The sequence below is a fragment of the Macrobrachium rosenbergii genome, chromosome 7 (assembly GCF_040412425.1).
Source record: "Macrobrachium rosenbergii isolate ZJJX-2024 chromosome 7, ASM4041242v1, whole genome shotgun sequence".
In the NCBI taxonomy this organism is placed as follows: Eukaryota; Metazoa; Arthropoda; class Malacostraca; order Decapoda; family Palaemonidae; genus Macrobrachium; species Macrobrachium rosenbergii.
Window position 1 is genome coordinate 61,356,945 of NC_089747.1, and position 72,089 is coordinate 61,429,033.

A 72,089-nucleotide genomic window follows, 5' to 3' on the forward strand; every position below is an offset into this window, starting at 1 on the left:
GTCAATGTCTGACAGAGACGACAATCATTTCACTCTTGATTCTTAGTAGAGAATGACCCTTTTGAATACTGCATTGATTGGTAAGATTATTGCAACAAGTGGAATCCTTTCTTTGAGTGATCGAATATTATGAGGCGTAATTTTTTAATCCTTGTTGGTATGTTTGTTTCATAAATATTTCTCTTTTCTTTACTGCCATTATCCATATTATCTCAATGACATTGTTTCTTTAATATATGGTGCAGATTCTGATATGCATCTAGTTGCTTATCAGAAAACGCATCTGAGATTATGCTAATAAAGATATCTGAAAAAAGACATTAATGGACATCACTGCACCATATATTCAGAAAAGAGATTTTCCTAATTTAAAGTATTCACGAATTACAAGAAGCTGCAATTCTCAATGATAGGACTATTGAGAGAATTAGATGATTCATAGTATTCATAATTAACTGTATTCATTTCAATGACTTCTTCTGAATCACGCGTATTAGCAGATTATATGCATGTAAGCAAATCATGAAGTCCACAATAACGTATCCTTTACCACAATTCTGCCGAACACGAATGAATCCCAGTCTCCAGACAAAGGGTTTACGACTGAAAACGATGTATCCCATTCCCTCCCTATTGGAAAGTGTTTGTCAGTGACTCTACTATCGCCTAAGAGACGAGATCCAGAGACCCTGTCTTTATTACTGTCGGTGTCGAGCTCAGGAGGAGAGAGGAAACGCCGCTTGGGGACAGAGCCATTAGGCCCCACTGTTATGCTAAATTTTTGGAGATTAAAAAATGCCTGCATACGATGGAGTCGATTCTCACCAAATGGCAAGATTATTGCACTTTTCCATTTGGTACCTCCCACATGGAGTGTTTGTCCTCTTGATGTAAGAGCGTAGCCGCCAGACTGATAGGGATTTATTCTTGTAGGTAGCCAAGCTGAGAGAGCAGCAGTTTCATTTGTATTCCTTTAATATATACAGCTTATTGTCCATGGTAATTTGCAACAAATGTCTCATGGTTTCCTCTTGATATTATTGTTTTTAACTGGTGTTAGAGGAACTCCATGGCCCACATTTCTTTGAAAGAATTTCCTTCAAGGAATCATTGACTAACTTTTGATCTGCAGGAACTCACGATGAATTATTCATGCGAAACGAATTGTCATGATGTTTACAAAATATTTCCTGTTTCTCTTTATATCGGGAGCCAGGGTTTTATCACCAGCGATGCTGGTCCGAGAGAGAGAGAGAGAGAGAGAGAGAGAGAGAGAGAGAGAGAGAGAGAGAGAGAGAGAGCTCAATTCAGGGACAGTTCTATTAATGCCACATGATTAAAGTTGGATTGTGGAGATCCGATATTGCCTGAATACGGGATCACTGATTTTCACCGAAAGGCGAAATTATTCCGCCTTCTGCATTTGCCACTTTCCCAAGGCAGAGTTTGTGCTCTTAATGTTTGGGTGTTGTATTGACGTTCAGGTTATTCATTCATGACGTGAATGATGAATGGCTGAGTAATTAAATCTGTGAGATGGTTACACGATTTGTCATTCAACTTTTAGAAATCTGTTATCATTTCTTGATATCCAACATGGTAACTAACTCGTGTCTATCCAAAAGTATTTTAACTACTACATTCTTGTACTGTGCACAAACAATATTCAGTGCCCTGCTCACTCCCGAAGAGACAGAAATCTACACTATGGGTCGAGCCAACATCTTTCTTACCAATTAACTCACATGATATGATGCCTGAAGCACGAATTGAATTAACGATAAAATGCGATTAATTCCATTACTGCAGCTGCTGAGGCTGCTTATACCGTTACCACGAAGAATCAAATAAGCTTCTAACTACCGAAGAGTGTTTAGTTATTTTTTTCCCTTTAAATGGTATACTTGTCACTACAATGATTCTTTAAGTATACTTTCCTTTCCTAAGAATAATTAATGGTAAAATGCCTTATGAAAAGTAAGTTCAACATTATTAGTGATGATTCTGTTACTATAAGCGTATTTAAATGTCTAAAATTGTTCATCGCCAATGTCTGGAGAACCATATATTCATATTTACTGATAAAAAATAATAAAGAGTGTAATTTGATTCAGCGTTTACATTAAGCACAATAAAAAAAGAGAAAAAACTAAAATAAAAACACAAATTAAAATTCACAAAGAAAAGACATGCGGTGTAAGAAAAAAAAAACAAGAAAAAAAGAAGGAGGTTTCTGATAGGATGTGAGGCTGCCACTTCCTTTCCCCATCGAGGAATAAAATCCACGATAAACGCTGCACTTAGAGGATTGCCTGCAAGAGGATTCGACGGACCCGAATATGAATGGCACTTTTACTATCGTCCCAGGGGAGGTTCAAAAGTCAAGTCCCGAAAATCCTCTTTGAAAGTAAATTCTAAGGATTTTCTTTTTCTCATCTTTAAGAGGGATGACTTCGAGGAGAAATGTTTTTTCTCAAAGGCGTATGATGTAATTCAGTGTTTTTTTTAGGAAGATATCAATCTAGAACGTCTTCTGTTTTTACATATATGAGTATTTTATGTTTGGCAGGTTGAAGATTATTCTCAGGGATTATATACAAAGCGGCTTCAGGAGATGAACAAAGAATCACAAACTCCTAATGAACAGCGGAATTAATGTTCCCTCGGCTTTTGCAACTTCGCAAAGGAGGGGATGTTTACCATAATCCAATATCATTCCACAGATAAAATGTTCTTTATGACAAGGTTACCAAGAAAACTCATTGAATGTGTTTCACTGTTCTGGGAAAGTTTATCTCAAATAACAGGATATTAGTATTTATATTACTTACATTAATTTGTTGAGCTTATGTTAACTTTCTTGGGCAGATATTAATTTTCATATTGATTACTCTATATTTCATTTTTAAATACACCGTGTTTTTTTTCCTTCCACGTTCGTTTTTAGACAGGCTACTTTGTCACATAATACTGGCTGTTTCGGAGCTAGCTTCATATCTTCATATCATAATTACAATTAAAACTTATGATTATTTTCATATTTTCATATTTGTGTTTGCGTATATTATGAAGCCATCGTCCTACCAGAAGGTATTTTCTGTTACTTATATTAGCGTTTGTGCGTTTTTTAATATATGTTATTTTTCCAGTGAATATTTGTGTAGGGATCAGTCCCGTCACCTAAACATCAGTATTCAGAGGATCGATCATCTCTCTGCCTGTGATCGTTTTATCTACCCCTCTGGTTATTTCCGCAAACTCGGCATACAAGTGCCTGTATCTAAGCAGTTTCTGGAATAAATAAATGTAGATTTAATTTTTACAATTCTTTATGATGAAACTAATCATTATTAAATGTATGCACAACTTAAGAAAGGGGCACTTCGGTACCGAACCATTTATCACTTGTACTTCTCCTTCGGTGATATTCCCGAAGTGGCAAGAATTGGATATTGAACGACTTTTTGTAGCTTGATTTTCTATATATATATATATATATATATATATATATATATATATATATATATATATATATATATATATATATATATATATATGTAAAATCTACTGGTCACTTTACCATTTGATGATACTTATGTAATTGTTATAGCCACGATGCCCTCTTAACTTCTCGAATTCTTCGCGCTTTTTGGATATGCTTGTCGCTACAAAGCCGTAAGATCAAAACGCAAGAAATTGAAGTGGCTTGGATGTCCGGTCGCGGGCCACTTCAATTTCTTGCGTTTGGATCTGACAGCTTTGTAGTGACAAGCATATCAAAAAGCTATATGAGGAATTGAGAGGTTAAGACGTCACTAATGGCTATTACAATTACACACAAACTACACACACACACACACACACACACACACACACACACTAAACACATATATATATATATATATATATATATATATATATATATATATATATATATATATATATATATATATACATACATATATGTGTGTGTATTTATTTATTCATATATATTATATATATATATATATATATATATATATATATATATATATATATATATACACTATATATATATATATATATATATATATATATATATATATATATATATATATATATATTTATATATATATATATATATTTATACAGTATATAATATATACATGTATGTGTGGATGTATGTATTCATAATTACATATACATGTATACACTGCATTATGTTATTTGATGAACTATCATCCTTATTCAGTGTAGGTAAAATCGTCAAATTATTTCATGGTCATTCGGAAATAAATGAAGATTCTGGGTTCATATTCTCTCAGTTTTGGATACAGTCTTTTGAACATATCATACGCATGTTATTTCCTCCACTTCCATATTAATACTGAATGAACCGCGTGGATTACCGCCATAATGCGTACGGTCACCACTTTTTGCATCTGCACGGTTTCTGCCTCATGTGAACAGGGCCTAAGCAACTGCAAGAAAACATAATGTGTGGGAGTTAAATTCCATCTCCCACCAAGTCTCCAAATCAGTCTACATTATTTCTAAGTCTGTTATTCATAATTTTCAAAGTCAGTTCTGTTACTAGCTGCATTTTCCATATAGGTGGCTATATGCCAGGACTGATTATGGTTTCTACACTCCCCTCGAAAAATCTGCAAGGAATGGAACCATCTCCATTAAAAAAAAAAAAAAAACAGAATTCACCCAGTTCATATCACAGAAAAATACATGACACAAATGTTAAAGAATGACAAAGAAATAATCACTGCAAAGATAATCATTGTCTGTATTAAGCAATTGGAAAGGTTAGTAATTTTCAAAGTTCAAGACTCACCTTTCCAGCAAGAAACAGGAATCCCGATTACAGAGCATTTCTGCACATCTAACTGCTCTGACTTTTCACAATGGAACGAATAACTCTTCAAAAGAGCTCTTCGCACTTGGCGATTTTCTCAACACACATACACATACACGCTATCTCTGTGGCACACACAAGCTACGGATTTCTAAGCGGATAGGAGCTTCTAGAAACTTCCATGCTGATGCTAACCCCGCTCCAAGTGTCACTGTATCCGAGGCACTTCAGATCAGGTGGTCAATGCTGAATCTGAAAGGTGACTGTACGATAGGTGATGACTTATCAAACACCCAAGACACTTACCTTCCACCTGCGAAACAGCTGAATATTGCAAAAGTTGTATGTTGCGGCACGTACCCAAATACCTCTGCACCTATTTTAAGAAAAAAAAAACACATCAGTGGAAAGAGGAAGATATGCAAATGCACATGGTGTAAGAAAAAAATTCTAAAAATTTTTCCCTACCTTTCAAGGGAAGTTGACAGTGACTATTTACAACCCTGTGTGGGGCCTCTTTTACAAGACACTCATAAAAATATGTTAATTTTACCAAGTTATGCATTTTTTTTCTAATAATTTATTTTATTTTATTTTGTAAAATTATAATTATAGCTCATACAATATCATAACAGATAAGAACTCAAATCAGTAACAAATTCTAAGTACATTTGTTGTAAAATATTTACGAGATTTACTGAGATGGGGAGATGCAGTAACTTTTTGTGAGGTACACATGGTTTTTCTAATATTTCTTTGCACTTTTCTTTGCAAAATTACAATTATAGCTGACATACTATGGTAAAAGATAAGAACTAAAACCAACAGCAATTCCTGGGTATATATACGAGCAAATAAATAAAAAGACATCCTGGAGTTATGGAGAGGGAGTACATCCCCCTCTGAAATCTCAAGGCATAAGGATGGTGTCTCTCCCGTGCCGAGGTATTATAGTTGCCATAAGTCATTTATGGACCATTGAAGGGCTATGAACATCTTTCCCGTTAATTCATTCAAACTGTATGGCGCATAATATTAATACTCATATGAGGATTCCCGTCCATCACCCAAAACCTGTTATAGATACTCATATGAGGATTCCCATTCATGAAGGATTAATAGGGCTCTGACCACCTACCTGGGTTATCCCCAACACAAATTACATTTATTCAATTTCTTTGGTGTGATTTCATGATTAATTGTCATTTGCACTTGTGGAGACTTCTTCCCCTTGAAGCAGCGCAGTTGCCAACACTTTAAGAATAGGTTGATACACATGATTATGATAATTATCAGCAACGCACCGAGAACACTTGGTAAGAACAACTTATGGTCACTGAACAGTTCAATATGGTCCATTTCTTCCACTTGTTTTAACCCTGGCAACGTTGTAAACTCCAGTACAGCCGGTAATTCTACAACACCACGATGATTACGCATGAGCTGCATGAAAATGTTCGCTGACAAATTATAAATCCTCTTGATAAGGATGATGAACTCCATAAACACTATTCTGCATGCTTCATCAAACAGCCGCGATCCCTCCAAAAGGGACGAAGTCGACGTATTGTGGCAGATTTCAGCTAACTTGCAGCTCTTGCACAATACTGTTGAAGTCGTTTCTAGCGGCATCACCATACAGTTGTTAGGAACTGGTATAAATGAACATTTTGTAACATTCATGTCACATGTCAGCTGAAACTCACAACCCCTGAAACTATGTCCCTTAAAACAAACCTCTTATTTTCACAAACATATTTGTTATGGACCAATGTACATCTCTCCTTATAATCAATAGCTAATGACTGAAACTTGCTCCCTTTAATATACAGTTTCTAGTCGCTCTTACATCACTACTGCATTATTATATGTACTAGGAAAAGGTCTTACTATATAACTACGTAATGGATCTTTAACACTAGTAGGAATCTCCACGACTAACCCCCTGTCTGATAAACATACTTTTATTATCCCATAGTATCTATATAAATCACTACCTGTGAAAATTATGTTAGACCCCCTTATAAGCTCCATTCATCAAGACTGATTCTAACACCCCCAAAGGTAAAACATCTTCAGAAATACACCCTGAGATATGATCTCGTCTGCAATGATTCAGTCTCTTTCTTAATGTTCACAAGTATTGTATGAACTATAAACAGAGTTATTGTCAAATCAAGGTCACCCCTAACCCCTGAAGAGAGATTTGTAACACATTGTACGTTCTTCTCAGATCTTCAAAAAGTTCACCTAACTCTACGTTACTACCACATAACTTCTCCAAAACCCTCTGCTGATTAGCTACCCCAGCTTCCAATGACTCAACCTTCTTCAGGCTCATAATAACCACCCCACCAATCACTGCTATGCCAATGCTGTCTTCCAACGATACAAATAATACAAATCACCAAATGATACAAATAACCCTAATGATACAAAGCTTTTGTGTTAAAAGAATTGACAAAATACGCTAAATCCCCGCATCTGCAAACAGAGGAGAGAAAAAAAACATAAATAATTGCTTAACACCACCAAAAAACCAAGAAAATAACAATAATAAACACTCTCCCCTCCCCTGAAAAAAAGAAACCACACTAAACATTAAACTGTTCTTATAATCTTAGAAATGTATATTACTCTTGTCACTCCCATGTCTTCATGTAAAACTATGAACCTTTTTCCCATTTTCTCTTTTATAACACGAAATGGCCCCTCAATCTTGGAACCTAACTTGTACTTCAAGTAATTTCTGACATTAGTCTTCAAAAATATATTATCCCCAACTGCAATTTTTGCGTTGTCTGATTATACATTACTTCATGTGACCTTCTCTTGCATCTTTAACTCAAGATTACCTCTAAGACGTGCATGTCTCTTTAGCTGTAGCAATTAACCATTTAATCGTATCATCACAACGAGAAGGAATTGCCAACAAATCAAACTCACCCAGATCTGGATAACCAAATAATGCCTCCACAGGTGCCATACCAATGGTGTCACTAACCATTGTATTTATGCTATGTCTGATCACATCTATATATCTGTCCCAATTAATACCACTGCCACCCACTGTTACTCTAAGAGCTTCGAGCACTTCCCTGTTATCTAGCTCACACAACCCATTAGCTTCCGGCCTATAAGGAAGAATTTTTACTTTCTGTATCCCCATAATTTCTGCCAGACACTCTTACGTTCTGTTCAAATTTTCCCTCCCATTTTCTGTAATAAATATCTCCGGTACCCCATATTTACAAATATACCCATTGGAAAATGTCTTCGCAACCTCATCCGCCGTCTTATTCTTTAACCGAAAAATCTCCACAAACCTTGTTAATTCATTTATAATCAGCAATAAAAGTCGATGACCGAATCCCAACTCATAAAAGTTTGTTAATAAATCCATATGCGCCCTCTGAAAAGGACTGCTCAGGATAGAAAAAGACCCCAATTTACACGAAATAACCCTCGCCGGTTTGCACAAATTACATACAGAGCATTCTTTCACAAATTTCTCCACTGAAGAAAACATATTTTTCCAGAAAAATTTATTACGTACCTTCTGGTATGTCCTCTCAGTCCCCAAATGTGGACTACCAAATTTACAATGTGTAATCTCCAAAATCACGGGAATCAACTCCTTTGGTACCACGATCTGTGTTGTATCCCCCTTTTCCTCACTACTCCTCAACTTATATTTTATTTCCTTCACCAACTAATTACCATCTAACTATAAGAAACGCCTTTGCATCTACTAAAACCTAATCTTCATCTTACTTCTTCTCCACCAAACAATTATCCCAACCTGCACACTCCCCAGTTGCTTTACAGTTACACACATGCTCGTCCTCTGTGCCCACAAAATTCCTACTAAGAGCATCCGCCTCCACATTATGTTTACCCTCGATGTACCTAAGCTTAGCATCAAAATCCCTAATTGTCAAAAACCACCTAGCTCTCTTAAGAGACAGATCAGGCTTATTAAAAAGATCCAACAACAGCTTATGATCCGTAAGAACTTCCACTTTATTCACCAATAGTAGCATCTTAAAATGAACCAAACTAGACACCACTACAAATCCTCCTTATCCATCATCGGCATTAACCTTTCATTACTCCCTTGTGTTTTGAACTTCCTGCTGAAAAATGCTATTGGATGTAATTTACCGCCAAATTCCTACATTAAACAAGCACCTACCCCGCTCTTGAATGGCATCCATCACTAACGTGAAGGAATGGTAAAGAAAATTCACGAAACTTCAAAACTGGAGGACTCAACAAAGCCTCTTTGACTTTCTGAAAGGCTACCTGCTGAGCTTCATCCCATGAAAACTGTACATCAGCTCTCAATGCATCTGTCGAAGGTGCCGACAACATAGAAACCCCTCCCACGAATCTACAGAAAAACCCACATATTCCCATGAATGAGCGTACATTTTTCTTATTCTTGGGTGTAAGAAAATTCGCAATTGCCCTGACCTTCTCATCATTCACTTTTACCCCTTCTTTCGATAAGACGTCCTAAATACACAATATTCTTCCTCAAGAAATCACATTTAGCTAGTTCAACATTCAGACCCTCCATTCTACGCCTCCTGGGGATTTCCCTAAGCACTTCTAAATGTTCTTCTATAGAGTCCCGTAGCAACTAATGTATCATCTATACAAACAAATACATTTTTCCCTAACATCCCTTGCAAGACTATATTCACTAGGCTCGTAAATGTAATAGAACTACCTGAAAAACCAAAAGACATTCTTGTAAATTCAGTGTCCTTTTGGGACTGAAAATGCCGTCAATTTTCTACTCTCTTCACTTGAAAAACCCTTACAATCTCTAATCTCCACAAACAAATCTGGCAAACATGCCACCGAATACCTGTCTGGGATGGTTCTCACATTTAAATTCCTAAAATCCACACATACATGGATTGAACCATCCTTCTTAGGTATCGCCAACAATGGGAAATTAAATGGTGACGAGCTAGGCCTAATTATTACCTTCCTCCTCCCACTTGTTAACCTCTTGCTTAACCTGCTCTCTGATCTTAAAAGGCATCCTATACGACGGGACATAGGTTTCGCCCCTCCTTTTAAATGCACCTTATATTCTAACACATGTGTTAGGCCCAGTTATCTCCTTTCAGAGTAATAACATCTGAGTGTTCAGCTAAAACCTCACCTAACTTCTCGTGTACTCTTTATGGTCTGCCTCACCCAAATGATTCCTAATTATCTCCCTTCTAACCTCCATTTCAGTCACCAAATACCATTCATTCAGTTTCCTCTCTCCATTCTTCTAAATCTACAACATAAGTATTCCTCCGATTACTCCTAACTGAATTGTTACAGTTTAAGAATTCCACCATTGTAACCCCTTCATTTAACACCTTGTTTATGGAAACTGTGCTCACTATCCCTTTAAGTTTCTCACTGCCATCCTCCACACGCACCTGTTTATCCACTTTCATATCTCTCACCTTAACTTTCACCATACCAAACCATACCTGGTTCTAAAATTATATCGTCCATTAAAACACCTTTATATACCCTCTTCCCCTCACCATTAGGCTCACTTTCTTCCTGTGATTGATTATCCCTTACAATTTCCTCATCATTACCCTCTTATTTCCTCATTATTACCTATGTTGACTGCACTCCCCTCCGTTTCCTCAGCACCTATACACGGGATAAAACCTATAGTTTCCCAAACGCTGTACCTCCTTTACTGGGGTATATAAAAATACCGATCCTATCACACGCAGGATGTCCCAATAAAATCTTATTCCCCAAGTTATCTCCTCTCACCGCCAAAACTGTTTCCTTGATTAATCGGTTCCCCAGCGAAAAACAAATTTCCGCCGCACCTACAACGTCCAGTTTATGAGCAAGGACATCGCTCACCCTATCTTCTGTGAGCCAAAGTTGTACCTGTACCCACAAAAATTAAAAGACTAGACCCCGCTGCAGCTCCTTTCACCACCAGTTTTGGTTCTTCTATATCTCCCAAAAGCCCTACATGACACGAACATTTTATCCTTTCCCTTTTATCTGATCGGCCTTGCAAAAATTCTGCCTATTTCGGGAACTTTTTACATTGGATGTAACAAGAAAGACCTAAAGTCTTAAACATATGAAATACCGTTACCAGTAACTAGTAGTTTGATCTAATAACATTCATCAGTAAAACAATACAATAAAATAAGAACAGCAGTTGAACAAATGAAAATTACCAAAATATCAAAAGAGGTAATATGTCCATTTGAAACAGCATAACACTAAGTACATATTAACAAACGTATAATATGTGATAGTTAATGGATAACATTATCCAATTTGTACTGACATCTCATGACATGTAAAATAAAAGGATCTCATTTATACAAACCAGGCGATAAATTAAAACTTTTTCCTTTGCTGTGAACAAGGAAAAAAGTTTTAATTTATCGCCTGGTTTGTATAAATGAGATCCTCTTTTGATAGTTTAGTGATTTTCATTTGTTCAACTATTGTTCTTATTCTATTGTATTATTTTGCTGAAGAATGTTTTTAGTTTAAACTGCTAGTTTCTGGTAACGGTATTTCATATGTTTAAGACTTTAGGCCTTTCTTGGCTACATACATTGTGAAATTTTTCTCTTTCCTTGATAAACGCTCCAAGAAGAGGTCCATTGGAGGACGAAATTGTTGGGCATATTTTCACAAACGCACTTTTCATTTTCCTATGTGGAATACAACTAAATAACATATCTTCGTGCCTAAAAAAGGTTACCAGTGTTAATATATATATATATATATATATATATATATATATATATATATATATATATATATATATATATATATATATATATATATATAATATATATATATATATATATATATACACACACACCAGCGACAAGGAGTTTTTTCCTGAAATTCAGAAAGCAGTTACTGAATACCAAATCTTTTTGTACATAAAGCCTGACTGTAATCCATACCCTACAAAGTTTTGTAAATACAAATGTATTCAGTCTCTCAAAACAGAATTGTGAAAAAAAAAAAAATTAAACAAAGATATTCCCTTTGAATCTTAGAAATGAATATTCATCACTTCTATTTCTGCTCTCAAATCAAAGATCTCTCTCACTCGATACAACGTCTTTATTGTCAGTTATTATTTTTTTAAGTGCACTTTAAGATGAAACTGAACTTTGAAATAAAAAAAGGAAAAGGCTGTGCTTTGGAATGCAAACTGCTTTAGATCACAGGGTATTTTTTCTCATAATTCATGTACAGTAAATGTGACCCGTCCGGTAAATGTATCCTTCTCGAGATAACAGTAAATAGTTTTCCAATATGTATCGCTAAGTGTATGTACATTATTTATCGTTATTCAACATGTTATGAAAATAAAATCTCAAAAATTATTTTTTATTTTATCTTTTGATTTATATTTTTTTATCGGTTAGCACTCTTCTTCATTCTGTAATTGCATAATTTATGTAAGTTAACATAATTAATAAAATTTTTTATTACCCGCGAAGGTATGGTACAAATGTTTGAATACTAACAAAATTACAAATATAGTTCCATTTTCACACTAATCGTGTGTCATCCAGAGTCTGATTATTACCGAGCTATTTTTAATATTCACATCATTATGTGAGAGTTCCTATTTGAAACAAAAGGTACTGTTTCCAAGAATGGGTGATTACTATCATTCGTGTTTATAATTGGCCATTCTGGAATTTGATCACGTCTTCATATACTCCCTATACCATTCCGATTTGAGTCGATTCTCTTATTACTTACTGAAACTTATTTTGTTTCCATTTAAGCATTGTAACTCTGTTTAATAACACCCATAGATGATTAACACTCGTTGTCGCGACAGAAGATAATTTATATGCTAGTTTCATATTCTCACCATTTCTCCGTACTCATGTAAATCACTTTATCCTTGTAATGATAATTAACACACATCCACCGTATAGAATACCCATGCATCCTATTGACCTTATCTGTGCAGACCCCAGCCGTTCGAGCTCCCAATAACCATCAGCAGGGAGGTGGCAACACTGAATGGTTGGAGAAGGTTCGGTGAATTTGGCTGTCATATTTTGGTGTGTTTTTGGCTATTCCAAGGAGGTTTCAGCTCATGTGAGTGAGCATATTGGTGCAACGAATTGCAGTTATTGTTTTGAAGATAAAAGTGACAGTGATTTAACAGTGTAAAGAAAGTGACAGTGAGTTTCTAAGGCCGGGGGAACTTCAAAGAAGTTCTACCCCGTCCCGATTTCCTTATGGTTGCCATGGCAACGCAGTTTTGCCAACTATAAACAACACACCATGGCCTTATCCAGAATGGTGGAGTTTTTCAGAAGGAAGAACTCCTTTGGAATTCAATACCTGGAAAATGAACGTGCTGACACGGATGATGTATTTGGTATATTAGGAAAGATTCAAGCCAATTTTATGAACATTTATGGAGTTCAACAAGTTGGATTCAGTAAGATAATAGTGAAATTTGAAGACCATGCAGCTGAAGAATTCGAGAGAATCATGAGAGACTATGAAGGACGTATTCTCGCTTTAAATAATAAAGACGTCAGCATTCAAATTGTTAATCTATCAACAAGTAAAATCATTGTCACTATTAAAAATGCACCATTTGAGCTAACCAATGAAGACTTAAGTAAGACTCTCTCGTCATATGGTAAGGTATTTAGTATTAGAAACCAGGTTTATACATCTGGCACCTTAGCTGGGAAGAACAATGGTAACAGAACTGCGTTGATGGTTCTAAAGAAGCCTATTCCTTCGACGTTGAGACTTGGTAGATTTTTTTTGAGGTTCTATTATCGCGGACAAACACGCACTTGTATCAAATGTGGAAAAGAAGGCCATTTGGCTGCTAATTGTACTGCAGAAGAAATTGTGACTGAAAATGAAAAGGAGTTTCCAGTTTTACCGATGAAAAATAATGAATGCAATTCGAAGCATAATTCCTTGGAATGACCAGGCAAATAATAAAGTTCAGGAAGAAGTACAGGGGAATAAGGTTCAAACGCAAGACTCGGTAGAGGAACAAGAGGAGCATAAAGAAGTGAGAAGACAAGGGCAGGAGGATCGAATGGAGGAGGAACGAACGGAGGAGGATCGTCAGGAGGAGGATCGTCAGGAGGAAGATCGTCAGGAGGAAGTTCGTCAGGAGGAAGATCGACAGGAGGAAGATCGTCAGGAGGAAGATCGACAGGGGGACTCTTCTAGTGAAAATGTCGAGACATTAAGCCAAAAGGAAAATGATAATGGAAACGTTATCGAGGATACTGTTATGAACAGGAAGCAGGATACAATGGAATTGGTTACCAACTTCAATATGGAAGTAATGACATCTCAGTGTCAAAATACCCCTATGTCCCTTTATGGTTTAGAAGGGAAAAATATTGAGGACAATAGTAGTCCAAATGTGTTACTGATAAACAAAACCGTGGCTGATGTACATGTGGATTATAAATCGGATGATTCTGTACATAAAGAGCTATTCCATTTATTTGACTATAGTGAGGAAAATACACCTGATGTTTTGAAAAGTGAAGATGACAATTCCTCTTATGCTGAAGGTTCAACACAAGCGATCAAAACGGAATTAGGGGCTGAAAGTACGGATGGGAGCGACGAGTATGATATTGTTTCTTCAGTTGAGAGTAACGGGAAACTAGTCATCAGGAAAAAAAAATAAGGTATTACCTAAGAGAATTCAGGGCTCCCTAGGGTTGAAAAGATCGGTCGAGACATTTACGTTGAAAGGGAAGGAGACTAAAATGAGGAAAGTACATGCTGACGGCAATGTTAAAAGGAATAGTGACGACAACAAGTTTAGTGAAAAAAAAGACGATGAATATCTAGAACATACAGTAACTGAAATTCGTGCCGAAGGAGCCCCCATGTTTACAGAAAACTTGGTTGATTTGGAATAATGTTTGTGATCACTTCAAAAATTTATTTTCTTACGTATTGCAACCCTTAATATTAATGGTTTGTCTAGTTTTAACAAGCAGGCTAAACTACACTCATTCATTATTTACAATAAGGTAGATATACTGTTACTGCAAGAACATAATGTGAAGTCCATAGATTCTCTTGGTTTTTTGGAGAGGTTTTATAAAATTATATTAAATCCAACCATCAATATTAAGGGAGGGACGGCAGTACTAGTTAATAGGAAGTTAGACGTAGTAGTTGAAAATGTGTATTTACATCCAACGTCAAGACTATGTAAAGTGTCGTTAAAGTATCAAAGCAAGGTTATAGATATTGTGAATATATATGCTCATTCAGGAAATAAATTCCATAAAAGAGAGAGGAATTTTTGAGAAGGATTTGTTATCACTGATACAGAATAATTGTGGTAAGGCGATTATTGGGGGAGATTGGAATTGTATCATTAATGACAAAGACTCTTCACATCCAAAAAATTCTTGTTTTTCGAAAGTTTTGAAGTATATTGTTGATGCTGTGAAGATAAAAGATGTCCACAACATCCGTCATAGGTTACCCGAGTACACCTTTGTTAGAGGGAATTATGCAGCGCGTCTGGACAGGATGTATATGCAGATAGACAGAAATAGTGTCACAGAAACTAAAACTGTTCCAGTGTCGTTTTCAGACCACTCTTGTTTCCTGTGTGATATAAGATTACCTGATGTAGTACAGTTAGGGAAATCCTACTGGAAGCTTAATTGTTCAGTTCTAACAGACACCGAAATCAAAGAAAACTTTAAACAAAAGTGGACTGAGTTACAGAGGAAAAGGGACGATTATGCTAATATATTACTGTGGTGGGATATTCTGGTTAAAGAGGAAGTTAAAAAGTTTTATATGAAATCTTGTTCTATTAAGAAACAACAGAGATTTGGTATGTTAAACTTGTTAGAAAGTAGACTACGATACTTATATGAGGCTTCTTATCAGACCGGAAATCCTAACATGTTAGAAATCAATAATGTGAAAAAGAAAATTGAGGAAATAAGAGATGAATTTGCAGAAGGTATCAAGGTTCGATCCCGTATGCTAAATCTTCAAAATAATGAGAAAGTTTCAAAATTTGTAATAGCTAAACAGCAAGAATTCATGGCGAAGAAAGTAATTACTTGTTTAAAAGATAATAAGGGGAATAAACTTCAATCCTCGGCTAGTATAAATAATTATGTAAATTCCTTTTATTCTGAGTTATATAGTTCAAGGCCAGTTAATAATGAACTGCAAGAAAAGTTTTTATCCTTCTTAAAAATAAAGCTTGATGACAGTGATAGGGAAGAACTGAATAAGGATTATTCAAAAGGGGAAATTTTGAAAGTTATCAAAAGTTTTAAGAAGAATCGTACACCTGGAATCGATGGTCTGCCAGTAGAGTTTTATTTAGAGAATTGGGATGTAATTGGGGATGAATTTTCTTCAATTGGTAAAGTATGTAATGAGAAATAAGGTGATTTCAGTTTCGCAAAGGAAAGGAGTCATTACACTTATTCATAAAGGCGGAGATGAAAAGAGCTGAAGAATTGGAGACCAATTTCTCTCCTTTGTGTTGATTATAAAATAATTTCTAAACTTTTAGCTATTCGTATGAAAGAAGTGTTAGACAAAGTGATTGATACTAGTCAGTTCTGCTGTATTCCAGGACGAAGCATTGTTCAGTGTAATATGTTGATCAGGGATGTTATGTATTATGTTAATTCTATTGATATGAACGCTGCCTTTCTGAAATTAGACTGGTATAAGGCTTTTGACATGGTAAACACAGAATTTTTGTTTAAGTCCTTGAAGTGTCTAGGGTTTGGAGACGAATTTGTAGGGAAAATAAGCATGCTATATAATCAAATAGAAAGTGCAATGTGTAAATAATAATATAACTGCCTTTTTCCCCATAACAAGGTCAGTTAGACAAGGATGTCCACTTAGCATGATGTTATATGCAATATATCAAGAATCGTTCTTTCTTGCAATCAAGGAAAATATTAATGTGAAACCCTTAGTCTTACCTGATCACACTACTCTCAAAGCAGTTGGTTACGCTGATGATAATAATATTATAATCACATCAGAAGATAGTTTAAGAGAAGTTGATAAAATTGTGCAGGAATTTGAATTAGCTACAAACAGCAAAATTAATAGGAATGAAAAGTCAAGACTATTCAGTATGGGTGGTTGGAAGAATAAAAGGGACTGGCCCCTTACATGGATAAGGCAGGATGTTACTTCTTTGTTCACTCTAGGTATCCATCATTGTAATGATTATAAGGAAAGTCTAAAGAATAATTGGGAACATGTCATAAATAAAATAGATAACCATTTGAAAGTACTTCATGCAAGGAAATTGAACCTTTTCCAGAGGACGGCATATGCAAATGTGTGCATTCTGGCAAAAATTTGGTATATTGCTCATGTGTATCCCTTGACTCATAATTATGGCATCAGAGTTGAGAGACTAGTTTTTAGATATGTTTGGTGTGGTAGATATGAACCAATTAAACGATCTACAATGAACAGAGATAGGACTGAAGGTGGTTTGGCTGTTTTCGATGTGAGAGCTAAAGCTAATGCTATTATTGTTAATACCTTTTTAAAAACTGTCATACTGAATAAGGGTCCTCAGAGCTTAATTTTGCATTATTGTTATTTTAGGTTGCGTAAGTTCCTTGATTTGGATTTTAAAGCTCCACAAATATTTTGCTATCCCACACCATATTACAGTTATACTATTGGCTTCATAGTTAAACTTAAGGAGATTCATAATTTTCCAATATTATCTAATAAGAGTGTTTACCAAAGTATTTTAAAAAAACATGACATATCTGTAGTATGTAAATATCCTTCATTTGATTGGAAAGTAATGTGGAAGAATTTTTGTGATATTGACCGGTTCGTGGGAAAGGAGATTATCTTTAAGCATCTTCATGATGTACTACCAGTGAAAAAACGTCTTCACTTTTTAAATTTATCAAGCAATTCCTTATGTGAAATATGTAATATAGAGGAAAGTGCTATTCATCTTTTTTATTTTCGTAAAAGAACTGAACCAGTTTTCAAATGGCTGAGAAATGTACTTAAAAACATCAGTAATTTTGAGCCAGAGAACAATGTGAAATTTTTATATTTTGACTTCAATACCAAAGATAATTGTAGGAAGAATGTGTGTATATTTTTATTGTGTTCTTATATATATACGATATGGTGTACTAGGAATGATTTGAATATGATTGCAAATGACATCATAAGGTTACTTATTAATAATATCAATAATAACAGGAGAGATTTGTATTTAATACACGGTAACAGAATAAAGAATTATTATGGTTCATTTTTAGAAAAATTAGAATTTTGAAATATGAGAACATTAATTTTAATTATTTAATTTTATATAGATATATTTATCATTTTATGTAAAATGAATAGGTTGTAAAAGTTTCTAATTGTAAATAACTTTCTTTTTTGGTTATGTATAACTTTTACTACGTAAATCTACTATTATGTATCTAAAGATTGTACGCCTTTAAATAAAAAAAAAAAAAAAAAATAACCATCAGCAGACAAACTAATGGCACCGCCTTGTAATGCCTCTAAGTTGATTCATGAACGACAGGAATATTCTCTACCCCTTGATTAAGCTGTAACATTCGTTTGCAAATGTTGGAAGTTCTAACCCCCTCCTATCAAGACGCATTTAATCATTATTTACGGGTTATGTATTGTTGCTAGGAAATATTCATATTTGTTATTTTTCTGACAAGAGAAGGGCTTCTTTACCGTTTTAATTTAGCATATAACACATGAAGTCTACTTGTGGGTTCGAGTTACCAATGTGAATAGCTCAGTTTGTACGAAATGGAATATGCTGTTGGATTTGGTAACACTTTTCACTACGTACGTTAGTCACAGATCATTTAAACGGGCTCAAAACATTTCCGAAAACGGAAACACTTTCAACATTTTTACCACCAGTTACTGAGGCACTCTTTCCTACTATGACAGTAGTTTCACGTTCCGCTGCCGGAGACAGAGAGAAAGGACTCTCTCTCTCTCTCTCTCTCTCTCTCTCTCTCTCTCTCTCTCTTAATAAACTGCTTCTGTGAGGGAGTTCATTAACTTATATCACTTAAAATGCAAATTCCAGGACATCACTGAAGATCTCATCATAATTTAATTAACTTTGTCGTTATTGCAGTGACACGATATTAAAATCAGATTAACTTTCTTCGTTTGGACGAAAACAAAATTATAAACTTTTCCTTATATTAGTAGTTTCCATCGCTGTAGTTATGTTTGAATGAATTGGGTAATGAATACCGAAAGTTTGAGTATGTATATGCATACAGTAAGAGATCAAAGTACTTTTAGCAATTGAATTTACACTTAAACTTGGATATATAACAAGTTAATACACTCTGTCTTTAAGAATAATCAGAAAAAGGATGAAACGCATTACGAGTATAGTAAGTCGTCCAACTTGGAATATTCCATTAAGAGGAAAAATTGGACTCGAATTTTTCAAGTCCGAGAGTGAAAGGACCCTGAGATCAAATGTTAATTGGTTCCTTTTTCGAACCTCCACTGGCTTTGGGCGCTATTTGATTTCAATATCCTCAACCGAAGGAGGTCTCAGTTACAGAGGATACTCCAAAGGTCAAATGATCCGGGGAATTGGGAATGAGTTTTGCCTCGAGCTTTCGTTAAAAATAATGGAAGTGGTAAAGAGGTCGTTTGCCTTACACTGCAATCCTCAATATTCAGGTTTCCTTTTCTATTATTTCTCGGCTGAAATTAAATCTTTTTTTCTTTATTCAATCTACACGATTTGTACTTTGAGTTCTGCACCGTTTTTTTCTGCCGTTATTTTTGGTTTTAGTTTTTGCTTTCGTATGTATCAGATTATTCCAAAAGTGAGCCTATTCACGTCCTTCTTGTACAAGTCTGGAAGTGACAGGGTGACCTTTCTGGACGATGTCTCCCACCCATATCAAATGGAGTCTTTGTGTCGTTCATTTGGGTATGCATATAATTTTTTAGTGCCTTTTCTAATAATTTTTTGCATGTATTTAAAATATCAGACTGTAGTACTAAATAAATGAACAGCAATAAAAGAAAATAAAAACCTGACCGGTATACAGCGACTTATTTCGCTTTTGATAAATACCCCTTAAGATATATATCAACTGTCTTCACTGTAAAATCGTTCATTATGCCATTTGATCGTTAAGAAACTAAGGCAAACAAGTTTTGTGCTTGAGTTATCGTATTATGACTGCCTGAGGGTCAACAGTGCATCTGTATCTTAACCTGAGGTAGCCATGGCACGAGAAGTAAGTCTTCGTAACGGTTGGCCGTGGTTATTATTCATACGATGATAGAGCCCTTATTACAAACATATAAATAAAGACTAGTTTGAACGTGACAATGCAAGAATGTATCTAGGAACATGATAAATGCACTAATATGACGGGAATCGCTAACTATCTTGCTTGATAAAATCCTTGCTTGATTTCACTATATCTTGGGAAATATAAAGGAAAATGAATGGGAATTTTAGTAATATGCTGTTTGTATCCATTCGCGTCTATTCAAATGGAAGTCAAGCTATAGAATTACTAGCAAATCATCTGACAGCAATTTGTAAGGTCTCATACTCATACCCACGACCTACATTCACTTTCACAGGGTGACCAAAAGGACAAGAAAAACATTTATTCAGCAGTTTTACAGACGTGAAAAGAGGAACTAAATGTAGGTCCTAATGCTATCGAAACAGAGATCAGAGAACGGACTTCGCATTTTATTTATTTATCTTACATCTCACGGTTCCTTTTGATCATGGTGCTGAAAGAGCAAACTCCAACTCCGGAAATATAAAAACATCACAACATATTCAAGCGGAATCAAGTATGCTGAATGATGTTGCATTGCAAATTAAAGATTAGTCTTAATTCATTTTAAGTGAGTGGCTGTCCAACTATTAATGAAAACGCTGATTCACGTAGATACAATTTGCATGATTTCATGGTAGAATGAGGTTACCAAACGTTCGCTTCGAATATCAAAGGAAAATTGCTAGCCAACAGCATCCTACACAGGACTCCTGCTTGTTGCAATGGAGGACAAAGTAACACAGTTTAAAATATTTAGATATTACATAAAAATAACAAGATTACTCAGAATAGAGGAAGATTAAAATCAAGTTATTAAACATCTATATTTAATTTTATAAGCGTAAGTTAACAATGAAAAATTCTGGGGATTGCTGTAAAAGTTATCTTTATTTATTAGTTTATGGCTAATATGAAAATGGCCATCACATCTGCAAACGATTAGGCATGACATGAATAATCACTGATGTGTATAACTCTAAGTCCTTTATGAAAATCATAACTTCTAGGAAAAGGATAGCAAGGGTTAGAGGCTGAGGGGTTTAAGACGGTGTTAAAATTCATTCGGAAGTCATCGGGTCATTATGGAGGCAGATTTAGGTTGTTTGTCTTCCGAGGAAGAGCCCCAAGTGATCCCTCTTACCCGTTCAGGTTGATTTCCAGAGCCTCCAGACCCTCTTCTGTCTTCATTGTTTGCAGTTAATGCAGAATTCTTTCCATCCATTCTCCTTATCTGTAATTCATCTTCAGTTTATTTTTACTGTTGTTTATCTCTGCTATGGTATCCTTTCATGTTGCAATATATTCTTATAATGCTCTCTTGGCAACTTTTCGATTTTTTCCAGTGTCAAAATAGTAAGGCTTGAGATTAGTAAAACAACTCTTATATTTTGTTAATCTAAAACTAATTTTTAACCCACTTCTTTAAGTCTATCAGGATAATGCCCAATAATGAGAAATTAGACAATCATTAGCAAATGAGGAAAGGAAAAATAATTGAGCTTGGTTACTGTGAGATACGTTGGAAACTTTCGTATATATTTTGTTCCTCGAAAGTTTTTGCACGAAAGAGGGCAAATGCCGCATATTACATTTTCCTATTAAATAATAGCGCATTTTGACTGCATTGATGTTTCTACTTTAAAAATATTATCAAAGACAGGAAATAGTGTATCGTGACTGACTGTCTTGATCATGACAACTGGATAGTGATGCAGTTACCAAATTTATTGTTTCATTTTAACCACTACCCTACTGTCCCCTCCTTATCTGAAAAATCGAGTCACTTCATATTTAGAGAATGCCCCGGAATTGTCCCTTTACTCGGAGAATTTATGGAACCACGCTAGAATTGAGGGGGCTGATGTAATGTGGAACTTGTTTCATGTATTTACAAGTAGGAAATGTGAGATATTGGGGTTATGCAGATCATCAATATGCTTAATAAAGCACACTTAAGTACTTGGCATACAGATAAGCATTCTTGTTTGTGTGTGTACGTGTGCGAGTACGTGCATTGGATTTTTAAATATTTATTCATACTTCTTGCCCAGTGAGATATTTTTTTAATACACCAAACCCCATTCTATAAATCTCGAGACCTCCTGGTCCGCAGGGGATGTCAATAGTATTCTTGTCACATTCGCAAAAGGGAAAAGAAAGAAATTCCACCTCCCGTTGAGGGAAAAAACTTTCAAGCTATCAAAAACCTGCAGAGTCAATAAGAGTGTTTGCGCTAGGAAGTCTCATTGTGGGTTGCGGTTAAAAAAAAAAAAAAAATCCGATGAAACCGTTCTACTTTATTTGGCAGATTCTGAACAACGTCAAAGGAATTTTCAGAGAATGAGAGGGAGTAGATTTGAGTAGATGATATTTATGACATAATCGCGCACAATGCCTGGCGTTAAATGACAGCCACTTCATAAGCGATGAGCGGGACCATGATGATGTTACGGTTTTATAACCTGTAAAAACATGAATTCGTTTCGTTTATTATGGTAACAAAAACAAAGTGATTTTATGCTTGGCTGATTCTTATTTATATATTTTTTTTATTTTACTTTGATGAACGCGGTTTAACATATATCATTAACAAATAAAATCAGCAAAAAATCCTATGCATTAACCATAAATGCAGAAATAAAATCTTAGACACAGTTATCTTTTAGTGAATTTTATGCAACAGTTTTCACCTTGGTTTTACCAGACCACTGAGCTGATTTATTCTTATTTTTTATTTGGTTACTTAGCAACGGGACCTACAGCTTAATTTCGAGAAATTAATTTCTATCACCAGAAATACATTCCTCTAACTCTTCATTTGAACTCCGGCCCAAATACAGTTTCGGCCAACAAAGGGCTTAAGAGAGAGAGAGAGAGAGAGAGAGAGAGAGAGAGAGAGAGAGAGAGAGAGAGAGAGAGAGAGAGAGAGAGAGAGAGAGAGGTCTGTCTTCTTCTATTCCTGAATCTATTCTAGTTCCTAATAAACGTCACTGTTCATGAATGCATTGGGAAATAATTATGTATTTTTCTTTTTGGAAGTACTTTAATTTCAGTTCAAAAATTACTTCTATTTATGACATGGTGATATCTGTAATCCATAATTATAGATATGAATTACCTTTGATCACTGAACTTTTAAACCCCTTGTTATATTGTTAGTTTTAGCATACGCCAACAACGAAGAACTGGCTTAAAAAAATAAGGTAATAATGACATAACATTTAGAAAAGGATTACTCCCCCGCAATCTACTTTCATATGTTGACGAAACTGCAAGATAGGAAGCCTTTCGCAAACATCCTCTAGGACTTCACTTTACGACTTCTTGAGATTGAAAAGTAATGACACTACACATTCCACTACGCCTCTTCCCTTTCACTATAAAACATTTATTTATATTATTTTTACGTTTATTTCTATGTTGTTTTATATTACTTCGTCTTATTCATCTTCATTTTGAATTTGTCTTATAATTGTTTTATTTTTAGGTCTAATTTAAATTTTCCTTTCATTTCTCACAGAGTCTGATTTTTTATAAATATTGATTTTATGTTTTTACATTAATTGTTATGTTTTTGCCTTGATGAATTCTTATATAGGATTTTGTTTTTACTTTCAATTTTATTTATTCTGAATTTTATCATTATTTACTTTACTAATGTAATTTATATTATTTTCAACAAAATATTTTTATTGTTTTAATTTCACTTTATTTATTCTCAGTTTTCATTTTCAGTTTGAAATAGGCGTGCAACTGAAAATGAGGTAGCACTAATACAGAAGACTAACTAAAATACTGGTGCATTCAACGCAATCTAATATATATATATATATATATATATATATATATATATATATATATATATATATATATATATATATATATATATATATATATATATATATATATATATATATATATATATAGATAGATAGATAGATAGATAGATAGATAGATAGATAGATAGATAGATAGATAGATAGATAGATAGATATATATATATATATATATATATATATATATATATATATATATATATATATATATATATATATATATATATATATATATATATATATATATATATATATATATATATATATATATATATATATATATATATATATATATATATATATATATATATATATATATATATATATATATATATATATATATATATATATATATATATATATATATATATATATATATATATATATATATATATATATATATATATATATATATATATATATATATATATATATCTTCTTCTTTTAACGTGCTTTTTTCCCATTTTTGTATGGGGTAAGCACGATGCCTTCTTTTGAAGGACTTTTGATTTGGCTTTGGGGTAGACCGTAGTCTCGATCGGTTGCCCTGCCTGACATCGCATAGACCCCGGTAGCGTATGGTACATGTATCATACCAGACCCAACGCCCTTTCTCCCAGCAGCGAGAAATTGTTGCGCGGGTAGGTCGAGAGTTCGAGACGTGTGAGATGTTTGTTATGTTTTTAGAAGATGTTGGAGTGGCTTTGTTTTGTGTGTGTATTTAGTCTGTAACACCCATTTGCTTTTTAAGCAAACCTATTCGTTGATTACATACATAATCCCAGGGTGTCTACGGATAGCAAAGTGTCCGCCTCTCTGATCATTCGGCTGCGGATTTGAACCGGCGCCACAGACCTCTACGAAGTCCGAAGCTGCTGCTGTAACCGACTGTGCCATCGAGGTTCTATATATATATATATATATATATATATATATATATATATATATATATATATATATATATATATATATATATATATATATATATATATATATATATATATATATATATATATATATATATATATATATATATATATATATATATATATATATATGTAAACCTTGATGGCTCGTTTGGTAAAGCAGCAACCTCAGACTTCATAGAAGTCTGCAGCGGTTCAATCGCAGCCGACCAGTCAGAGAAGGTGGACACTTTGCTATCCGTGTAGACACCGGGATTACGTATGTAATCAGCGGATAGGTTTGCTGAAAGCAAATGGGTCTTACATACTAATACACACATAAACAAAGCTACTCCAACATCTTCTAAAAACATAACAGTCACCTCACACGTCTCGAACTGTCGACCTACCCGCCCAGTTCTCTCACTCCTGGGAGAAAGGGAGCCGGGGATTTGGTACAATACATGTACACATTCGCTACCGGGGTCTGCTGATGTCAGGCAGGGCAGCCGATCGAGGCCACGGCCTACCCCATCGCCAAATCAAAGTCCTTCAAAGAAGGCATCATGCTTATCCCATATAAGAATGAGGAAAAAGCACGTTAAAAACGAGGAAGATATATATATATATATATATATATATATATATATATATATATATATATATATATATGTATATATATATATATATATATATATATATATATATATATATATATATATATATATATATATATATATATATATATATATATATATATATATATATATATATATATATATATATATATATGTATATATATATATATATATATATATATATATATATATATATATATATATATATATATATATATATATATATATATATATATATATATATATATATATATATATATATATATATATATATATATGTACACCAATTTCCATTCTTTTATGCAATGGAATTCCAGATAAATACTCTCGCCTGAAAGACGCCGATTATGCCGAAAAATTCAGACTTTGGAAACAAGAACTGGCGAAAACAGACGAAACACTAAACCCGCCATTCGATGAGAACCGCTGTTCCGTATTCAGACAGTATCGGATCTCCATAAACTTAGCATAACAATGTAGTCTGATGGCGCTGTCTTCGAGAGCCGTTTCCTGTCTTGGCACGGCAGTGGAGATAATGATGACAGGACTCTGAATATGCGGAGTTTCCAGATAAATTAGTACATACATACATACACACATACAAGTATATTTACCAGTTATACACACGCTACTTATATTACATCTTCACAGTCATGCCTCGTTTATCAATCTTTATATGTATGTATGTATGTATGTACATATATATATATATATATATATATATATATATATATATATATATATATATATATGTACATTATATATATATATATATATATATATATATATATATATATATATATATATATATATATATATATATATATATATATATATATATATATATATATATATATATATATATATATATATATATATATATATATATATATATATATATATATATATATATATATATATATATATATATATATATATATATATATAGAGAGAGAGAGAGAGAGAGAGAGAGAGAGAGAGAGAGAGAGAGAGAGAGAGAGCATGTACACCAGTCTAAAACTACTCATACATCTCTTAGTAGCTTACAGAAAATCCTTTCCTTTAATGTATCAAAACCAAAAGGCACAGGGCCGAATATTGGCTGAGCTTTAAGTATTTATTTGGCTATTTATTCCCTTGTGAAATTTGCTAAGAGATGTGCAAACCCTACATTATTATTTTACTACTGAACATATACCACATGCTCATTAACGTAGGGTTTACGTAAAAATAAGGTATTTACCTAAATGACAAAAATATAAAAGCGCACAAAGTTGCATTTCTCTCAAACACACACAAAAAAAAAAAAACTGATTTTTTCATCATGTAATCAGACCATTCCCAGAATAGTTAGTTATTCATCTTGCTCACAGTCTGTCAGACGCCACTGCAAACTCTTTTCAGTAAACAATCGTGGATAAATGAAACGTCCCTGACACACTCAGCTTTTTTTGATCGTTACGGGAAAGTTACCGTTCTGCAATATCACAGAATTAAAGGCCACTGAAAAACACGCAACTCAAAAATGGATGATATGAAGTGTTATGCATTTTCAAGCTAGTAGAAATTGCGTTGATTGTGTGTTCAAGCTTAATTTTCGAGAAAGACTGAAAGAAGAAAACATTTTCATGAGAAGAAAGCTCATTAACGCCTCAGCGAGAAATGAAGGTGTTAGGGAATTCCAGGAATCTAGTCAGTTTTCACTCGCAAATGTATAAACAATTTACATCGTAACTTCCTGTTGAGTACGTTTTCTTATTCCTGTGCATATTATTAAAATATGTTATTCATATTTCAGCTTCTGTTTACACAGGTTTTTGTAATTCCTATGTACATCATGAAAATATAATAAACATTTCAATTAATAAAAATGAGCGAACAGCTTCGTCAAAATAAGTAAACAAGTAAAAAATGCGCCGAAGTTTCTTCGGCGCCATCGAGTTTTCTGTACAGCCGCTATAGCGTATAATCAAGGCCACCGAAAACAGATCTATCTTTCGGTGGTCTCGGTATAATGCTGTATGAGCCGCGGCCCATGAAACTTTAACCACGGCCCGGTGGTGGCGTATCCTCTATCGTTGCCAAAAGCAACAGTAAATAAAATAAAAACTACTCAGGCTAGAAAGGATGCAATTTGTTATGTCAGATAATTGGAGGGTGAATGATCAACATGTGGCGGAATTCAAACCCACAAACAACAACACTCACCCTGATCTTCGATTGCTGGAGATGGAGAAAAGGTCCACGGTCGCCAATCACAGCACACAAAACCACAAAACAAAACTGAGAACAGACCCTCCACCAACAACGAACAAAAAGGAAGAGACACATGCACCATCAATGTTGGTACCGGTATCCAGAACAAAAAAACCAGACCAACTGCCCGTCCACTTTCAAGGTTGGACCTCAACTACTCAAGACTTCCCCAAAACCGAAAAACTCCCGACAGACAGACAGACACGCCGTAAATAACTCCAACGAACCACTCACAACGACAATTACAATCGCTCTCTCTCTCTCTCTCTCTCTCTCTCTCTCTCTCTCTCTCTCTCTCTCTCTCTCTCTCTCTCTCTCACAAAACGTTGGGAAATGCTAGATACAAACAAATTTACTCATCCCTCTATAAACATACCAATTTGCAACCCTCTAGCCTCAGTAGTTTTCAAGATCTGAGGCGGACAAAAAAAAGGGCGAACAGAATAAAGTGCGGACGGACAGACATAAAACTAAAATTATGGTGAGGATTAAAGGATCACTGATAACTTTACTGAGATACTGTTAAAAGTATCTCCATACATAATCAGAACTTGTAATCCACTGAGTACTGAGGTTAACATAACGGCCATGAAAAGAGGCCTTGTGGGAAAGTATACAAATGGCCAGTTTCAGGGAAAACATTCTTACCTTTTTGAATAACATAGTGAAAAGGTAACTTAGCTTAAACTGAAATGAATTTAGATGTTCTAAATAATTTATTTTAAAGTCTTGAGTAATGCAGATGACAGTAAAATGACTCATTATTAAAGGAGTATATCGTTTATAATATATCAAGATTAGCATTATTTATAAATTCAAAACAGACAAATATGCATTAATGTACTTAGATTGCGTTTAAACACACTAATAGAGATATCCAGATATGTATGCTTAATTAGTATCGTTGACATTTCAGGAAATTGTACATCTAAGGGAATTATGTCAAGTGAAGTTCGAAAAATCTTTGAGGAGCTAAAAAAAAAAAAAAAAAAACAATAAAAAAATAAAATACAGGTGGTCTAGTTTGCTCTTATGTCAGGAGGCAGGTTTTGCTACCAAAAGAGAGAGAGAGAGAGAGAGAGAGAGAGAGAGAGAGAGAGAGAGAGATTCTCATAGTTTTTATGCTATCAATCGTTACATCGAGGCTGTATAAATACCTTCATTGAGAGAGAGAGAGAGAGAGAGAGAGAGAGAGAGAGAGAGAGAGAGAGAGAGAGAGAGAGAACAGTTGTTCTTAAGAGAAAGCGACCTGACTTACAATTATCTCATCAGTCCTCGATAAAATGAGACTGCTTCATCTCTCCCTTGGCATCACTTAAAACGGATCCCCTTCGAGCGACGTCCCCTTTGTGCTAAGAAGTGATAATTTCCCATGGCTGCACGCAGCTGCCCTTTGATCGCTCTGCCTCATAATTGGTAATCATTCTCCCCTGCATGTCGTGTGCATCAGATCAATAAGTCCGGAGAAAGACCGGATCAGTCAGCAGTTAAATGGGGAAGGGGTTTCACCTACGGTTTCGTCACAGTTACGCTCGTTAGAAGTTGCTCGTTAGAGGTAAACCTGTGGCGAAACCTTATTCATTTACAAAAGAGGCCGAGAATGTTCGACTTTTGCTGAGAAATATCCTTCTGGCTGGAAGGGGAAAACTTGTTTGCGATAGAGCTAAAACCCCTTTAGAAATGAAGTTTTTTTAGCTCGATTACTTTCCTGTAAAATAACTGTGTATGTATGTATGTATGTGTGTGTGTAGAGAGAGAGAGAGAGAGAGAGAGAGAGAGAGAGAGAGAGAGTGAGAGAGAGAGAGAGAGCTCAATTCACTGCAAAATAAAAAAAAAAAAAGTTTAGAAATTACGCACTTGTGTTGTGTTGATAAGATATCGATATCCTGTAGATGAGGTATGTAGTGAAAAAGACTGATTTATTCATTGCATTATCAAACATGTCTCAACTAGGAGATATAAATATGGAGCCATAGAAAAGTTAAAAGAATAAATAGATAGACAGAGAGAGCAAGAGAGATCGTAAAATTGGAATTCTCTTATTATTCTCGAAGTCAATTCCCAATTTTGTCCTGCACTCATTTCCTGTTTGAAATCATTCACGTTCAGGGCTGGTTGAACTTCATTCGGAAATTCCGTCACTAAGGGCAGGAGGAACTATCATGAGCCTACTCAGATGTATTGCAATTCGGAAGCAAAATATTGTGTTACATCACATTAAAAAATTGGCAACATACTGAGGCTGCTCTCTCTAATAGGAATTGATCGCCTGAAGAATTCTACAATTAAACAATGAAAGTGAATAAAATAACGTATTCTCACATTGCTTTATGAATGAAATTGTCAGAATTTATTTCTAATCGCATTAGACAACGACTAACCTTCCATGACAGAGTACACTTGCTAAAAACCTTTCGAGCAGAAAGCTGGATTAAACATAATAATCCTAACCTTAATTAAACAAATAATCTAAAGCATATATCATGCGCATTCTGTCCAGCCATCACGCCCTCTCTCCCTCTCTGTCATAAATTAAAATTATATCTTCATCCTGACACTTGGGTCCCTTGATTATAAAACTTCAACATGTTGCATACAAATGATATAATTCCCAGACGTTCACTGAGAAAATGTTCAGTTATTATCTTCACCCGAGACCAGAAACTCCATTGGTAATCAGTGCGTCTGTGTTTTAGATGCAGAAATATCTTCATGTTATTCTTGAAAGGTATCAGGCTTATAGTAAGGAATTTTAATCTTGCCTTCTTCTGTCTATCTGTTTGTCGATCATTGTATACCAACACGAATATTATAGTTTTTTTTCTAGGTGGTGAAGAGAGAGTACGTAACTTGGATTTACCATTAATCATAGCTCTTCTTTTCTCTCAGTTCGTAATTTTATAATGAAACAACTCTGGAAATCAGAAAGGCGTAGTATTATTGACAATATATATATATATATATATATATATATATATATATATATATATATATATATATATATATATATATATATATATATATATATATATATATATATATATATATATATATATATATATACACATACGTGTGTGTCTGTGTAGAATTTACCATATATATATATATATATATATATATATATATATATATATATATATATATATATATATATATATATATATATATATATAAACATTAAAAATCTTCTGTGTAAAACATTAAAAATCTTCGCCTGCAAAGAGATGGAAAACTTTCTGTTTCAAAATACTATCTATTCTGTAATTTCATCTTCCATTAGGGAGGGGAATAGTAAAACTGTTTTTGTTGAAAGGAAATTACCCAACGATGCCCTGCGCATATCAGGTAATTAGATTGTTTGTATGCTGATAGATCCGAGGGCAGAACTCCGTGGTAAGTATGCAAAGTCGTGGCCTACATTTGCATGTTATGACCAACAAACCAGATGGAAACGCATAAAATCCGTTCGGTGTAGAAAGAAAGAGGAACTGCATGATCTTATTTATATATATATATATATATATATATATATATATATATATATACGTTGTGTTTATATATATATATTTATATATATATATATATATATATATATATATATATATACATATATATATATACACAACTTCTTTAGAACTAATAAGTAATTAATTCTCTCTCCTCTAAAAATTTATTCATTATTATTCATCCTTTAGTATAATAGATAAGTCTGGATCTAACTGTATCTGTTACTTAGAACTTACCTTAAAATGTTTATTGGTTTAACTAATCACTATTTGTCTCTCACTTATTACCTGCACAAATGAATTTCTCATTGAATTTGCAACACTTTGAAGTGTTCCTTCCGGGGTTCAAGATGTATCGATACAGTCGTTGGTATTAATAATTAAAAGTTATAATTGCCAATGCAAGGCAATCCCCTCCAGGTAGGACATCTCTCTACCTCTCTCTCTCTCTCTCTCTCTCTCTCTCTCTCTCTCTCTCTCTCTCTCTCTCTCTCTCTCTCTCCGTTTTTGTAAAAACGAAGGCACATATATTCGTCTTACAAAAGGAGAACGCAGCTGTGATACCTGAAACGAATATTAATTTGGGAGGTAATCGTAACAGAGATTTGTTATCCTAGTGTCTCAGACCGCTCAGCAGAGAACGCACGAAGTTATATGCATGATTTGGATGTGTTTTATTGTTTATATTGATATGGTAATATGGAAAATATCAGAAATTATTATAAAAATTTTCAAGTATTATTTTTGATATATGCAAGCCTAAGAAGATTATAACAATTCGAGTGCTAAATCATTCCTGATATTGATTAGCATTGCTTCGGTTTTTAAATAAAATAACCGATGTCTCGGATTTATTTTCATCGAAGTTCTAAGTTTACGAATTTATACAGACATCCATCCATAATGTTGCATCTTCGCTTGAACTTCTGAAGTTCTAATTGCACTACATCCTCAGGGAGACTGTTCTACAGTTACTCTAGGCATGAAAAAGGGATCAGGGATCAATTGTGAATGTGAAAGACCTTTTTTGAAATACAGCTTGTTAAAAAGTGACAAATAAGAGATCATCCGTAGATGGTCCGACTCATAACTGCTATTTTTAGGAAACAGAAACATGCCATCTCGAACCATTCCATCTAAAAGAGATAAATCTTCGGCAGAAGCAGACATCCACACCGGAGAGGAGTATTCTAGTAAAGGAAGGACATCTTGGTAATGGCAGCAATTCATGTAAGGAAGCCTAATTTCAAATGTAGATGGCACTGTAGGCCTGGAAATAATTATACTTTTGTGGCCTTTCAGTTAAAGTAGAGTCTTACTTTTATTTTCTTTGTTTGAAAATACCTTTGAATAGAGCGCAAACAACTTGCATTCATTTATTACGAAATAACGTTTAAATTTCTTATTTAATTATATACATGCATTTCATACCATCCACTTATTAAGATTCCTTTCTCTCTCTCTCTCTCTCTCTCTCTCTCTCTCTCTCTCTCTCTCTCTCACACACACACACACAATCTTCTCTCTCTCTCTCTCTCTCTCTCTCTCTCTCTCTCTCTCACACACACACACACAATCTTCTCTCTCTCTCTCTCTCTCTCTCTCTCTCTCTCTCTCTCTCTCTCTCTCCGAGTTAATCGTATTATACTGTTTGCCCAGTTATTCCTCGTGTGTTCAAATTTCCCGTCCTGAGCTGATCCTTAAGAAAAATATTCTTTCATTTTGTGAAGGAGATTAATGAAGTTATTATACGCGCCATAAAAATAGCACTCGAATTTTACCGCTAATACAGGAGACCTAAACTTTCCTTACGATATTAGTTTCACTTAAAAATAATTATGGAATGTTGTCATGCCAATTTACGCTGTTATGGAGTCTAGAAGCTGGGGTTGGAAAGTATGAAAGGATTATAGCAGATTCTCATTTCTGGCAGTGAAGGGCTGGTGTTTAATGCTGATGAAAGTTGATTTTTCAGGTTATTCAGTGTATTGAATTTTGAATTTTTCCTACTCATAAGTTCCTGAAGAATAAATAAAACAGCGAGGAACGTGGGATAAAAAAGATAAGATTAGTCGGAAAATCTCATTTTCTGGAAATGGCACTGATATTTAGAAAGACTGGAGTACGGCACCTTGACGGAGGGAGAGGACGATCCGAAAAAAATACATACATTTCACTGATGAATGATTTCAACTAAATTATAATAACTATATGATATGATTTATTATATAATGTAATCTATTAAATTATAGTTTGTCAATTAAGATTTCATGTTATTATTCAACAACTTATTACAAAAACTATAAAATATTACACTCAGTTCATGATCCGTGAAATTGAATTTAGAAGGCTAAACAAAGTATATTCAAATTGCTTATCAATAAATGTTAAAACCGTAATTGCGAGGCTTAGATATCGGCCCAGAATAAAACAGTGAGAAAAGACTGGAATCACAGCAGTTGCTAATGTGCATTACTTCAAATTATATTTATAAAATGCATGAAGAAACTGAAATATTCGGCGAAATTCGGTATTAAATACTTTTATAACGTCAACTTATAAATTTTAGTGAATAATTGATTTCAAAATATCATTGTCTTCTTTATCAGTAACATTTATTATTGAAAATTCGTTCAGAAAGATATAGGAGAGAGAGAGAAGAGAGAGAGAGAGAGAGAGAGAGAGAGAGAGAGAGAGAGAGAGAGAGAGAGAGAGAGAGAGAAACACTCGAAGGAAATTCGAATGGACTTCTTCATTATATATTCAGATGATCTGGCAGAATGCTTATGAGTGGCGGAAGCTTTCCTTTGCCAATTTCCTGGGACAGCTATTTCAATGTTAAATCATATATTGGGGCTGTTCCCAAGGTGTTATCAATACCACAACCTGCGACTACTGTAACATTACAGTCAATGTAACCGGAATAATAGAACATTCTTTTTATTGATAACACTTTTTTTCTATTAAGCAATATAAATATATATATATTTATATATTTATATATATATATATATATATATATATATATATATATATATATATATATATATATATATATATATATATATATATATAGAGAGAGAGAGATTTGTGTCCCTTGGTCCAGTGTAAGATATAAATACATCATCTTAAGTAGTGGTCGCCACCTTTGCAATTTATTGCATCCTATGGTAACTTTGTAGTTACGATAACATTCGTTTTACATCAATAACTACATCTTTTACAACTACATTAGTAAAAGATTATTTTGTAAGCTTAGTGGTTTTATTTCGATTTCCTGTTTTTGGACAGTTTTTGTGTTTAATAATAACACAACGTATGAACAAAGTAACAAGTAATGCTTTCTAGATATCAACGTCATACTTAATATTTGAAAAACAAATCTTGTAGTATCTTGTGCTTTCAAGGTTAAGAAGAAAGTGATTCCAGTTTCATTACGCGTTGAAAGGTCATAAATAACTGATTTTTTCAAGGAAATGTGGAAAACTCAGAGTAGGGACGTTTTCAAAAATTAATATAAAACCAAAATGCAACAGCCCCATAAAAGAATAAAAAATAAAAGAAAAAAAAAAAACTAGAACAGAATTCAGAAATATATGCACCAGTTCTCATTATAGCAACGTTTAATAAGGCTATTCATGAGAGGAACAGTATAATAAACCGGCAGTCTTGTGAAGACCGTATGCTAATTGGAACATGTTTTTCGTTTTCCCCATTCAGGCTTCAATTCGTCAATTTCCTAAAATAATTAGCTTCATCTAGAAATTCCACTGTGTTCCAGTATTGATTCATATTTTGCGAAAATGATCGTCGTTTTTCTCGTTTTGTGCCACTCGACCGATTTTCCGTTTTGTTATTGAATGCTGTCATATTATGTTATATAATCTTTCGGTTATACCAGTGTGCTATACACACACACGTAGATGGATATATAGAAAGATGGCAGATAACTAGACCAATTTTGTTCATTAAATGCTATACATAACTTTTTTTGTTTAAATGAGAAAGTATAGGACTCCTCGCGCATACAAATATGTTTAGTATATCTTACATATACAAAAATGTATTGGATGCACCCGTTTAAAAACCACTTTAATTCTTTTAGTGTAACTCTGGGTTTTATTCACAGAGGATTTCATTTTCATGAGGAACATCTGTTTCCCACAATTATAAGAAAGAAGATGCAAAGTGCAATTATCTCTGGAATAGAAGCTCATAAAGAGAATGAATCTCATTTTCTCCACGTGTGCTTTTCCCGTTGGAACGTAAAGGAACAAGTCTTTCGTCATTGCTGTTAATCAGATCTATTAGCAGAGCAGGATCAGTTGCATTTTTGTATTAGGTATCTTTCAGGCTATTAGATTAAGTGAGGTCATGTTAAAAGATTATATATAAACATACATACACACACACACATTTGCTACACACACACACACACACACACATATATATATATATATATATATATATATATATATATATATATATATATATAATATATATATATATATATATATATATAGGCACCATATAATATATACATAAAATATATTGTCCATAAACATATCTGATGTGTCCAACATTCATCAAATATAACATAAAAAATGTCGCAAACTATCAAATTCCTATCAAATTCCCAAAATGTTAATGTGATATTCAGAACGAAAATGACGCTTTCCCTTTACTTCACCTCCCCCCAACCCCCGACTCCTCGTGATTATCAGGCACAGAGACTAAGAGATATCTTTCATGAAGCGAATTCCTGCTCCATTTTACGTACCTCTCTCTTCACATGCAAATCCTTTCAGTAATGAAGCGACGTCACTTCGGACCCGTTCCTTTTAGAGTGGACTGACTAGCGAAAAATGGTTTTTGGTCTCTGCAAAGTTATATTCCGATTTTTTTTTTTTTTTTATTGATGGTTAGAGACGCTCTAAGCCTTAGAGTCTAAAGGGGTGATTTTTGTCATGGCTTTTAATCTCATTTACTATAATAGAACTTCAACGTACACTAAGTTATGATCTTTCATGAAGCATACGATTTACGTCTTTGAATCAGGCGACATAAAATTTGATTAATGTCATCGATCGAACTGAATTGTTTAAAATTTTTTTCTGAAAAAAGATACGCACAGGCCTAAATAGGCTTATGGCTCAGAAATATGATTAAGTGATCACAAAAATACGAAAATTATAAAATGAATTACTACAATAAAAACCACCGCTAATCACATACCTGCATCATAAAATTTTATTTTTTATTTATTAACCTGGCTTTCAAGATGTAATGGCGGACAGAGAGTTCAGATATTCCAAGGAATTACCATTTTTGCATTGAATTAACTATAAACTTGTCCTTAAAGTCACTGAAAACACGCATTCTGAACTGTTTAGAACAAGGATAGCAAAATTAGTGGCTAACATTAGCTTACTGTGTCAACAACACACTAGCCCAGTTACCAGGGAATTTACCTTACGAAAATCATAAACACCAAGCAAAATACATAGTCGTACTTGTTATTGTTCTTTTTTTGCTAGCATCGCTATACATATCTACGAGTTTGTTGATTAACTAACTGTATATGAGTGTAACAACCAACATTACATTTTGCTTTCCCGAATTGACGCCAGGTGGGCATTTCTGACAGACTGATGTAGGTTGAATAAAATTAAGGATTTTAAACATTTGAATTCACAGAGATAAAACAATAATCATTATTCATAGAAACATATGTTCATAAGGTATGGTGTGTTTTTCATATAATTTTGGTTACCAAAAGCTCTGCTCCCGTTTAAGCAATAAATAAAAATTACTAAAAATACTGAAATATAAAAATTGGAGTTGTATTTATGGGCATCTGTCTCCATGCTTTTATTTATTTATTTTTTTTTCAAAGACTGAATTGGAAAACACTCAACTAGGTGAGCTGTGAGTTCGTAGAGGGAATGCGAATAGACCATGACAAGTAGGGTATTGGTATCCCTGGGATAGGGCATTGGTACGCTGGGGGTAGAATCTCGAATCGGTCCAATATTCCCCAAGCTTTATACAAGTGATTGAGAGCGAAGATTTATGCAGTGGACTGAACGCGTCTGGAATATCATTACGAGCGAAGGCCGCATCGAAGACCTTCGAGTATTTGAAGTACGTTCAATACAGAAGGTTCTCTGGGTGTGATCAGTCATGAGTCTAAATTGCATTTCCTTCATAAAGGGCGACATGATTAATTTTAGCGTTGCTGGCTAATTTCATCGATAAGATATTAGCCTTTTAAATGGAAGGCATTAACGTGAGTTTGCATATTAATCCCTACTCTTCACATAGCTTTTGAATCTGGTGACACACTAAAGCAAGGCAGTCATGTAACCTACCTCGATATATGAACGTGTGTGTGTGTGTGTATGTATATATATCTATATACATATCTATCTATCTATCTATCTATCTATATATATATATATATATATATATATATATATATATATATATATATATATATATATATATATATATATATATATATATATATATATACCAACTGACCAACCAGGTGCTGACCAGAAAAACTTTGAAGAACCAGGAAAATTTTCTTTCATCCCCTGTGAATTGCTTTGCCGTGTAAAGTATGTGTACCATCATTGGAAATACTTTTCTTTCCTTTGATTAATAATTCCGTCTTGAATTCATTACTTTAAATAAACATGATATATACATGTATACATATATCCTGGCACTTATCTGATTAAAATAGTGAAAGAGAGAGAGAGAGAGAGAGAGAGAGAGAGAGAGAGAGAGAGAGAGAGAGAGAGAGAGAGAGAGAAATGATTGACTTGCAGTGGCAAACATTCTCGGGTTTTTCTATTATGACTTCGTGTTTAATACCATTCATAAAGGGAATTTATAAATGAGAAAGTCTAGAGATATAGAGAGATCTAAATATATTGCAAGCATGATTTACTTGCAACAGTTCAAAACCTCATGGAGGTAGTATGGCGAAGTTTGTGTGCGTGGTGGTGGTATTGCCTAACTACATGATAATTAATTTTAGACCTCATTTAAACCGATTTTATAAGGAATACATCAATGTAACTTCACGAGGCCGTTATTATTCGAATTCCAAAGGAAAAACGAAGAAGAAACGAACACATTAATGAGGAAATTTGCATTTGAACGAATAAAAAAAAAGGGGGAATATTGAACATGTTGACGTCGGTCTTAGCCAGCAGCTACTTAAGATACAGTGTTCATTGCCTATATAAATGTTGAATTATTATGACAATTGTAATTTTAGACACCATAGCAAGAGCAGCAACTGGTTTCGGTTTCCAGTACGTGTTAACGAACGCATTTCAGTTTCCTTTGACGTTTCTGAGGGAAAGTGTAGGCCGAAGTATGAATGGTCTAATAGAAATTGTCGATAAATGGTAATTTTTAGTGGATTAAGTACTTAGATATGATGATGGTAATAGCTCCAGGTGCTTAAGAACTTGTATTTTATTGCAAGGTATAATTAAGATACATTTGGCTTAAGATGAACAATGAAAAAAATGTGATATTTTTGTCGCGAGTAATTTTTTTTATTGACGGGTTAGTTTTATCACAGAAGTATTTAGTCTGCTAATACACATGCATGGATGGTGATGGATTTGCTTCGTCTTGTCAATGAATTATTTCTTGATCTCAAAAGTTGTGCCCATAACTATGAAGTCTTTTTTTTTTGTGTTTAATAAGTACTTAGATATATGATGATGGTAATACCACAGGGCACTTTAGAATTTGTATTTTATTGGCAAGGTATGATTAAGATGCATTTGGCTAAAATGAACACTGAAAAAAGGTGGTAATTTTGTCGCGAGTGATTTCTTAATGAGGGGTATTAGTGCAGCAGATTGCTGTAAAAATCGTTCAGATAGTGAAACAAGCATGAAATTTGGCACAAACATTCCTAAGACTACGCTCTCTTAGAAAAGGGCGCTGGCCACCTGAAAATCAAGATGGCGGCTATTTTTTCAAAATGGCCGCCATCTATGTTGAGATTCACTGGTTTGGGAGCATCTATTGGATGGAATATGCCAGTTTTTTTTTTTTTAAACCTCGACTTTTAGGTTATAAAAATGTTCCATACCACACATTTATTGAAAACCCTACTAAATACTAAATGAATTGTAACCAAGATGGCGACTTTTACAAAATGGTTGCCATAAAAGTTTTTTTTCTATCCACAGCGCTAGCAGACATAGAGACCAACTGTTTTTATTTAATGGTATATTCATGTGATCAGACAGTTTAACTAATATGCTATTTTCAACTGAAATAGTAATGGTATGGTCACATACAACATTGTGTCTAAGACTGTAACCATAAAAAGAAAAGAAGAGAAATACGGACTAAACGCAACCAATCTATGTATAGGTCTCTCAACCTACACCTTTGAAAAATTCGAGGATAAGAAGGTAGGCATAGCATGACACGTTGGATGCTCAAGCTAGATTATCTACTGAAGAGGGCAATATTTATCTAGACTTCACATTTGCAAGTGCACAGAGCTGTGCAGGGAAGACCCAGCTTGTAGCACTTGCACCTTTCCCGACAGCCTGCTTTGCATCCACATTTGGTAAGCTGTTGGCAACTCTTGGCTAAGGGCGAGTTGGTTGTCCAGAGGACTTGCCATGCTTCACCAGACTTTTGCCATCCCCACTCAGCAGGGTTCTCTGGCTGTGGCTGACACTGGGTGGCCTGCCCCCACACACAACCAGCCTGGTACGCAGCACGCTTGGTGTGTTGGAGGAGAGCTCCCTGGTTGGTGGAATGGCCTCATATGCCCTTTGTTTTCTGGCAAACATATCAAGTCTAGCCTCATCCACAGTGCCAGCAGTGCTGGATCTTTCATACATAAGTATGACAAACCTCTCCAGGACCTTCAGGTCACTCTCTTCCACTCTGAGAGGGTAGTGACTCAGTTTGGAGAACACAGTGGAGGCCTCTGGAAAGATGTTCCATGTCTGCCAGGCGGTCTTCTTGCCCTTGCTCGGAAGGCTGACACTGTATCACAGCCTGTGAACGCATGGAAGAAGAGCATGCCATTCACCTTCTCCTGGCCCAGAGAGTTGCACAGGTCATGCACAGCAATCCAGCGCAGGCTCTGGCCTTGGCCAAATGCCACCCATAGCTTCTCTAGCCCTAGATTGTGGAGAGTGGAGAAAGCACTGACTGCAACGACAAGAACATCTGTGTCATTTGCTTTAACCGTGATGGTCTTGGCTCCATGTTCTGTGGCATATTTGGCATGGAGAAAGATGCGGGTGTCAGCTTCCTCATGAGAGCACTTTTCCAGTCCCTGAAGACTAGCCTCATGAGTGCTGAGGACAGCGAGACCCTTTCGTGGCAATGACAACATTTGTGGCAGACATCTGGGCAACTTTGTCTGCCAGGAACTGGAACAACTCTGTCTTGTTGGCATCGTGTCTTAGGAAATTGCGCCAGTTGGATGGAATTGTGTTCTTGTCTGTCACCTTGCGCCTTCCTCCTTGACCACGTTGGAGCCTGGTCTCAGCTTTGAGGCTGGATGTATTGTATACATCAAATACAAGATGTGATGATGTGTACTTGCTGCTATAGGATTGTATCACAGGCAAGAAGTCGCAAAGTGCATAGCCCTCAAAGGTCTTTCCTTTCTTTGGTGGCAAGGCATGGACCAAAGCTGATCCATCTACAATGAGGACATCAGTCTTTGGTTCTTTGTCTTCTAGTGTAACATGACTCTCCAGGACCGAGGTCAGCTGAGACTTCTGACATGTGTACAGCCTACCACCCCTCACTAAGGGAAGCTGGGAATGTTTGATTCTCGTGCTGGAAGAATTCCTGCAGATCACATTCACGGCTCTGACAGGATATAAATAGCTTTGAGAAAAGCTGGCAATCCTCCTTCAGAAGTTTCTGCTTTGACTGTTCTACAGGAGCAGCTTCTTGCCTGAAGAAGTCAGTTCTGTTCTTCTTTATCGGCTCATAGAAGGAGACTGCATTGTTTGCCAAAGAGTCTGAAAACTTCTGAAATTTAGTGCGGCCTCTGTCAAGGTGTGTCTGTAGAAGTTCTGCTGAGCTGGGGTGGGCAATGTCTTTGTTGTCAATGGAATACAGATCCTGGCTCTCTTCCTGAAAAGGACTTCCCAAGTGTTGCAAAGCCAATGACAGCTTGCTGACTCTCTCCAAGAATGTCTTCTGCGCATGAGGTGTTTGTTCATGGTGTGTTGTCTGCTCATTAGACTCCTTACTTTGAACCTCTGTTTCGTATGCAGACACCAAGCGGATGATCTCTGGGCCAGCCACCATCCATCTTCTGAGTGCTGACGGATCTTCAGTCAGCCCAATGGCTCCGCCATCAGCCTTTATAAAGGCATTGGTCTGCTCATGAGCTTGGTCAAGAGCCATTGCTGAGAACTGGCGACTGGTCTTGTGCACAACAAAGTTGCCAGCCTTGAACTCCTTGTGCAACTCTGGGTGTGAACTCTCTAGGGTAAGCATGTCCCTGAGGTGAATAGGCAGCCAACGAGCATAGTTTGTATTATTGTTGGAAAAGAAGTAGGGTATCAGCTCATGCAATGCCTGGCAGTAGAGGACAAAATTGGCCTCACGGAAGGACCTGATCAGTAGGAATATCACAAGTTCCATAGACAACACCATGTGCCAGAAGTGGAACTGTGGACTCTGCTGTCTTCGAAGGTCACACCACTCCTCAAACTCTAATGCCTGCTCATTGTTGTTTGCTTTCTCAGCACAGTAGTCAGTGTATGCTGTCCTCAGGAGTTTGTACAAACTAGAGGCTGTAACCTGGTGCATCTGCCGTGTCCTGGTTACACTTGCAGCTGACAGGAAGGATTCTGCAGTTCCAGATGAAGCAACTCCTGCCTCCACCAGAGCTCCTGTCCAACCACTGCCATGAAGAAGAGTACCAAGAGATGTCATTGCTGCCATCTCAATGTGCAGACCACCAAACATTACCAGATACTTGTCTTCGCCATACTGATCAGGCCACTGCCACTGCACCTGCTTTGCTACGGCATAGATTGGCTGATCAGCTGTGATTATGGGTATCTGGCCAGGGTTCAGAAAATCAGTGACATCCTGCACTTTCTGCATCACGTGTTTGATCGTAGCAACAGAATGAGCCTGATCACGCAGGAGAGGAAGCAATGAAGTTATGGTTACTTCAAATTCTGGGCTTCTCTTCATTGAAGCGTGATGAGCTGACCACGTCAGATTCACTGCATCATCTATTTCCTGGGTGACTATGACCTTGTCTAGCCACTGATACTCCAGTGCAAGCTGTGGCCCCAAGATATCTGTGGGTGGCTTTGGTATTGCAGTGTTTGGTGGCACAGGGTTCTTTGTTTGAAAGGAAGCTGGTGAGATGTTTGTGAATGTGTCCGGCAATTCAGGCACCGACCTCACTTTCTCAGGTGCAAACTTTAGTTGCTGTCTTTCCTGTCCAGTGTTCTCCTTGGTGGGGTGCTGAAATATGGAGATGCTAGTTCCATGGAAGGAGGTAGTGGCAGTAGTTGCAGATGGGTTGTGGTCGATGTTGTCCATCACTGCAGTGGTGAACAACCCTTTTCGCAGTACTGGGGACAGACCACACCCTCCTCCACATATTTGCTAACTGTGGCATCTCCTAACTGTGCAGAGACCTCCAGTACTCTGTCATAAGAGATACTGAGGCCATACTGATGTAGCATTTCAACCAGGTTTCTCTTCCTGGTTTTGGCATAGACTGAGAGTCCCATGTAGACTGGGAATGGTGTTTCTCTGTCTTTGGAGTGTCTATGAGTTGTTGCTCCCTCTTTGTATCAGGAGTAGCAGTTGAACTGCATGAGCTGTGCAATGGCCTGGTCTGACTTTGATGCTCCAAATTGTAACTGTGACTTGATGTCAGCCCCATGCTCAACCATCCCTACAAACTGGAGCAGGAGAGGAGGCACAGAATTTCGTACACAAGCCTCAGAAAATGTGCCATCAAACCGTGACTGATGATCAAGTATAGACTTTCTGAGAATATTTGCTGCTTTAGCAATGATAACTGCCTCTGAAAGATCAGATGATTGAGCAAGTGCTTTTCCCACATCCTTTTGAAATGCAAGTAATACATCTCTGCCAGATTTATGAGCCTCAAGTTCTGGAATTTCTGCCAGAAGTTTGTCTTTGAGTCTCGTGGAATTTACACTTGGTGACTCTACACCTAATTGTTCCAGACGTTGTTGGTAGAGGTGGCAAATATCTGCCAGCCGAAATGTGACTGGATCATCTGAACAAAGGTTGTTTTCAACAATGTATGTCATCAGTTCTGACAGAACTAGTGGATACACATCTGATTCTGACTCAGTGCTACCTTGGTCTTTCTCAAGGCTCCTCAGGTAGGACCTTTTTCTGTTGTAGAGGGCACAAAGACAGGCATGGTGATACTTAAACTCCTGTGCAATGACATCCCCACCAGTCAACTTAGCAAGGAGCTTGCCATCACTAAGTATCTCTGCACATTCACGCAATTTCAAGTCAAGGCCCTTAGTACTAGCCTGTCTGAGATCAGATGCAGGTGCCACTTTCTCACAGAAAATGCAAACTTCATTGTCATGACTGGTTCGGCGCAGTTTTGCACGACTAGTCTCAGTGTTGCTGGTCTGGTCATTGGATTGTCGCTTTCTTGCACGGTCCAGTTTAGTGTTGTTAAACAACAAGCGACAGTTCACATGGTATTTTGCTGCATTTTTCCTGAGAGTGGCCTCTATGCCATCACCTTCATCCAGCCTTGCTGGATCCATTATCAGTGGCATTTCATTAATTTCACTGAACATGGGAATGTTCCTTGCCAGCATTGTGTACCCATCATGGTCTAGGACATGATGACTTGGAGGTGATGTCAAGTGCTCACCTCTTTTGTCCTTCTGACAAAGACAACACAAACTCCAGTTTGTTTTTCTACTGCTCAATATTGGATTGGCATCACATTCTGCCATGATTTCACTTTTGATTAAGGCCGAGGGTTATCCTTTACCACCTTAAACAAAGCACACATTCCTGTATGGGATTCAACTAGGTTCGGTCTCCCTACACCTAGCCCGATCATTCATCCAGTGCCATTTAAGTCCCGTGTGATCTGTACACCATCCGGGTAAGTACATGAACCATCATGTACAGCCCCATACCCTTGGCTCGGCTCTCCGCGCTGGCACATCCTGTCTATTCAGGTGCGGCTATCTAACTATAGCTGGTCTGGGGCTGTTAGAAAGCATTTGGGACACTAAACTAAACTATACTACAACTACTAGTCTAAGACTACAGGATTAGTAAAGCTGGATTAGCTGGCACTGAACCCCATGCTGAGTTACACAGCAGTGATGTCACCAGTGTGCCCTGGTTGTGTGCAGACATACACTCTTTTACATTTATTAATTTTCCTTCAAAATTGATGAGTTATTCGAAAGAGATGGCCTCATTAGGATCTAAAACCACAGAAACCAAGATCCATGCTTAAAACGATAATTGTTGAACGGGCATTATTTCTCATTATAATTATTGTTTCTACCTTTTCTTGGCAGCCATATAGCCCCATATTTAAAGGTAAACTGTACTGGGAAGCTACAGAAACATAATATTCACAAGAAATAGTATGGAAGAGCTTTACCATATTGCTAGAAGCAAATACATGCCATTCTAGTGAAAAATTAGCCAAAATCTGTCGATACTGGCCGCCATCTTGGAATTTGGCCGCCATATTAAATTTTTTGCGTGGCCAGCGCCTTTTTCTGATAGAGGGAACTTTAAAGAGCACTTGTGCAAAATTTCATGCTTGTTTCACTATCTGAACGATTCTTATGAAATATGCAATTATCTGCTGCACTATATGTCTATCACAGAAATATTTAGTCTGCTACTTTTTTTCGTGGCGAGGATTATAAACCACATTTAAACCGATATAGATTTTCAATGTCGATTTTATTGAGGTAATAAACATTTATATTAATAATTCTCATAAATTATGATCAAATTTCACATAAATTATGGTAAAAAATTTATGTTATAGGGGATTTTGGTTTATTGTATAGGTTAATAATGTGTCTGGCAGCGCCAGGAAAAAAAGCTGGAGTGTCAGGTGAAAAATGAGAATAAACCCAGAAAACTGATGGAAAAGGTGACGTAAAAATGAAAATTTCATTTGTTTTTTCTGAGTTTGTAAGTCTGTCATGGGGTAGGGGTTTGATTTTCAGTTATGAAACTTCCTGGGGTGACATACAAGCCGTGCGCAAAATTTTGTCTGGGTCTGCCAAGCGGTTCGGATTTCTGTTGTGGACAAACAAATATACAAACATTCACTTATATATATATATATATATATATATATATATATATATATATATATATATATATATATATATATATATATATATATATATATATATATATTATATATACATATATATGTATATATGTATGGACACACACACACACACATATATATATATGTGTGTGTGTGTGTGTGTGTGTGTGTGTATAATAAATATATATATATATATATATATATATATATATATATATATATATATATATATATATATACATAATTTACACATGTAAATGATTTCTTATCAATCCTCTGGTGCTTACCAAGGTTACATGCCTTAAAGACAATCGGTATTCTCATTAAAGAAAACGATATTCAATTTGAACGAGGGCGTGGGAGTTCCCTACAGCCATCCTCTCTAATCCAAGATGTCTTACTAAATGCTGAAGGCGATGGAACGAAACGATGCTCTCTTCCTAAGGTTCCTCACGTAGGATTTGATGAGCATTGGAGGCATTCTGTTTATGTTGTGGCATTATTAAATGTAGCCAACTACCAACCACAATCCAGTTATGTAACTATGTTTATAAAAAGAATGTACGTTCTTTTAAGGGGGTCTGAAACACTCGAATATTGAATCTGTTATAAAATGAGAGTTTATCAAAGGGGCGTCATCTGAGCATGAGGTGAAACGTCAATAGGTTTTCTTATTTTTATTCGAAAAGGGGAATCGTCTTTGACGTCACTTGACAGATACATGACTTGATAGATCACCGGAATTTTATATCTGAGTGAAATATTCCTCAGCTTCCAAAGAGCTTAAAATAATAATCTTTATTTTCTTCTTAAGGAACTTATAAATATCGAATTTTCTTTACCAATCGTCTTTTTCATCACAACGTGGAAGTACGTAAAACATTTGATTCAAAATTGTTTCTGTCTTTAGATAAATCATTTCTGAATCTAATTCTCATTTACGTCAAAAAATATCCAATCTATTCACTAAATTTCTGCCAGTACTGTATTAATTTTTGTTTCTCGAGTAGTTATATGCTTACGTTCTTAAGTAATATATTTCGATATAAGGTTATTATGAGAAATATGAATAGTAATGTACCACTCAGTTATAGTGATCCTTATCAAACACGTGCCGTGATAAATCATTGAAACGCACTATATGAAATACGTCATTGTGTCACATCGATTAATTACCTGCCCATGCTATATTTTTTATCAAAGAAATTAGATGAGAGCGGTAAAATACACCATGTTCGATTTTGCAAAATATCTAGTATCAGGAAATCATAATTTCTAGTTCACAGGAGGAAAATTAATATTCAACACTTTTCATTTTTTTGCTTTCAGCAATAAAGTGACGGGAATTTCCTGATTAAACCTTGGTTTTATAAATAACACTTTTACACGCTGGAATGTGTCAGTCCGGAACAGCGGCTTCCTTCAAGAGGATCCAAATCTTTAAAGCACTGTCCCTATAGGGATAAAATAGCTATTGTTACAAGCGGTATAAAACTGAGCGCTAATCTGCTAAGCAGATCACAGCTCTAGGCCCTAATGGAAAACCTCTCAATAATGTAGGACCCCAATAAAATTAAATCTTTACTATCAACACATGGAAAGATAATTACAGCATGGTTTACCCTTTGGAAACGGGTGTCATTTCACGTGTATATGTGTTTCACAAGCAAATGCTAAAATATTAGGGACTGAAGTAAAATCATGCGCTTAGGATCCTTTTGTACATATGATCTTTGCTAAGCCATTTTGACTTAGAGGCCTTACGCTGCATCTAAAGATTGGGAACAGAAACTGATGGTGGAAAATAAAGCATTATAGGTCTGAGATTTGTTTTTCGATAAATGCGTAAGTTACTAGTATTTTTTGCAATATTTATTGAACATTAAATATAGTTTTATACTTAAAAACAAATCGCAGGGTATCAGTCAGAATTTTAACAATCTGGTCTTTCAAAAAAAATTAAAAGATCCTTTCAATCTTCAAACACATCGTGTGTTATTTACACTTTCTTAGAATTTATAAAAAAAAAAGACCATAAACACTCAGGAATTCTAAGTGTGTGGTTTTTGCCATGTTGCCGTATCGCCTTATTTCTTGAGATATAGCGTGTGAAATTCCAAATTGCGTTCTTTATGGAATAATAATTTCTCAGTGAATAACTGCGAATTACTTCACAACAACAACAACAAAATTATAATAAAACTAACAATAGAAAAGCCTCGATATGTATGGTAGAGATAATTCCTTACGTACATAATTACAGTGTACACGCCACGACCCTGACTTCTGATCCAGACTGTAATGACATTTTAGCCTTTCATCTGAGAGATAAAAGGGAGATGGGGTCTGAAGTTTAATTTGATGACGTTGTATCAAGTCCCTTCATAGCAAACGAAAAAGCAACGACATGACGTGTATGGGATAAATGTAAGACTTACTCAAGATTATTGACTTTCCTTAGTATGTAATAAGAATTTTGTAGTTACAGTTACAATTGCGAGTCTCTATTGGTCATGCAGATTATCGCATTTCAAGCAATGGGCTCAAAAATCTTCAGGAATAAGATACAGAAGAACATAAAACAGTTTGCATTTGAAAGTAGAAAGAGGTTTATTTTACAGTCGAAGACATTCAAATTTGATTTAAGCCGCCTGGCAAGAAAAGGCAAATGCAGATAGGATGCAGGAAGAACTAAGTAAGCAATCCAAAGCATTATCACGATAGAGAATAGCGCCCTCTTAGGAAGATGCGAGATTAAGGCTGCAATGAACAAAGCTTGTAATGAGGAATCTTTAGAAAACGAACCCTGATGATGGAAGACTAATTGCGATGGCAAATTGCTCTCTGATGTCTAACAACCGGCGCGCTGGTAAAAGAGGACCGCGCACGTTAATAATTGAACAGCCATATCATTACGCTTTTCCTTTAATTTCTAGTTCTTCTAGGAAATAAGGACTATGATTTATTTCAAGGTGAGTGTGTATGTATGTATGTATGTATGTATGTATGTATGTATGTATGTATGTATGTATGTATATATATATATATATATATATATATATATATATATATATATATATATATATATATATATATATATATATTAAAAAGTCCTCTATGGACTCTGTAGGCTCATAGGGCAGTTGCTGATCTCCTGTTTCTTAGACTGACAGCCAGTGGGGAACAAGTCCCAATGCCTATGACATGTGGCCAATGTGTCACTAGGCCCACTGTTTAATTCCCCAGCCCTAGGGCTGGTGCCTATTCTCCTACTGAACCTTTTGTTTTTTTTCAGACCAATAGGTTGATGGGCTACCGGGTTTGTTCAGTGGCTCAATCTGAACCATCAGTAAGCGGCGGGATTTGAACCCTGGCCCTCTCAACTGGTAGCCGTGAATCATACCATTTCGCCACCATGGCATATATATATATATATATATATATATATATATATATATATATATATATATATATATATATATATATATATATATATATATATATATATATATATATATATATATATATATATATATATATATATATATATATATATATATATATATATATATATATATATATATATATATATATATATATATATATATATATATATATATATGTATACTTGTATATATATATGTATATACATATGTATATATATGTGTGTACATATATATATATATATATATATATATATATATATATATATATATATATATATATATATATATATATATATATATATATATATATATATATATATATATATATATATATTGTATATACAGTATATACAATATATATATATATATATATATATATATATATATATATATATATATATATATATATATATATATATTGCTACAAGTTAATGCAAACGGCATGATTGCACCTCATTATCTCGTACAAAGCCAGCCTACTAGCTTCACATTAGAATAAAACGAACAACCAAAGAGCACAGATAATTTGTTTGTCAGGTCAACTAGCTCCTTTAGATTTGTTCCTCGTTTAATAGGCGCCCGCCTCGGATCTTAATCCTCTTTTTCTTGGAAACAGTGATTTTCACTCTCTCTTCCTCTCTCGCAGGACCCTGTTGTTGGGATTAGCTGATTAACAGCCACCGGCATAGCAGAGGGCACCATTAGTGAGGAGAATGTTGATGCGAGGACTGACCGGACCTTCCAGGGTTTGGCTCCATCATGCATCTGTGACCTCTGGGTTAGACCCCATAAAAGGGAGCCGCTGACCGCGCCCGATAGAGACTGACTAGAGATTCCGAGAGAACCATCTCCCAACAAATAAAATTCTTTCAAAGTGAGGAAATTTACCTCTTGACCTAGGGTCTGCCATTCATAGCTTTGCCTTCCCTACCCCAAAAATGCCATAGTCCATTGTCAGTAGCCTACGACGTTGAGATTGCAGGTCACCTTTCCTACTTCTATTACTAATTTTCATCATATCTTCTTTTTCCATACCTGGAGTGATATTAGTGACCTGTTTCTTGATTATTATTTTGCATTGATGAAGTGTTATTATTTTGCTTTTATCTGAATATCTTTTGCGAATATTTATTAGAGAGGAATCCCCTGCCTTCAGCAGAACATCCTCAGTGCCAAAATCTATTCATCAGGTAACCTCTCAACTGTATCATTGCAGATCAAACCTGACGCTGTGAACCGATTCTGCCCTGATTCTATGCTCTCATCGAGCCTGCTAAGACAGGCATGTTCTTGTAGAATCTTCCTGCATCGAGTGGCAAGAAGGCTCTCTCACCCATAGAAGCAATTCTCATATCCCATCAGTCCCCCTTTCAGTAGCGCAGACTCACGTTCTGCTTGTGTTTTGTCCCCTTTTAAAGTAATTGTTATCAAGTGTTTTCTCAAGTATCACATATTGCTGTAGTGTATCAGGACCCTAGCGGCCCTCCACAACCTTGAATTAATTGTCAATACATTCATGTCGTTATTTGAGATTTTATCTTATAATTACCTGTATAATTGACTGATATTTCTGTTCTGTAAGTGGAAGCATGGTCAGATGCGACTTTCCCTCCTCCTTGTGCCAATGAACTCAAGACCCATATATATATATATATATATATATATATATATATATATATATATATATATATATATATATATATATATATATATATATATATATATATATATATATATATATATATATATAATTGTGTATTTACATGTTTACACTGAGGCAGTAATTTCCTTGCCAGTATTTTGCTAAGCCATATTCCACTTTATTTAGAAACTTCTATTATCCAAAGGGAAACTATCATTCGAATCATAAATCCTCGACCCTTCATACCCCTTCGATATTACCACATTTTAGATTTTTCTAAGTCAGTATTCACGGTATGTACGCTTACCCTTCATACTATAAATTAAAATTGTAGATCTTAAAAAGGCTAAAGATTATAAACATTACTAATTCCTGGTCTGCAAAGAAACGAAACAAAAATTTGATCATAGATGTTATAAAAGAACTACTAAAACGAAAGCATAAAACCTTTCTCGAATGGCATGCATTAAGCACCAGAACTAAAAAAAAACGACTCTTAAGTAAAAAGGTAGCCAAAGGGGATCCAGTGAATCTGCAATTAAGACACAGGTAAGAAGTTGATAAAAGAAACCCCTGTCATACATGTGAAAAAGACGAACAAAAATCGATTCTCCTTCCCTTTTTATAACTTCCTTCTGATTAATCTTCTGAAGGGGTGAGACACTAAAAATCAAGGTGAAGGCAAGGAGAAATAATTGAAGGAAAGGGGAAGATATTATTATTGTTGAATGTATTTGTTTTATCGGTGCTATATATTTTACATTTTATAATACTTATATTCTTAGTTAGCAGCTTATTGAAGCTTCTTTAAATGCTAAGAAAATATTATCTCTTTTCCTGTTGAGTAGTAAATATGTCAATGTAAGTCGGTAATTCGAAACAGTTAATTATTATTGAATAATCATCTGATCTCTGAGTAGGTGTAGTAGCTACTATCTCTATGATTTACACGTCAAGAAGGTTTCAGGACTCCTCTGGCAACATGGCAGTTGGGTATGTACTCGATGTTTACTAGTCTTTTATGCCACTATGAATATGTACCTGAGGTAGGACACTTATCAAGATCAAAATAACTTCCGTTTTTTTGGAACGCAAAGTTTTAGGCATTTGTTGACCTAATTACCCATTGAAAGTTCTTCCTCCCCAATTGTCATAGCTGCACAGCAGTCGTAACTTATTCTCTTTGATCGCAGTGTTCAAACCTGGATTGTGTAATGGAATTAGAAACTCACTCTCCTACGCCAGGGTCTGCTTAGAAATCCAGTACCTTCTGTTTAACCTAATCACTGACATTAAGCTTACAATCAACACAGAGGTGAGGGACCCTCCGGTGTTTCCTCGCCTACAGAGCTAAGAAAAAGAAATTAACCTTTGAAGGAATAGATTTTAAGTTCAACTAGAAGTAGTTTGGTTGGAAAAGACTATGAGAAAGTTTGTGCAAGGAAACGAAAGAGGAGAATGGCGAGAGAAAAACACTATTAGCTAGAAAAGAAATTACGTTACCTAGGAAATGGGATAATGAGTTTCATCTTACCAGAGGACAACTCCTTATTTATGAAACTGAAATTACGCCTGTAAAATTGCTTTCTTTGTGACTTGTTTTGTTTATTTTAATTTTTTGATGTAGGTGATGAAATATAATAAAAGACGAAAAATTACGTTGCAGTATCCACTAGAAACTTTTCATATCTCAGCTCACATTCATATCTCTATTTTAGATTTTCCTTTTTCAACTGTGGTAGGATATCCAAAATATAATTTTTTTCTTTGTAGACTTTCTGTAGTACTAATCATTTTAATATTTTCTAACTTTCTTTAGAGAATCGTTTTAGATTTTCCTTTCGGTGATAGAGATTGCAATAATCCAGACCCTGGGCACTGTATTCAACCAATTACATTCTATCTTTCACATAGCTTCCTCTCTAAAAAAAAAAAATTGGATTCCTTTTGTTATTTTTACCTGAATGGTTGTATTCTTTGGCCGGCTTCCTCTTCCGTTATTGCGTTTTTCTTTTTATTCTTCTTTTTTTCCTAGTATCTCTCTCATTTCTCTGACTTTTAAACACCAGGAACCGCTCATTCTCGCTACTTACTGTTTCATAAAAAAAGAAAATGATAGCTCAATAAACCACTATCAGCAAAGATTCACTTTGTACAACGGGTCAGCAGTCAAGTAACTTGCCGATTCCACAGCTCAATGGTACGAACTGAGGTCTGCGAAGGACTGTTACCAATTAAGGCAGAGTTAATTGGCAATCTTTCCCCCGCTTCCCATTTCAGGCCATTTGCACCCACTATCTGACCTGAGTTGGAGGTGTCCCATAGTTGTAGGACCAGCGCAATTTCCCTACACACACACACACACACACACACACACACACACACACACATATATATATATATATGTGTGTGTGTGTGTGTGTGTGTGTGTGTGTGTGTGTGTGTGTGTGTGTGTATGTATTTACATAATATAAAACGTTACAAACACATACACACACATTATATATATATATATATATATATATATATATATATATATATATATATATATATATATATATATATATATATATATATATATATATATATATATATATTTATGGTGTGGATGTTTTCTCCTGTCCACTCCTGGACCCCTACCAGCTCCCACTACAAAATATTTGTGATAAAGAGAGAGAGAGAGGGGAGGATGGGAGATTTAGGGAGAGGCATCTCCTTCCAAGAGAACAAATATTGTCCCAACTTCCAAACCTCCAGCGAACTCCCTCACCTCAAAGGAGGCTCAATTTCCTTACTGTATACAATGAAAAAGAGGCAAACAGCCCCTCCATCCAAGGATAAAATCCAGTGTTAGGACTGTAAACAACGAAATACCTTCAAGGAGAGAGTTTCGCCAGCAGCCAGAAGGATATATATAAGTGGTTGGGTTATATACTCCCATTATGACTGCAAACACCGTGGCTTTCCATTATATCAGTTGGTAATGGATTGCTTACAGAGCTTCCATTAGGTAAATGCCGTTTTCCTGCCCCTTAGCTAATTGTGCCGTTTGCGGAAGGTGGTTGAATCTAGCCTGAATATCAAATGTGTTGATGTGGTTGCTCTGACCTTTTACTTTTGTTCGATAAAGGAAACATTTATTTTTTCAGAGCTGAATGCTTATAATCACTGTTAGCGTAAAAGGCGTCAGTAAATTCATAAAATCTATCAACAGCTTTTGCTCCTAATTCAAATTATATACATGAATGTTTTTATTAATAATAATAATAATAATAATAATAATAATAATAATAATAATAATAATAATAATAATAATAATCTTTCCCTATACTAGACAACAAAGACATACTAATACTATATTTCAGTCTCAGAGTTTTTAAAATTTTGGTTAGCATCATATAATCAGAATTTGTTACCGAACATTTCTACAGTGAAAGTCGGAATTCCGTCACCACAAAACCCCCCACCCCAACCCCGACCCCCAAAAATAAAAAGCTTTTTCAGTTCACTTGAAATTCGTTCGCAAAAATCCTTTCGGTGTTAAAGATCCTAATTTACTAAGTGGGTCTGTTTCTCTGTTTAATCCAGTAATTATATTTTGAAAGGTTCTCATCAAATGCGACTGATTGTTTGCTGTTAGCGGCTGAGGTTACAATAAAGATGATCCGGCTTTGTTTTCCTGGAAACGATCTTGTATCTGATTAAGATATGTTATTTGCATTTCCTTTTATAATATAGTAATCATCGTTAAATATTGGCTAACAAATGATTTGGAAATATTTTACAGAAGCAAACTAACTATTATTTCAATATATCATATTAGTAGCCCATACTAGCTCATGCTGCAATATTTGAAATGGAATTTCCTGGTGCCTAGTTTAAAGAAATATGGGAGTTATTTGCCTTTAACTGATCTTTAAGTGCCAGACTGATATATATATATATATATATATATATATATATATATATATATATATATATATATATATATATATATATATATACATATATATATATATGTATATATATAAATAAATATATATATATATATATATATATATATATATATATATATATATATATATATATATATATATATATATATATATATAGAGAGAGAGAGAGAGAGAGAGAGAGAGAGAGAGAGAGAGAGAGAGAGAGAGAGAGAGAGAGGTGAAGAATGAGTTTTTCCACCATCTGGTTTTCGATGACATTAATTATCCCTTACACAGGAGTTAAACACCTTTCATGTCAAATTTCACCTTATTGTTCAAAATATTATACAGTTAAAATACTGATGATTTGTTGTTGGTTGACTTGAAAGCATGCACACATTTGAGCCCAAAAGTGCAAAGAAGATAACTTGCAGAGTGTTATAAAAAGGAATTTTGTATTACATAGGAAAAGTTCCGCTTTTTAAAGGCTTACATGTTAATCGGTTTTCTTGCAGTGAGTAAATTATTTACCTTAAGTCCCCTAACTAATGGCCCTTGTCTGAGCAAAGGAAAAAATTAAATTATGATAATAAATGCTAACGCCCAGAGAGTTCAAATCATCCACGTTCACCATTAACCACAAAAGATTCATGGTTAATGAGGGTTGATTCCCGTTCCCGATACGCAGGAATTTATGCTCATTAAACATTAATCTGATATCTCAGCCCACCTGAATAACGTGTCCCAGATATGCAGACGTTTATGTGTGTATATTTTATTCATATTTTCATTATCGAAGATGCTCCTTTCGAATCATATACCAGGAGAGGAAGAAGGGTGGTATTTTCCCAATTTTCTCACGGGCAAGAGAGACTTTTAACTAGAAGAGAATAGATGAAACATTGTAATACGCCAAACTGCATATTATGACTGTTTTGCCTACTGCAAACTTCTTTCTTTGAGTCTGACACTTTGTAAATTGTCTCATGAAAGTGTAAAAAATTTGACTTTTTATGAAACAGTATTTCTGTAAAAAAAACTATCAGTCTTCTCAACAGAAATTCTGCAGACGTTTTAATCTTTGAAAGCGAATGTAACTGATTTTCAGTTTCGAATGAATAACGAATACGGCACAGCAAAGTAAAAAAAAAAAAAAAAAAAGTCCAAACTGCCAGAGAACGGAATGAAGCCCTTTCCTGGTTCAACTATAAATAGTTCATATCACGAACGTCGAAAAGTCTTAAAACTTTTTCTCGTTCACCCAAATCAGAAAAAGTGTGGCATAGCCATAAGACAGTTCGAAAGAGACTATAACGGTCTGACTAGCATCTCATAAAAAAAAAAAAAATGAATCACAAGATGAGTATTTCGAAACAACGTTTTACCACTCGCTTTGGAATGTTCATTACTTCGTATATTTGATGATAATGCCTTTAACAAACATTGCCTGGATATTTTGAAATCAACCAATTTTTTTTCAATAAAAACTATGATACTTAATTTTCAGATTTTTTTATAATAATCTATGATACATATTTTCATTTTTTTTTAAATAAAATCCATGGTACCTGCTTTCCAGTTGAGCTAATCGTTCGCGAGGTCATATCATAACGAAATGAAATTTAAACAAAACTGAAAACAAAATAGGACAGAAATCTTACGCAGCAGAGAAGACGTTGGGTAAACTGATGATAAATAAATGAGACTAACTGCAGAAAACACAACCCCGACTATTCAGCCCCATCTGCAGTAGTCGGATGACTTCTGTCTAACGAACAGCGAAGTTATTGCTTATTGGCACAGCCGAAGTGCCTCATAAAGGAAAAAAATGAGGATATCATCGTAATATTATATAACATTACTCCCTTGCAGGTCATTGCCCTTACGTAAGGGCTCTTTGGTGCATGGAGCCTTGTAAAAGGCGTCTCACCTTTGTGTGTGTTTGTAACAAAGCTTCTTTTTAATATTTTAGTCGGAATGATAACCGAAAATTTTAGCCAAGTTTATAGTAAGGACAGGTTTATGCTTGAATTGAATACTAAAATTTCAGTGTTTTCATTTTCTCTTATTATTTTCCTCTAGGTATTGAAATAAATGCGGATTATTTCTTACGGGATGTTTGCTAAAAACTTGCGATATCCACGAAGAATATCAAGCACACACACATACATACATACATACATACATACATACATACATACATACATCATTCAGTCCTTTTAACTATATTCTTGATAAGTCTCCCATTTCCTTGTTGCTACGATTACATAAAAGCTGTAGGTCCCGTTGCTAGGTAATCTGTTGGTTCTTAGCAACGTAAAATAAATCGAATCCTTCGGGCCAGCCCTAGTAGAGTTGATAATCAGCTCAGTGGTCTGGTTAAACTGAGATATACTTTTATATAAAAGCCAGCTAATGCATCATTTGCTAGGGAAAACAATGTCTTAAAAAGGATGAAGTTTCAGTCATAATGGTTAGCAGACGTAATATTTACGGCACAAAAATTCATATCATCCACTTCAACCTGTCGCTTTTTACTGATAAACACATCGTAGCTTCATTAGTTAGCATTTTATGGCGGTGCCTTTATCGCTATATGGATCTACCAGCAAGTCAACGTACAAAAAACACATTTTACAAGTGGGTCTACATTATATAAATGATATACCAGCAAGTCAAGATATATATACAAAAAAGTTTCAAGTTTGTCAACAAACTAAAAGCTCCTACTGTCATCTGATATACCTAAATCAGAGCACCGGTACGAATGAAGCGATGCTTTTCACCTTTCACAGATTTTTATTTTCACTGAAAAGGACGATATAAAATAAGTTACTGGGATAATGCCAATGGTCACATGAATGTCAAGTGTAACCGAAGATCTAGAAATAGACTTCTTGTTATCATATCGAAGGGTAAACCCTTTAAAAGTAATCATAAGACTACAATACGTTTCTAATTACACTGCATCGTTAATTCGATGAGGAATTCTTCTATGCTCTTCTGAAGATGCATTTCTCAGTGAGTGAGAGTCCATTCCTTTTATCGCGTATTTATTTTAGATCCTGGGCGCTTCATATTTTAATCCATTTTTTTCTGGTTTTCAGTCATGATCATGGAATAATTATGACTCATATATAACAAATATCTGTCTTAAAATATCTGTCTGTAAACATCCCAAAGACAATCCTTCTCAGGTAATTTTTTTTTGAATTAAAAAATATTAAGAAATTAGTCTTAAATAGAGCCAAAATTATAATAATATACAGATTTTCCATACATATAACCTTATAGTTAAATGGCTAGTCGGCTACCGAAAAAATTGACCCTTTTATAAAGTTTATACCTGCATTAACGACTTATTCAAGGTTTCTTTCTAGGTATAATATAATTGATAGGACTAGCTACAATGCCAGTTAATACGATTCCTCACCTTTCAATAAAAAGTATTAACTTTACCGGCTTCTTGGGGGGTGTTTCTTTAGTGGGCTATATGGGCGCTCTGCCGTTACTTTTATGCCTCATACCAGACCTTACCGGATTTTTTTTAAAGCCGGCAGGAAAACGACAGTAAAGTACTTATATAGTTAATAACCGCACTGCGTAGTGAGCCTTTCTGCCAGGTGGTTACTCAAAATGTGGTTTGTTCATTTTCATAAATAATACGAGTGATAAATTTTGTAATGTGATATTGCTAAGGTCGCAAAGGTCTTGATGACACTCCAAGCAGCTAAATGGTAAAAAAAAGAAAAAAAATTAGCTTTGGGCTGTTATGTTGTGTGCCTTGACATGTTGGAAGACTTGAACTGTAAAGTGACTCGTAAGAAATATCCCAGCTTTCCTCAACATGAAATTTACCAGAAGTATAAAAACTATACCTTTAATGAAGACAGATGCTTTATTTATGAACCTGACCCTTTTACAGCAGACAGAGTAACGATAGATTCTGTTTGCAATAGGACCAACCTCGTTTAACATCCGCATGTCCTTATGAGAGGAAAATGAGTGATTGCCAAGAGGAATGGGCTTCAAACGTCAACATTCAACGTCAGGCAGTTATACATTCGCGTATGATTAACACACATACACACACACACACACACACACACACACACACACACACACACATATATATATATATATATATATATATATATATATATATATATATATATATATATATATATGTGTGTGTGTGTGTAAATGTGTGTGTGTGTGTGTGTGTGTGTGTGTGTGTGTAATTATATTTATTCAATCATTTTATCAATCAAGTTACCAAACGTTCACCATTTGTTAGATTTCATTTCGACCAAAGGAAGGAAGAGTCCTAGTTTTTCCGTATTAACTAGTAATATAGCTAGATGTTTCAGTTTGGTTATGCCTACAATAAACCCTAAATTAATTCACCTTATGACAAAATTAATCACTGTTTTCGAAGCATATTTTTATACTAGCAATGAGATTCTCTAATTTTTCCTCGATTATTATATCTGACAAATCCACTATGAATAGTGAATTCATTTTACCTACCGAATAACTTACATCCAAATGAAAATTTATGTTAGTGCTTTATGGACGAATTATCCACAACTGAAAAAAACGATATTAACATATGTTTTCATACTACTTAGCCATTTGACTCTCCAGCCGTTACTTTAATATCCTGTATAAGATGTGATTACAGTCACACATTCATTCTATTCCAGACAAATTCGCATGTGAAGTACAACCTGTCTCCCTTACTTCGAAACACAGTGACACTGAACATTCCATACTCATCCTTAGGACCATCCTCATCCTTTCCAATGGCGAACCTTTACCCATGCGGGATTCTCACGGCATTTGGGCGCCCGTAGATTCCATTTAGGGCCTTTTACATCCCTAAGTCCGATATACTGTACTACTGGGTGACTTGCATACAGAGGACATTGAGTGGGAACTCACCTAGCTCACGGAGTGACATTGGGAGTTTTGTGTGTAAATGGACAGTAAGATCTTGTATCCACGCTCAGCGCATCTATTAATTCATATATAAGCAAACTTTCATTGCAGATATAAGTGACGCTCTATTTTTACGCATTGTAAAAACGACAGGCAATATTCAATTCCACAAGAACCTGTATTGTTAATTAATCACATAGCAACTCAGACTTCAGTTTCCTCAACGGGTATTTGGCTTCTTCGATGAAGTGTTACAATATTTATCAAAAGTTTCGTTTTATATCAAAACATGTTGACGGAAGGGTATTTTAATGAAAAATACGCTCTCCTATTGACCACAGCAAAGCACCAATATTCCGAGTTCCCCTGGAGGAGTTAAAAGTTGCCTGCAATGTTCCAGTTCCTTCCTTTCGTGTCCTTCTATTATTAACACTATCATCATGATTAGCGTCATCACCGTTACTACAATTCGCAAAATTGTATTTTTTCTTCTGTAATTTTAACAAATGTATGACAATACTCAAAGAACAAGTATACCTTCCGTTTTAGGATCTTATAAAATACTGCATTTGGAACTTGGTTAATAAAAAATAAACCAAGAATTACTTTCTGATATAAGTTATCTAAAATGCTGAATCTATGATATCTCAAAAATGAAACTGGGATAAAATATAACAGAGAGAGAGAGAGAGAGAGAGAGAGAGAGAGAGAGAGAGAGAGAGAGAGAGATTAAGGTTATTTCAGTCTCAATCATAAAAAAGGAGAAACATAATTATCTCCAGTTCTAATGTCCTAATTACATCATACATTTTTAATGACTGCAAGTATGATGAATGCAATAAGATTTTGCTCTGGGGAGCCATTTAAAGTAATTATCCGTGAGCAATGGACTGGAATCTGAGTTGAAAAAGGTAAATAGAATGAGGTCCATTTCTGTTGTCATCGTCACCTCCGGTGTTCTGTTTAAAATCCTTTTATGCATCAATGTTATATATTTCTATTATTTCCGCCTTTATTTTTTTGGGAGAATTTAGGTTATTGCCAGAACTGCTTGAGAACAGATGATTTATAATAACACTGATTCCGATAGTAAGGACAAATATCATTATTAATGGTATTATCAGCTGTTTTTATAGTGGACAAAAACCAAATAGTACAGAACTGTTATGATTGTTATGTGGGGTTAAAAAGCCTGAGAGAAAAGAATTTCATTAAAGCATGATTAAATGACAGTGCTTATGTAGTCCACAGTGTTGAAAATATGTTTTGCAATGATACTGCGAATAGTGATACTGATAAGAACAGAGTGGAAATATCACATAAAGAAACGTAGGAATTTGGTGGAAAGGCGAAATGAAAGCAGTAAGATGTGGAAGACACTAATAATAGTGAATAGGGTTGTTAAAGAAGGACGGACTTTCCTGGAGGCACGTGTCGAGCATCTATCTAACTACAAAAATGAGGACGAAAAAATATTTGCTAGGAAAGTGAGGGTAAAGCATGAGATATAAGTTAAACTCGAAGAGTAAAAATAAACAAACATTTCGCAGTTCCTTTTTCTGAAAATTTATATTTCTCATGAGTATAACGCAACCTTTTCTTATTTCTTTCAAGTCAAGGCATGCAACACCTAATTTGAAATTACATGTATTACCCACATTTAATGACATTTTCTTCTTAAGCAAAGCTAAATTTCTGAGAAAAAAAATCCCAGTTCTTGTTTTAGTCTATATCAGAATTGGAGTATAAGAGGAATTATTCTTTTTCATCATAAAATGTCCTTATGGAAGTGACTCAATCGAAAATTTAAATTGATTATTAACTCACTAAACGAACAACAGCTTTATTATTGCCCATGATAAATTCCCCATTTTTAAGTTGCTATCCCTCCATCAGATCTCGACGAAGATAAGATTGACCTCCCGGAACCAATGTGACCTTCAGTCTCGTCAATAATTTTTCAAAGTGTCTCGTTCTCCTCCACGTTGAACAGGATGGATATATTCCTTCCTGGATCGACCGCTTGACTCGGGTGGAGAAGACAAGGCTGAGATGCCATGTACAGTCAAGATCTTGACCGCACAATGTTGTTGTAAAGGGGAGGACTTGATCTGCAGGTGGCATTTTCTATTGTATTGATTCTTTAAGTAATTTTGATGCTTTATTCGAATTTAACTGAGCTTGAAATTGAGCTTATTCTTTGACCACAGGCAAGGTATGTATATATATATATATATATATATATATATATATATATATATATATATATATATATATATATATATATATGTATATATATATATATATATATATATATATATATATATATATATATATATATATATATATATATATATATATATATATATATATATATATATATATATATATATATATATATATATATATATAGTAGCATCACTTTTACCTTGGAGAAGGAACAGGATTCTAAACTGGCCTTTTTAGATATTTTGATTTTCAAAGAAAATGACCGTTTCAATACTACTGTTTTTAGAAAAGAACGTTTACTGGTCTTAGGTCAAACTTTTATAGCTCCTGCTCTTTTAATTTCAAACTTAACTCTGCCCACACTCTCATACACCGTGCTTTAACTCTCACTTCTAATTTTGCCCTTTTTCATGAAGAAATCCTTTTCCTGCAACAATACTTTAATAATAATTGCTTTCTACACAAAACATTCTATAGAATTCTTTCCAGACTACTGAACAAATCATTCAGCCCTACAGTAAACTTTAATGTCCCTAAACTCCCTATATACGCCGTTTTCCCATTTTCACATGATGATAGTTTTAGAAGGGATTTCATTAGGATCGTTCAGAGGTACTTTGGGACCATTTACATCAAACTCATCCCGAAAAATCCAAAGACAATCGGCTCACTCTTCGGGTTTAAAGATCGGCTCTGCCCTTTGATGTCGTCTGGTGTTGTTTATGAATATACTTGTCCCAGATGTAGTCTGGGAACATATGTTGGATCCACCAGGCGGCTTCTCAGGGTCAGAGCCGACTCTCATAAGGGGGTGAGCTATAGAACTGGATGCCGACTCTCCAATCCAGAGCTATCCTGCATAAGAAATCATGCCACCAAGTGCAAAACACAGATGAATTATGATGATTTTAAAGTTATTGGCCAGGCACAGAACCAACAGAAACTGCAGATACTTGAGTCTTTAAATATTAAACTACGGGTTCCCTCATTAAACACGCAAACTACCTCAATTCCATTGTTTTTGCCATAGGTCATTACTATTTGTACCTCTGATCTTTTGTTTTGTTTTTCTGTATATATTTTTCTTTTACTGTTAGTGTGGTTCTGTCCTTTGCATTGTAAGGTGAGCGTCTTCTGCTTTTTTTTTTTATAAGTATATTACTGTCTTTGTTAGTTTCTCCATTATTGGAAAGAGAAAAAAAGAATTTTCTTAAAATTAGACAACGTTTTTATTCTTTTTTTTTTATTTATTTGGAGGGTTTTGTGATTTTGCTACTTTTAATGTGCTCTTGTGTAACCATATGTGTCCGTGTGTAACGTGATTTTAAGCTTTGTGTGTATGTATTTAAGTGTGCTCTGGTGTATGTAATTTTGAAACAGCCTTTATAGATTTTTAGTGACTAATGTTTTAACGTAATTCAGTTTTAGCTGTTCAGTACTTTTATTAATTATATATATATATATATATATATATATATATATATATATATATATATATATATATATATATATATATATATATATATATATATATATATATATATATAAGAAATTTTATCACATCGTGATTTACATACAATTATGAAGCTACAAATGTCGTTTAATATCCAATTCACGCTACTTCAGGAATATCCTTTTGATGGGAATAATTCCCCATAGGGGATACTCCTGTAAAGGGTGAATTGATATTAAACGACATTTGTAGTCTCATGATTACACACACAAACACAAACACACACACACACACACACACACACACACACATATATATATATATATATATATATATATATATATATATATATATATATATATATATATATATATATATATATATATATATATATATATATATATATATATATATATATGATCTAATACAAAGCTTACATGTTTCGTAATCATAAGTGAGAAACCGATTATGATCAGAGGAAAAGCATTACTAAGTTTTTATATTCTTAATGACTGTTTGTAAGGTAGATAGTTACGCCCAGCATTATTGTTATTATTATTATTATTTTTTTTTTTTTAACTCGAAACAGCCAAAAAGGTAAACAAAAGAATATTCTTTCTTCCCAGAAAAACTTTTTGTAATATGGAAACAAGAAAGGTCCACTCTTGGCGCCCCCGCCCCCGCCCAAAATGGCTCTCTCAAATGGAGGTTAGCAGGTGTTCTAGTCCTATAAACTACTCCTCTGCGGAAATCAGAAAGCGTTCAGAGCCGGACTCGTGAACAGAAATAGAACAAGTAGTGTAACATGCTATGCCGTCTCTTTATAAATTTTCACTGGACTAAACCCAAATGTTTTGTTGCTCAAGATATTGTACGATATTTCCAGTAGGCTTTGCCTTTCACTGTGTATTGCTATGCTGCTATGGAAAGCGTTGGCCTTAGTTAATGTTATGTCGAAAAACATAGCATCATTTAGACACTAACGCAAAACAAAATGTGAACAACAGCATTAAATAAATTCAGAAAGTAAAAAAAATATATTATTTTGTAATATAAATTTAGCAAGACAAGAAAGCTCTTTCGGTAATGTATTTATTCGAAGCCAGAACCAAACATATGCATATCATCCAATGCTTTTAGAGTTCATGATTTATACATAAGCTGGTCATGAAATAGATAAGCAAACTTCCCGAAGATCAAAGCGAAGCCTGAGCGAGTCTTCAATCTCAGTGGATTAGAGATTTGGCAAATTCCCCCTGACGTTCCAGGTCCTTTCATTTTCGTGCATCTTGACGTGCTGCCTCGAGTACGCTGTTATCAGAACGGGGGGGAATTCTTTTCGTCACAGAGCAGTATAATATAGTGTCGCATATAAATAATTCCCTGGATGAGGAAACGCGTACCGTCGTAAATTAAAGGCTTTGCTCCACATTTTCGTCACAATCGTAGTTATTACAGTAGTTATGAAAAGGCGGATTCGCGTAGAAGTCTTTCTCGTTATATGCCCTGGATTTGCAACATTTCATGGTTTTAATTCTGTTAATTCAAGAGGCGTCCTGCGCGCGGATCATCCACAGGACGTCCTTCCCTAAACGGTAATACTGATCTTGACCCACGCTCGTTCATTTTTAATGAACAACTTTGTATTTTTTATGGGTGTTTCTGGGTATACTCGCGTGTAACCTTCCTATTAATTTCTATTAATTTTAAAAAGGATAAAACCCGAGAATCTTATTCACCTTCACATTTAATTTTATATTTCTTTAAAGGAAAATAATCAACGTTTTAGTTTTAGAAATAGTTACCTAGATGAAATGTAAGGCTGAAATATTTGTGTGTTAACGAAAATATCTTTCTCAGTAGCACTACTGATAGAATGAGTGATGGTAAAATAGATGCGAAGGGCACCTTCCGTTATTGTGCACCATTTATGAATTTCGAAAACTGGTCACCTTCATTGCGCAAAACCTTCCCTTTTCTAAGTAACGGGGTTCTTGTAGGGTCTTCATTCTCAAGTTCTGAGGATTTCTCATTTTCTGGGAGAATTAAGACGAAGTTTAGTTGTTCCTGCCCTTCGAGACTTTTTCTTTCAAAAATGATTATTCTCACAGTGTACGCTTTCTTCATTTCAGTATATCCGTTGCGGGAACGACATGAAATATCAAGATTAAGAATAAAAATTTGTCTTTCACTAACGGGTTAATTACAGTACTTTTTCATATTTACCTTACTGTTTTAGTTAGTTAAATTTTTTAAATAAATTTATTATTTACAATGGACGTTTTGCGTCATATTTCCAAAGACCAAAAGTCGATTCATGATACTGAGAGCAAATTTTGCACTGTTGACTCGTCCACCTATTATATGCAAATCCTCCTCCGCTTCCATCATCTATTCATACTTCCCGGGTGACGAGTTTGCAGAAGCAAAACCGCAGGGAAATCCGTGAGGTCGAATTTGTTGAGGAAATTCACAGGGAACTGGTCGAGTTATCAAGCAACTCAGAGTATTCCAGTCCCGAGAAACTAAAACCAATTCAAATCCCTTTTAGTAATAATGAAACGCTTGCGTTCTTATACATTGTTGCACTAAAGAAGAGTTTTGTGAGGCAGAACAAAGACAGTAAGACAGCCCATTATGAAAACACAAGTGTAAATTGTGTATATGCAGATACTGAACAAATAAAAACATTAAGGGGAACTTTATATCTTCGTCTGATTATTTGAGGCGCTTGTTTGTTATCACACCAGGTACCTAAAACATTGCTTGTGAGAGGCTCCGTCGCTACCGATCACACCATATGCGTGTGCGCACACGTTCCCGCGTGTGCATGTTGTTTCTAATGTGTGTGCGTGCTTACAAGCTGGTATTTGTGTTGATATTGCTTCAAATTTGTCGCAAATCAAAGTACAGCTTTATAAACTTTTGTGTCTCATCAACTTTCCGTCCGACATTACACTGAAAGATAAACAGAGTAGGAGGAAACTGACAGACTACGTTAATTGCAAATAAACAAAGTTAAATTAATGGGCAGAGTTGGATTGCCTGTAAACTTCTGTTCAATTAAGCGATCTCGGCACGGAGAGAGTACGTGAACTGCAAGGATCCAGTGCGTGACGTTCACTCCTTAAACGGCAATACCTGAATGAAGCGATAATTCAGGAGGTCCGAGGGAAGAGTAAGATTCTCCCATGGAAAAAACTTTCATCATTTATTCCACGCAAAACAATAGCACCAGATGGAGGAGAAAAACTTTGTTTTCATGCTGAGATGGTCGAGACCCACCTGTGTTCCTAGTAGTAAATTCGTTTATTTATTTATTTATTTATATATTTATCTTTATTTATCTATTTTCGTTCTTCATCTTTGGTATGCGTAGTCAAGATCAATATCTTATACTTATGAATAAGGCTTCATCTTCTGTTCTCTCTCTCTCTCTCTCTCTCTCTCTCTCTCTCTCTCTCTCTCTCTCATGCTTTTTCTCTGTCTCTCTCAGTTCAGTATAAATGAAATCACATGATGTTCACTGTTTGTTAATAGGGACCTTTTAACAAATTTTAAACCTTCACAGCTAGGCATAATTCATTTGGTCTCCCTCTGTACAAAAAAAGTGCTTGTTTGTGAATGCGTACATTATAAATTGCAAGGACACTTTCTGGCTGTCAAAAGTACATATATATTTAGTAAGTGTGTCAGCGAGTTGTCATCGATTATTTAGGCAGGTGGCAACTTAAAATATTACAGAATGAACCAGTTCCTCATTGGAATTGGTTGGTATCGTTCTCGGCTAGCACTGTGCTGGGCCCGCGTTCGATTCTTCGACCGGCCAATGAAGAATAAGAGAAATTTACTTCTGGTGATAGAAATACATTTCTCGTTATAATATGGTTCGGATTCCACAATAAGCTGTAGGTCCCGTTGCTAGGTAACCAATTGGTTCTTAGCCGCGTAAAATAAATCTAATCCTTCGGGCCAGCCCTAAGAGAGCTGTTAATCAGCTCAGTGGTCTGGTTAAACTAAGGTATACTTAACTTTTTTTTTACAGAATGAATTCTAGGTCGACCTTGCAGCCAAGGACACAAGCCACACCAAGCACTCGAATAACCAAACAGAGCGAAAAACATATCCTAAGCTTTCTTTATAATTATAAAAAAATAGGTTTTTATTTGTTGTTTTCATTTCTCAGATATTGCTGTCGGAAAAGATTCACATTTCTCTGAAATAAATATGGCGTTTATTATTTGTTGGTCATCCTGTTTAGGGTTCTAGTACTTCTATTCAGTAAAAGAACCTACGGCACATCGTGAATGTTCTTGTGAACTTTTTGTTTAAAATATATATTAGGTAGACCTCAGCGTTTAACCATTCTTTGTTTTGTATTAGTCATCGTCTGCACATGTGTTCGATTTTTATTTCAGCTTACTGTTGAAAGATAACAGTTTCGTGTCTGAGGAACTCAGCCGCAAGTGTTTCTTACAGTGGCTAAAAGGTGGCTTCAGTGTCTCTTTTTGTCAGTAAGTAAATTAAGTAACGGATCTTGGTATGTCGTGGTCGCCCAGGGCTACACGGAGCTGTAGGAGAACGGTTATAACATTGTTAAAATCTAAAACTAGCTTTGACCCTAGTTACAGAACTAGCGAATAGCAACCACTTATGTAAATACTTTCGTATACACACACACACACACACACACACACACACACACATATATATATATATATATATATATATATATATATATATATATATATATATATATATATATATATATATATATATATATATAATATGTAATTGTAATCGCCACAATGCCCTCTTAACTTCTCGAATGGCTACGATGGTGAGGATGGGTCTATTCCAGCTCTAATAAATATGTCTGAAAACAAGGGGTAATAGACCTTTATCCTTCTCGTGGTCAGGTCGGCAACGCGACCTCCTTGTGATTATGGTGACACGGGTTCGTTTCCCGCGACCGGACATCCAAGCCACTTCAGTTTCTTGCACTTGGATATTTACGGCTTTGTAGTGACAAGCATATCCAAAAAGCGCAAAGAATTCGAGAAGTTAAGAGTGACCAGTAGATTCTATATATATATATATATATATATATATATATATATATATATATATATATATATACACACACACACACACATATATATATATATATATATATATATATATATATATATATATTCGTATCAGTTATAAAGACTATAGGATAGTGAAAACTGTGCTTATGTATCTACTCAATCTCGGAGCATTGTAAATCTTTATGCTGAATGATACTCATTCATATTAAAACCTGTTTAACGAAAGTATATACATAAGTGGTTGCTATTCGCTAGTTCAGTAACTAGCGTCAAGGCTAATTTTGGATTTTAACAATGTTATCATCGTTCTCCTAACAGTTCCGTATAGCCCGGGGCGACCACGAGATACCAAGATTCGTCACTCAATGTACTTTCTGAAAAAAAGAGACACTGACGCCATCTTTTAGTCACTGGAAGTGTATAACTAGAACCCTAAACAGGGAGACATCCAGGATGACCAACAAAATAATAAACGCCACATTTATTTCAGACAAATATGAATCTTTTCCGGCGGCAATATCTGAGAAATGAAAACAATAAATAAAAACCTATTTTTTTTAATTAAAAAGAAAGCATAAGACATGTTTTTCGCTCGGTTTGGTTGCTCGAGTGCTTAACATGGTTTGTAATCCTGGCTGCAAGGTCCATCAAGGGTTCATTCCGTAATATTTTAAGTTGCCACCGGCCTAAATAATCGGTGAAAATTCACTGACACTTACCAAGTATATATGTACTTTTGATATCCAGAAAGTGTCCTTGCAATTTATAATGTACGCATTCACAAACAAGCGCTTTTTTGAACAGAGGGAGACCAAATATTCATAAATGAATGCCTAGTACTATATATATATATATATATATATATATATATATATATATATATATATATATATATATATATATATATATATATATATATGTGTGTGTGTGTGTGTGTGTGTGTGTGTGTGTGTGTGTGTGTGTGTGTGTGTGTGCACGTGTAAATAATGTGTAATATATATATATATATATATATATATATATATATATATATATATATATATATATATATATATATATATATATATATATATTACATGTAAGTACGTCGGTTCTGATCAGAATAATCAAAACGCTTGTTCCCAATAGGTTGAAAAATGAATCGAGAACACCGGGTGATATCGGTAAAGGGGAATTAAACGGACCAAATATATGCAATTACACTTATTCTTCTGCAGTCTGTGGAATTCACTTCTGTTTAAACAAAACGCATTATATTATATCACTGAAATTACCTAATATTTAAGTAAGACTGAGACTAAAATTTAACATGACTGATATTATATGAGCTTAAAATTATGATAAAAAGAGAATCAAAATATAATCTACCCATAAGCCGCCAAGAATTTCTATGCAGAGTCTTATTGCTATGAAAATCAGTGTATTCAGTAAAATTAAGTTCATTCAGCAAACCTGAATACTCTTGTGTACTGTTCAAAGAACCCTATTTATTTATTTTTTCTCACAAATATTATTTTCTACACACTGCGGAATAGAGTTCTCATAATTTTTCTTATATAAAATGAAAGTAAAGCGGATTGTTGTATAAACCCCGCCCCCCTTCCTCCCACACCCCACCAGCATCCCAACTAATCCCCCTAGACCTGCAGCAACTACCATAGCTCAAAGGATGACACTGTTCTTTGGTTCCGTAGGCGCGGTATTAGCTGCTTTCAGTGATGAGCAGAACCTTGGAGCTTAGGTGACTTTTTTTGAAGGATGTTCTTTTTTTTAGACAGTAATTCTGTGTGCGTTTTTTTTAAGGATACACTACAGTATATTACAGGGAGTAATATTCATTTATGTCTGTGAAGGAAATTTCTTGTCTTATTTTTTTCTGTTATTTATTTACAGAAAGACATAAAAGTTAAACAACTGATAAAAGCCGAAGCTAATTATTGCAATCTCTCTCTATTGCTCTCTCTCTCTCTCTCTCTCTCTCTCTCTCTCTCTCTCCACTTAGATTTTCTTACAGAGGAAAGAAGGAATGATATAAAAGTATATGATATAAAATTATATCATATATTTTTATACAGTTAAATGACCAGCAATATTTATATAATTATAAACTGTGCCCTCCGTACACCCAGAGTCGTGCAAACTGAAATTTCAGTTCTGCTTTGATCTCTTTTGGCACTCCGGTCACGATTTGGTAAAACATTTAGGAAGAACATTTTATGGCATGATGAAAATATATTCTACAAAATTTAATTTCTTCAAGTATTACTGCTACGTCTATGGTAATATTAACTTCGTTTCAAAGTATTTTGATGTTTTTTTATTCTTTCTTACTCATTGATTGGCTCCAATCAGTGAGTAACAAAGCTTCAACTAACTGTTGATATTCGTCTGTTTTTATATTCAACGCCAGGCGACCTGGAATCATTTTCCACCAGAGAACAACACGTCACGGAGATCGTCAGAACATACACTATAACACAACTAAAGAATTAGATTTTACATTTTGTGAAAGTTCAATTCGGCTACAGATGCATCACATAAAATAACTTGAGTGTCTCCATTTTATGCGGAACCAAAGCTATTACGCGTATGTATGTGTGTGCGTGTTTTTATGTTCCGACATAAAACGGCCACTGTGTATTCCGGAAGCGGGCTCCCGAGGCTCTAAAAAGGAAGGACAACTGATTGTTGTATAAACACTCGCACAGTTTATTTGGTTCATCTGGTGATATTTTAGACCAGTCTGCCAATACGTACTATTAGTTTTTATGGCAAAACAAGATCCTTTATTTTGTTTTGGCATATATATATATATATATATATATATATATATATATATATATATATATATATATATATATATATATATATATATATATATATATATATATATATATATATATATATATATATATATATATATATATATATATATATATATATATATATATATATATATATATATATATATATATATATATATATATATATATATATATATATATATATATATATATATATATATATATATATATATATATATATATATATATATATATATATATATATTGATCAGTCACATTGATCAGATCAGTCAACAAAATCTACTGCTAATCATAATCTAACTTTTAATTTACTGATTTACCAAGATTTTTGAAGACCTTTTTGCTGAAAACCTTGAATCAACATTCGGGAAATGACATCACGAAACAGGAATCGACTCTGAGTTAGGGGTTATAAGGGGTGAGGGCTCCACTATCAATCCGGGGAGAATTATTGAACCGTATTTCATCTCAATCATGAATAGTTTAGTTTCGAATGAAAGCGAGATATTCGATGGTTATTGTCTCATTACTTCGCTCCAAAACATGTTTAGTTTTCTGTAAAAGAAAACTATTGTACCGGCTTTGTCTGTCCGTCCGCACTTTCTTCCGTCCTCACTTTTTCTGTCCGCCCTTAGATGTTAAAAACTACTGAGGCTAGAGGGCTGCAAATTGGGATATTGATCATCCACCCTCCAGTCATCAAACATACCAAACTGCAGCCCTCTAGCCTGTGTAGTTTTTATTTTATTTAAGGTTATAGTTAGCC

General features: G+C 34.8%; 1 protein-coding gene across 1 annotated transcript; it reads left to right on the plus strand.

Moving 5' to 3' along the window:
• The first annotated feature begins 13,192 nt into the window (after nt 1-13,192).
• On the plus strand, nt 13,193-59,649 carry LOC136840446 (uncharacterized). Its single transcript, XM_067107123.1, has 4 exons — nt 13,193-13,549; nt 13,851-14,535; nt 15,324-15,878; nt 59,489-59,649. Exons 1-4 carry the CDS (start codon nt 13,193-13,195, stop codon nt 59,647-59,649), a joined length of 1,758 nt encoding a protein of 585 aa, XP_066963224.1.
• The last annotated feature ends 12,440 nt before the right edge of the window (nt 59,650-72,089 follow it).

Excerpts from the sequence above, each read along its gene's own strand:
- LOC136840446 (XM_067107123.1), top strand. The coding sequence starts at position 13,193 with ATGGTGGAGTTTTTCAGAAGGAAGAACTCCTTTGGAATTCAATACCTG. Across the intron at positions 13,550-13,850 it reads CTCTCTCGTCATATGGTAAG|GCAAATAATAAAGTTCAGGA; the intron begins GTATTTAGTATT and ends TGGAATGACCAG. Across the intron at positions 15,879-59,488 it reads AAGAGATGAATTTGCAGAAG|ACAAATTCGCATGTGAAGTA; the intron begins GTATCAAGGTTC and ends ATTCTATTCCAG.